Below are 72,089 nucleotides of genomic sequence, written 5' to 3'. Positions count from 1 at the left end.
AAAAATTAGTAAAGAGAGTAATTGAACATGGACCCGTGCAATCAAAATTCAAAAGAGAGGAGATGGTAGGACCATAAAGAAGTCACCCACCCCTTCATCTTCTTCCTCAGTTCCCCTCGACTTGCAACAATATTTTTCTAGAAACATTTTCACATCCCGACGTCTTCTCATACGTCCGCCTAGCTTCCGCCCAGCCCCACCCAGACCCGTATAGCTCCGCCTAGACCCGTCCAATCTCACCTAAGCGTCCACCTAATACATTTTCCGATTTTGCGACCGAGTAACAGTTAATTGAAGCGGTCGGTCACCGTCCAGCGCCTAGGTGCTGCCTAGGCCGATTTTTAGAACACTGGTTTTGAAAATAAATTTGAGCACTAAGGTTTCGCCATCACCTTAACAATCCTACATAGTTCTTCCAATTACTTATGAATTACACATGCATATTTTGAAGGTTAAGTTTTTCTAAAGTATGCCCTACTTGGAACCTCCAACATAGAATATATCTAACATGCAACCCGTCCGTGGCGTCTAAATCAAATGTGAACATACAAGACTCATTAAATTTTGTGAAATCCTTTTGAAAAACCATATAACCCTTAAGACTTGTCGTCCATCCTAAGAAGTTACACATATTAACCACAAGAAGCCAACGCCAATTTCAGGGACAACCCTCCGCCAAAATTGCATCAAATTACTTTTCTAAATATCCTAATGGTGGCCAATCATTAAGGCAAATAGATAGTTTAAAGCAGAGTGATTAACAATTCAAAACCTACATGCATAATATCATAAGTGAATTGAAAAGAAACTACATATTCTTGCTAAGGCTCGTGGCCTCGCCTTAGTAACCGAAACTAATTACTAACAACCATAAAACAAAATATTATTAAAATCATGGATAGAAAACATCTTGAAAATAACTTGAATTGTCAAAGGTTTGTGTGCATTCTCCTCCTTTTCTTTTCCTCAAACCCTAATGGCTAAAAAGCCTTATTTATACTACTCTAATTAAAATCCTCCTAGTAAAAGGTCTTAGAATAAAACTAGGAAACCTAATAAATTGAAATAAAATAGAAACATAATCCTAATTTAACTTGGTAAATTCGCCCAAAAATCTGCACATCCACATTTTGGACCCAAATCAGCTCCAAAATTGGACTAAAATAGCTAGATTTAAAGCTTGGACTATTCTAACACTTCTCCATGATGCCACGAACCCATCTAAGGTCATCTTAGGCTCCAAAAACGCAATTTAAGCCCAGAAACGTCACTTTCCAACAACACACACTACTCCTTTATTTAATCGCCAGAAAATAACCGCTTGGTAGAAATTACTGAGCTTTTGATATGAATACGCCAAGGGACACACGAACGTCTTCCAATTTGAATCACTCCAAAATTCATCCGTTTGATCACATTTTGCTCCAGATGAAGTATAATGTCCTATATTAAAAATATAAAGCAAAGTGTCAAAATTCTACCAAAATAACCAATAAATTATAACTAAGATTAGGGTAAAATATAGGGAACTTTAACGAAAAACTTCTGATACTATTCACTTTAACAAAAAACCACATTTTTACACTAAAAATTCAATCATGGTACTATTCACTTTACTCTTTATTTTGTCCTTATTGTTAAAACTCAAAGTTTTCAAGCTCTTTTCATTAGTTTTCCTTAAAATATATGGTAAAATATGGACTCATCAATTCTCCTATACACTTGAGAGCCAATCTTGTTTTCTTCATTGAAATCCCTTGTTGCTCTCCGCAGCTCTTCTATGCTATAATTGAACAACGAGTACTTCAATCCTGCAAGAATATCCTGCGATAAACATGATGAAATCGAAGAGCTTCTGCCCGTCTGACCGGATTTATTCGGGCTTCTGACAGTTGAACATGAAATTGGAGAGCTTAAGCAGTAAAGCCTATGATTTTCTCTCTCTTCCATTTCCTTAAAGCCCTTTTATACAAAATTACAAATGCAGTTAAAGCTGCCAGTAGCAAAGAAAACCCAACAACATAGCCGACTACATACAATTTCTTGACCAGTTTCACGTTTCTATTCGAATTTTCCACAGAAATTATGGGAAGAAAAGCAGGAGCTGGAGGTGGAGAATGTTGGATGTTGAAGTTCAAGAGCGGTTCTGCTCTCAAAGGAACTAAAACAGTTGTATTCGGAAACACAATTTTGCTCGGCACTAAGTGATTCACTGACAATAAAACTTCAGGAGAGATGCTAAACTTCTGGCTCAAGGTAACTGGCCCATCACCTTCTACGAAAGGGTAAGTTACAAGGTACTTCACACCACTACTGTTAGCTAACTTCTCAGGACAAGCACATCTTAGACGCACATGAAGCTCAGTGCCAACCATAAGCTTGTTTTCTTGGGACATATTCTCCTTTTTAAGTGTAAAGGACTTAAGCAAGCCTTAACAAACCCCACAAGCTACCTCGGAGTATGACATGTTTTGCAAAACTTTGTAGCTGAAATTTGCCATCTGAGCAAGAACAAGTTATGGGAATAACAACTTCCCTACCTGGTTTGAGTTCCTCGTACGGAGATGTTAGTTTGTTGAGTCAAAGCAGTTGATCAGTGTCCATTCAAAACAGTTCGAAAATTCAGGTTGGCTATGTAGACCAAGAACGTTTAGCAAGAATTTTGGAACATATTGCAAGTGTATCTTGAACCTAAATAGCTAGCATCAGCAGCACATTCAAACTGGTCATAGTACTGCTGACCATAGCTTGAACTTAGGCATAGCAAGATTAGAAGGCAAAGGTAAATCATGGTTTTCTGATATCAGAAATTGTACATTTAATTCTGTTAAGTGGTTTAAGAAAAGGAGAGGAAGAATTGATTTGGTTCAGATGAGATTAGTAAATTAATTAGTTGATTATTACTGATGAGAGAAAGCTAGTAATGAAAGATGCGTGTTGCAAAATGCCACAAATGGCCGGCTATAATAGTAATAGTCAGATGGGAACAGATTATGATATAATATAGTAACCACGCTCTGATACCAAACTAACACGTTTGACCCTGATATTCCTCAAACACTAGGGTAGACACGTAATGACCGACACCTGAGGTGACGAAACCATGTTAAGATGCATGAGACTAACGAATATAAATAAGACTTATAAATTTAAATGTAATTAATAAGAAAATGAGGAACGTGTTCAGAGTATATAATCTAACTAGAACACTAAAAAGAAATAACATAAAATTGAATGAATACAAGAATGGGTCCTCACTGAGAGGACTAGAAGATGTCGATGCAGAAGTGTCTTGATGCCGAAATTGTATGCCTCAATTCTAAATCTTGAGGGGACACTTTTGACTTGTTTCTCTGTGTTTTTTGCAATCAAAGATCCTCTAAAGACTTGTCGTTGCATTTTTCAATTCAATTTTCTTCATTTTTAATTTAGAAGTAGTGTGTGAGTTTTTATTTATTGATTTATATTTTTATTTTGTTGTATTTGACCAATTTAAGTAAAGATTCAGGTAAGGAAAGAAAAGGCATTCTCAGTAGTCATAGGCGCATAGCTGATAAAACAATCCTTAGGGGACTAGAATTTGAGATGACGAGAATAATTTGCAAAAAGGGAGAGTAATGTTGAAAAATTGGGAACATGGAGATTAACTTTTCAGGCAAAGTATGGACCACTATCATATCATCGATATTGTTTCAATCTAATCACTTATAACTAGGTGTGGATTTTATCACGAAAGATTTCGTGATATAAGGTATGCAACTCCCACCTATAAGATGTATAATACTTTGTTATGTTTTTTTATGTGCGACTCTATTCTCCAACATGTCCCTTCACTAATGACCCCACATGGGTCACACAAGAAACCAATTCCTACATTGGGAACCAGTCAATTCATTAAGTTGAAGCTAACACATCTTTTCGAAAGCCCGGTCATCCTTCATTCACTAGAACTAATGCAATTTTTCGAAGACTCAATCATTTATTCAACACCCTTAGTTGGAGTTAGCCCAACTTTTCAAAAACCAACTTAAGGAAGCAAATTCAAACCTAATAAATTGGGCCTAGAACATGTCAAAAAAATAATCTACTCTATATATTATTTTGTTATATTTATAAAGTGGGACTCTATTCTCCAACTTGCTGTATAATATAAGATTAAACCCTCAATAATCATGTGGTATAATATGTCCACATGTGTATAAATTGGTGAGTGTTTATTGATATTATAACCTAAAATTGGGAAACACAATGATGTCGTTTACGAAAGAATAATTTTATTCAAACCCATGTTTTGTATCTTTGCACCCAATTTGAAATATTAATATGAATTGGTCTATCCTACTATACATTTACCATTGAGTAGACACAATTAAAATTAAAAATTTTAAAATTCAACAAACCCTACTTCAGCAATGCATCTCAAAACATTCTCAGATCTTCAAAGTCTTCAGCAACTCCAAAATAAACATCAACATTCCAACTCGATCTTTCTACCGAGTGACTTCATATTTATACTACCTATTAACACCGTTTATGGTAAGTGTTTTCTTATTATATGTAGTATATTACGTTTGGAAACTATACTTATTTTACGGCAATGGGTTATTACGTTTTCGAAAAGATTTTATAAAATTTTATTTTCAAACCTACTCACCCTTGTTTTTCGCCCCTTTAAGTTTTAGTGGCAGAGTTTATGTGTCAACGAGGATTCTTGGCAAATGTTGGTATAAGAGAGTACCTTTGATGGTATAATTCTTATCCTACTTTTACTGTACTTTACTACTTTGACATCACGTGTGAATTGGATTCAATCCCGCCAACATGCGCACTTTTGCATTTAGGTGCTTTTAGGTTTAAATTTATTCATATTTTTTACATCACTACACTATATGGCTTCGTTACCTTCTAGTGTCGGTTAACACAGCTCAATTTGGAGTCTAGACGAACATTTTGGGTTGAAACGTGTCATTAAGGCAAACATAATCCATTTGTAATCTGCAAAGTAAAAACACAAATTAACAAGTGTTTCTCGATTGTACTCATATTTGATCAAGTTATGGTCCACTTGATATTGCATGCCTCAATTATATAGAAAATGCCCACATACATTGTGTGAAATTTTTTGAAAGTTATGGGAACAAATGTGGAGAGAAATGTGGGAGAGGAGAGAAACAAGCGTGGGATTTAAAAAGAGATTTGAGGTGGGATGCTTTGGTTGATATGTAAGTGAGGGAAGAAAAAAAAATAAACTTTTATATGCGAAACTACTTTAGTGTCCCCGATTTTAGTTTCTGATTTTCTTATTGGATTATAAATAAAGGACTAAATCGTATTTTTACTCTCTTTTGGTTGAGAAGGACAATTTTTGAAAATGCAACAATTCCCAACATTTCCGCATATAAAACATGTAGCATTTGGTAATCACAATATCTCGCATAACAAACATATCATATCGAGTGCTCATCGACATATACTGACACATGAGTTCATGCAAAGATATTCTAACATGAACAAGACTGAGTATAATAATGATTTACGCTCTAGTACTACAATTACGTGAAGACTGGTGCTATGTGCATCACATACGAGTCCTAATTGTCTATAGCAATATAGGACAGGACTGGCACCTACAATGGATCTAAAGTGAGCGTACGGTGCGAGGTGAACATACACGTGAAGACTGGCCCTGGCCTTGGTGAGTACAAACACCAGTGTAGCACACGATGAGCAGATAATGTAAATATGGTCATGCCACAAAAATTCAATAATTCTAGTCAACATAATACTATTCATATTCGTAAGTCTAATTAAGGCATCTCCTTATAGTACGCTTACATGTGCATCCCATAAGATTATTTCATGATTTCCCAACATTACGACATTTCTGATAAACGTTAATTTAATTATGGAATCACATAGAAAATGAATTATTAATATGTATGGAAACTAAATAAATATATATACTATATAAAAGAAAAGACCCACTTATAAATACTTGCAAAGTCGTAGCCGTTCAAACTAGTAAATACGGATCGTCAATGCTAATCATACCTAAGCATAATAGAGACCCATTAGTAAAACTCAATTTAAACATTTCAATTTGGAAAAACAGACAGTGGATTCGGATTCAACGCATCGAAATACCTTAAGAAGGGTCCTGGGCAATTTTCGTAAAAAGTTAACCGAGCCGCTGAGGCGGTCAACTATGTTAAAACTTTAAAATTTCACTAAATGGATGCTAAAACGGAGTCGGGGCATCGACATTAGCCTATGAGGGTTTCTGAGAAAATTTCAAAAAAGTCAACTAGCAGTCCACAATAAACTTTAATGGAATATTTCATCCTTAGATGGAATATTTTGTTAAAGTTAACGAAATATTCCTGTCAGATTCCTATATGGGTTCGGGTCGACCGGTTCAAATTCGGGGTTTTTTTTTGGGTATTGGGTCGGGTCAACCCGTTTAGATTCGTGGGATGTACCTGAAGGGAAATATATGAGATTCATGTGGGATTTCTAGTGACTAGCATGCATATACAATTCAAAATTTATATACGAAAGCAACGGAAGCATGTCATACATTTTATCAAAGCTATAGTCATGCAAATCCCCTTCAAGATGCATAGGTTTATATAAGATGCATCAAAACAAAATTTATAAGAAGAACAAACTAGAGGTTTAGTTTTATACCTCTTGATCTAGATCTTAGACCAAGGATGGACCACCTCCAAGATCTTTGCTCCTCAAACTCCTTGAGCCTAGCCTCCCTCCTTGCTTCCTCCACTTTGTATAGTAAGTGCTCCTAGGTTCTCTTCAAGTTTCCAAAGATATGAAAACCTCTAAAGATCCTCACCCACTTTGTAATGAGAAAGATGAAGGAATAACCAAAAGGGTGTATAGATGATTAGTTAAATCACCCCCTTGGTGGCCGGCCCTTTGTGTTCAAGAGAGAGAGCTTTTCTTTTTCTCTTTTGTTATTTTAGAACACATCAAAACCCTAATGAATCTTTCACTATAAAGTTCCTTTTATTACATAAAGAAACAAGTCAACAATTGACCTTCTCTCTCCCTCTCTTTGGCCGGCCATATGTGTTTGGTTTGGGCTTTGGGCTTTTAATTATTTCAAGTCATCCAATGCTTGAATAAAAGCCCAATGGGTTTTGGCCCAATGGGCCTAATTAAACCCGAACGTTTCTATAAGGCCAAAACGATCTTTATCGCTTTTATGATTTCTTTAGACTTTCTAAATTAATCAAAACACTTAATTAATCCAATTAATTATTTCCTTCATCCATTAGTTACTCACTACAAAAGTGTATTGGTGAACAATCTTTTAGGTTCTAATTAGCAAGGCAGTGAGGTGATTGGCACCAATCCAATTGATTATTCAATCACTTAGTGAATTAAAACTTACTTTTAATTCACCTTCCTTTTGATGACTACATTTAATCATCTAGAAGAACTCACAAGCCATGAGTGACATCTAACCATATATCATGGCTACCCAAGCTAATGTAGAAGTTATTCGGAGAACCTATTCAGTTGGAATTACAATGTAATTCGATCCTTCTCTAAAACAATACTCTCAATCACATTACTAGGGTATGGATTTATAATGTCAAACCCCTAATGTGATTATTCCAACTTATATGATTCATTTGAGACGTATAGGAACGCTTTCCTTTATTACGCTCGATACTTCGGCCGAAGATTCCCGAATCATATCTTAGAGTATTCATCCTCTCTTATCGAGGATTAGAGATTCCTTGTTGCGCATTCACTTGCCTTCATGGCTAAGTGGCTTAACCCCAACGATGCCTTGGACACTCGCGAGCGGAATGACTTTAACATAATCAAAGATTAAGTACTTAACCACAAGACAACGACGATGCCTCAGGTCAAAGGATTACTTACATTATTCCAACCATTAGAGTTACTTGCTTGACATGTGAGTAGATCTCCATGCAAGTACTCTCGTTCGATTGTGTTCAGTGAACTCATTCCCTTAATGAGCACCTACATACTTGTCTTAGTGTCGCTACACAAATGGGATGAGACTTTCCATCCTTCCAATTGAAGCGGACATAGTATGTACCGGTCTATGGATTGTCAGTATCCCTCCGACAATCCTATGACCAGGAACCTTTTTGGACATGATGGTTATGAGAAGAAGGTCTCTGTAATCTAACATCATTAGGTTACTTCTTCCATCGATCCATTGTCCATGGATTCACTATTTAGGACATATTTTGTTCATTGAGATAGTCCTAATTAGTATCTTTGCCTTCCGATGTATAAGAGTCATATATACATCAATTCATTGTCCTGAAAGGTTTCTTCCAAAGATTGACTTTCAGGGCATATTTCCAACAATCTCCCACTTGCACTAAAGTCAATCACTAGTGTTTCTTATACATGCTAGTTGAGTGAGCTTATGCTCGTAGGTTAACTTGGTTATGTATTAGTCACCTTTTAATTTAAAAGGGATTTACTTATCAAATGTTTCTAAAACATTTTGATGATGTCTCTTTCTTGTGTTCGAATACTTTGATGAGACCTTGATTCCATGGCTTGAGCTATCGCCCCATTACGTCGTAGTATCCTACTAACGACCTTATGGTTTGGATTCAATCATTAGTTCTAAAAGAACCCTTTCCATTCAAAACACCTTTTGAAGCAGTTTCTAAAACAATATATCATTATATATTTCGTTTGTATACTTTATACAAACTTTGCTCCAACCTTGAGACCATTGTAGTACGATACTAACAATGCATTCATATGATCAGTACTTCATCCATTATGAAGTTCCATTTGTTAAAATGGGTTATTTTCACTTTGGTTCGTAACCTAAGTGAATGCACGCTTCCAGAGTCCCACTCTGATGTTCCTTTCTTAAAGGCAATAATACTCTATCAGTTGCTTTGGTTCTGATCCTGGGATATAGTAATATCTTAAAGTGATAACCCATGGTTTTTCACTTTTGGATATCTACTCACAATTTCATACATGTGTCCCTTTTGTGATTTTATGACACATTCATTATAAGGGATATGAAAATGATTTTCTATCATATAGGAAAATGCTTTCTTAAATCTTCATTTTATGATTTGAACCATGAGGTGACGAATTTGGATTGTCTTGTTGTTAAACTATATGTTGTGACTCATTTTGAAACTATTCCCTTTTGTTTCATCAACTTGTCCATATGCTTTGTTATTAGCTTGTTCTCATAAAAGAGAATGATGGACAACTTCCAACATATAACCATTTTATGCTAGGTTGACGAAACCAACATTCAAAGACTATTCTTTAGAATGTTACACAACATAGAATTTAACGTTTTGAAGAGCTTGAGTCTTTTAACAATTAAAATTACAAACTCTTAATAATAGTCAAATACTATTATTATTTAGACAACTATAAACCAATCATATTCAAGTTTATATCCATTTTTACACCTCCCACTATTTCTCATGACTTTAATGAGAAATAATTTCATACATTCAAAAATGTATAAACGTGGAATATACGGGTAGAGGACATTGTGTAGTAGCTTTAAAAGCTTTCAAGCTCATTTGTTTCAACCTTCATTAAGTTGATGCCTTGTTGTTAAGTGATTTAAAATCTTTAAACTTTTTATAGATTTAGACACTTCTTTCTTGGTTTTAATCACTAACACACTTAACATTTTAAAAACAATTTTAAGAATGCCCAATTAGTTGTTCAAAACTACTTAATTGAATCAAGAGTGACCTTGATTATTGTGGTTTAAGTGATAACCATATAAGAAACTTTTTTCTTATTACTTATATCATTATAATGTGATATAATTCTTGTATCTCAACTAGGATATAACAAGACAATATTCAATTCATAACACTACTTTAAGGAAATAATATATTAGAAGGCATTCTTCACATTACATTAATATGATAATTCAAACATTCATAATGTTTAATACAAAAGACATTAGCTCTATACTTTTAGAGACTAATTAAAATACCTTCATACATTTAGGCAATATTAGTGATCATCCATCATATGAAGCCACATAATAAGTTCTTAACAAAATAAGAGATTAAAGACAATCTTTAAATGCCTAACAAACTTCCGAAGTAGTAAGCAAAAACATGGTGATCGAACCCTTCTCCACTTTTCCTTTGCTTGTTCTTCTTCTACTTGGCTTCTCCACCTATATACAATTATACAAGTGATTAGCCTTTTATATCAAATATAAATATTTAGAAGATTTAACATTTAGAATTGAAGATAAGAACATAAACCATACCTTTTGGTTTGTCCTTAAGAGTTGCAAGGTAAAACCTGCAATTCCTCCTCCAATGCCCCTCCTTTCCACAGTGGTGGCAAGTCCCCTTGGGCTCCATTTCCTTTTTCTTTTTCTTCACTCCTCCTTTCGGCTTAGGAGTGGGAGACTTTATCTCCTTCCCCTTTCCTTTGCCATACGGCTTAGGATTGGAAGAGGATGGCTTGTTGTAGGCTACTGCAACAGTCCCTACAACGTTCTCTTTCATAGTCTTCTCAGCAGTTACTAACATATTTAGTAACTCAGAGAGAGTATGATCCATCTTATTCATGTTGTAGTTCATTACGAACTGCGAAAATGAATCAGGAAGAGAAGCCAATATAAAGTCCTGGGCCAATTCCCTGTCAAGTGGAGTACCTAGGTTCTCCAGTTGTTCTATGAATCCTATCATCTTCAGTACATGTTGATGCACTGGAGCCCCTTTGACCATCTTGGTCTTCACAAGTTCACAAACAGTGTTAAAGCGACGGTTGCGCGTCCCTTCACCATATAACTCCGTAAGATGGAGTATTATGGAAAATGCACTGTCCATGCCCTCGTGCTGTCTCTGTAGCTCCTCATTCATGGAAGCCAACAGATAGCACTTGGCTTGTGTATCATCCTCAACGTGCTTGTCATACTTAGCACGTTCATCCTCTGTGGCCTCAGGGCCAAGAGGTATGTCAGGAAGAGGCTTGTCAAGTACGTAAATAATCTTCTCCAATGTTAGGAGAATCTTGACATTACGATACCAGGTTGGGAAATTATGCCCCTCTAGGCAATGTTTGTCGAGTATTTTCGCGAACGTGCTTCCAACCATATCTAAATACATAAACAATAAAATAAATTAGTTTGATTGTTGATTAAGTCACACGATTCGGGTCTTTAAACCGAATGACACCACCCACCATTTTTGGCAAATTCCATATCCCTCAAAATGGAATCCGGGAGATTTCAAAGAAAACTCCTAGCGGGTTATGGGAGACTCACCATTACCAAGCCCACCTCAGAATTATATCATGTTGGTTAGCAAAAATAATGATGAGAGAATAACACTTTAGTCATTTACAACTCTTGTAATTACCCATCTAGTTTGGCCTCTAGAGAATGAATGCCTCAGAATTATATCATGTTGGCACCATTGCACTTAGTTAAGTTATTCCCACCATGCTTAGTTTATGTAGAGGTTCAAGCACAACCTCAGAATTATATCATGTTGGTCATACTTGTTGTCTACACTCACCTCATCATATGTTTATGGACTCCTCCTGAATGTAAGCACATACTTTGTACCTCCCCATTATAGGGTGAAGCTGGTGCATGAGTCACAAACGATTGGAGCCCACCACGGTGGAAGGCCTACGAAGAAATGTTCAAAACATCTCTCGTTTATCAACTTAATATTCTTTGTTGGTTGAGGGATTTTAAGGTCTCATCAATTTTATTTATTTAAACATATTCAAATAAATTGTCCTATTACAACTACTAGTCCAAAGTTAATGAAATTAGTAGCATATGATATCCCCACTATTCGTTTTCATAAAACAAATCAATATCAAAACATTTTTCAAAATATTGGAGATATATATAACTACTAATTGAAATCATTATAGTTTAGTAGCGTATGATACTCCCAATATTTGTTTTGAGAAAAACAAATCAATATTAAAAACGAATTTTTCAAATATTGGAAGTAACTACTACTACTACGGTTTTTGCAATCCTTTGAAATTGGACTTTATAGTTATCTTAGGCTCTTGGATGACCATGGACTTATTGGGTTATGGCAACAACGAGCCAACATTGTTGAATAAGATCTCGGGGAGGTTGTGTCATTTTAATTATGTGCTTTTCAATCCAATTAAAACATTTTCATTGAGCCATTATAAATGAAAGACAATCATTCATTGCTTATTAGGGCGTTGGACCCATTTAATCTTGAATCTCATGTCAAAAACCCTCTTTTAGTTATGTCTCCTTACCAATAGTTAAAGAAACTCTAGTCTAGCACTAGAGGGAATCAACTAACTAAAAGAGATTAAGAAGTAATAAGAATTACAAACCGATTTGTACAAATTCCTACAAATTACACATACTAAAAGGGAGAGATAGATTAATGTCGAAACGTGACAAGGTCCAATTGAAACAGTAATTAAAACACATTCCCAAGGTTCAAACAATTTGATTTTAGCGCCTTATCTCATAGCTCAATTATCGTTTAAGGCATAAGTCCATAGTCACCCATTTTCTAACTACTTAATCACATTAAATAATTAAATGGAATGCAACATAATCAATTAGATTTAGTGCATATGGGCATAATTAAATGATGAGTTTAAACTTTAAACAAAATTAAAATCAAACATTTCAATTTTTAAATAGTAGGGGTCTAAATGCAAATATGAAAAAGTAAGGGGTCAAACCATAAATACTAAAAGTAATACCAAACTTTTCATGATTACAAAAGGACCCTCAAGTGGGAAAACCACTTGAGTTGGCCGGCCAAATGAAGGGGGAAGTGGGTAGGTCTCACCCACCTTGCATTATTTCAACATAAAGAAGAAGAAAAATATATCTTGTTTGCCACTTAGTTTTGCTTTAAGGACTTTAGGGAAGAGGGTGATGGAAATATATATCTAGACAAGTCTAGGTATTAATTTAAATTTTGGTGTAGGCTATGGATGGTATGTACATCATCCATAACCACAAAACAATGCATATAAAACCATTTTCACCAAAAACCAAACCATGAACACCAAGAACAAAACCATGAACATATTTTTCAAGATTTGTATGTTCTTGGTGATTTTTCAAACCCAAAAAACAAAAGTGACAAGATCACTACTTTCTAGCTTCAAAGTGTGTGTGTGAGGTTCAAAACAAAACACAAACACTAACAAAAAAAATCCCCATTTAGCCGAACCCCCTTTAAGGAATAAAACCCCAAAATTTTTGTTTCTAAACCCTCTTTTTATTCATGCATCCAAAACATTTTTGCATACATATCTTTCTCAACTATTGATACACCTTTTTCAACATTTGAAAAGACAAAAGATAAACATATTTTGAATGAAAAACAATTTAAACTCAAACTTCATTCATGCATCAAAAACACTTTTCTTGCATATCCTTTTCAACTTTTGATTTACAATTTTTCAACACTTTGAAAAAACAAAAGATAAACATATTTTGAATGAGGCAATAATATGACATACATAAAATTAAAACCCATATGCATAAAATCTAAAAGGACACATCATACATAAACCTTTGGCTCTTGATACCACTTGAAGGGAAATATATGAGATTCATGTGGGATTTCTAGTGACTAGCATGCATATACAATTCAAAATTTATATACGAAAGCAACGGAAGCATGTCATACATTTTATCAAAGCTATAGTCATGCAAATCCCCTTCAAGATGCATAGGTTTATATAAGATGCATCAAAACAAAATTTATAAGAAGAACAAACTAGAGGTTTAGTTTTATACCTCTTGATCTAGATCTTAGACCAAGGATGGACCACCTCCAAGATCTTTGCTCCTCAAACTCCTTGAGCCTAGCCTCCCTCCTTGCTTCCTCCACTTTGTATAGTAAGTGCTCCTAGGTTCTCTTCAAGTTTCCAAAGATATGAAAACCTCTAAAGATCCTCACCCACTTTGTAATGAGAAAGATGAAGGAATAACCAAAAGGGTGTATAGATGATTAGTTAAATCACCCCCTTGGTGGCCGGCCCTTTGTGTTCAAGAGAGAGAGCTTTTCTTTTTCTCTTTTGTTATTTTAGAACACATCAAAACCCTAATGAATCTTTCACTATAAAGTTCCTTTTATTACATAAAGAAACAAGTCAACAATTGACCTTCTCTCTCCCTCTCTTTGGCCGGCCATATGTGTTTGGTTTGGGCTTTGGGCTTTTAATTATTTCAAGTCATCCAATGCTTGAATAAAAGCCCAATGGGTTTTGGCCCAATGGGCCTAATTAAACCCGAACGTTTCTATAAGGCCAAAACGATCTTTATCGCTTTTATGATTTCTTTAGACTTTCTAAATTAATCAAAACACTTAATTAATCCAATTAATTATTTCCTTCATCCATTAGTTACTCACTACAAGAGTGTATTGGTGAAAAATCTTTTAGGTTCTAATTAGCAAGGCAGCGAGGTGATTGGCACCAATCCAATTGATTATTCAATCACTTAGTGAATTAAAACTTACTTTTAATTCACCTTCCTTTTGATGACTACATTTAATCATCTAGAAGAACTCACAAGCCATGAGTGACATCTAACCATATATCATGGCTACCCAAGCTAATGTAGAAGTTATTCGGAGAACCTATTCAGTTGGAATTACAATGTAATTCGATCCTTCTCTAAAACAATACTCTCAATCACATTACTAGGGTATGGATTTATAATGTCAAACCCCTAATGTGATTATTCCAACTTATATGATTCATTTGAGACGTATAGGAACGCTTTCCTTTATTACGCTCGATACTTCGGCCGAAGATTCCCGAATCATATCTTAGAGTATTCATCCTCTCTTATCGAGGATTAGAGATTCCTTGTTGCGCATTCACTTGCCTTCATGGCTAAGTGGCTTAACCCCAACGATGCCTTGGACACTCGCGAACGGAATGACTTTAACATAATCAAAGATTAAGTACTTAACCACATGACAACGACGATGCCTCAGGTCAAAGGATTACTTACATTATTCCAACCATTAGAGTTACTTGCTTGACATGTGAGTAGACCTCCATGCAAGTACTCTCGTTCGATTGTGTTCAGTGAACTCATTCCCTTAATGAGCACCTACATACTTGTCTTAGTGTCGCTACACAAATGGGATGAGACTTTCCATCCTTCCAATTGAAGCGGACATAGTATGTACCGGTCTATGGATTGTCAGTATCCCTCCGACAATCCTATGACCAAGAACCTTTTTGGACATGATGGTTATGAGAAGAAGGTCTCTGTAATCTAACATCATTAGGTTACTTCTTCCATCGATCCATTGTCCATGGATTCACTATTTAGGACATATTTTGTTCATTGAGATAGTCCTAATTAGTATCTTTGCCTTCCGATGTATAAGAGTCATATATACATCAATTCATTGTCCTGAAAGGTTTCTTCCAAAGATTGACTTTCAGGGCATATTTCCAACAGTACCAGCCGGACCAACAAAAAAGAAGGCCAAAAATTCACGGAGAAGGTCGGAAAACTTCAAAGGTCTATAATAGGTTCAAAACTCAACCATTTTCAATGAAAAAAAAAGTCAAAATGAAGCTAAAGATATAGAGATTCAAAATATACCCATTTGGGCTTTAACCGTGGCCGGAGTTGGCCAAAAAACCTACAAAAATCGTGGTTCTCGCAGGAAAACTAGGGAAGTCTCCTTTCGCCGTTTATGTGATACTCAATCGTCCAAAACACACAAACACACTCAGAATCGAATCATGAGGACAAAAGGATAAGGTTTTGAGTATTTCCAAAGCTTACCTAGGTCAGCATCGGCAAAAGTTCGCTGGAGAAGACAATGACTAGTGGCAATGGCCACTGCGCAGTTCGAATCCATTAACCCAATGTCTTGAGCATGTTAGGTGATGTGATGGTGGTGACCAACTTCGAGGCTAGCGGTTGAGACTTGTCGGAGTGGGCAAGGTGATGGTTATTGGGCTCAGTCATGGCGCACATCTGAGATGGGAAGAGAGCTAACAGAGGGAGAAAGATGAGAGGGAAAAGAGATGAGGGAGAGTTTGAGAGAGAATGGAGTAAGGTGACGTGGTAGAAAATGAGTGGGAATTTGAAGAAATGAGGGCAGAGAGGAATAGGCGTGGGCCCCGTTGGCTCACAAAACAACACACAATATCTCTCCAAATGAAATTACCAATTTGCCCTCGGCATTCGATGCTTCATAAAATTTTAACCGTAACTTTGAGTTCGATTTCGCTTACGCCCACGTATTCGTAGAAATGAAGACTATACGAATACAGTAAAATAGTAGCTCATACGCGTCACAAAATGATTGTTAACAAAAGTCAACAATCTTGCCTCTAGTGGCATTTTCGTCGATTCACTCTTTTAAAATTAATGAAGCCGTAAAATAAGGGACGGGGTTTTACACTTAAGGCTTAAATTGAAAATCTTTTGGCAAAAATTGATTAACTTATATATCAAACTTGCTAAAATACCATCTCAAAAGTTTAAGTTGAGGGTATAGCTATATATTGTTGGACACACTGACGTAGTTTGTTTATTGGACGATGAATAACCAGTTACAGAATATGAATTCTGGGATCTAACTAACGTAGTTTCACCATGTGTTCTTGTTGCTATGGGATATGGAGCGGGGGTGTGACATGGTATTAGCACATGTAGTTCTAATGTTGACGTAGTTGCTAGGAGTTTGTACATGCATATTCTTATCAAATGCCTTTTGATCTATTGAATGTAGGGTAAAATATAAATTATGTAATTTGTACTCTTTTATCTTTCACCAAAGCTTCGACGCATTAGAATCTTAAGCGTAAAATGGTGTCGAGACTAACTTAGTGGTGGATTTCAATGTTAGAGGGTTCTAGTAGGTTTGTCAAAATTCAATTTGGTGACCAATTGAACATCTTGATAGCTAAAACGTAAAGCTCATACATGGCACAATCTGAGCCATTAAATTTTTGTCAATGCCTGTAAACAGAGCTCTTTGTATAGTCTTGTACTATAGAAAAACATGTTGAGGATTCTATTCCCTTATTAGAAAGAGGCAAGGAAAAGGAATCGTATCAACTAGTTGATTTGTTTTTTGATCACATGTTAGTAAATATAGAGAAAGAAAGTTAAAAAGTGAAATGATTCATAAACATGAGAAAGTTAAGCAATGAAATAAATTTCATACCCATATTTTAATGAACGCTGAAAACTGAAGAATCAAAATAATTCTAATTTGTATTCCTTGTAACTAAACTTGCAATCAACCTTTCAAATTTCCAAGAAGTTTAATATTCACTTGAAAACTACTGCCCTGAACTACAAAGTTCCAGGAATCTAAGTTTCATGAAAATTTGAAAATCCTAATCCAAACATAACAATTCATGAAACTTTTTTTTTTTCTTTTTCATATCATAAAATTTCAAATTTATTTGTACCGTCAAAATTTTCTATAAAAAAAAATAAATATTACTTGTACACGAACACTCACAAATGAATTTTAAGATGTGTTTCACACAAAGATCATACATTGTTTACCATGCATTCAAGAATCTTATCAAACTTCAACTACTCTAGGTATCAGATAAACTATCAGTTAATCATATGAGTGGGTTAGCCGTTAGATTTGATTTTCACAACTGTCTAAATTTTCTTTTATCAATCTCAATTATTCATTTTTCTTATCACTTAGTTATACGTAATATTGAAGAAAAATGTGTATAATAATGCCAAACTATTAATTTGTTTTTATTTTCTTTATTTATTTTAAAAAATTGCAACCTTTGTTCTAAAACAAATTGTACCCTTGTAATTAAAAAAGGGATGGCATCTGCTCGTTGGGACATGGGAAGGGCAAACTTGTCATAAAACGAAAAGAAATCAAAATGACGTTTTCGTCCCCCACAAGGAAGCAGGCACTATCACACTGTAGCAAAAGAATCTCAAAAAACGCAACAAAAATTTCAGCGGCTCAGCATTTCTCCTGCCCTTTGCGTCCCTCATTTTCCTCGGAAATTTTCTTGCAGCCCCATGATTTCCGTGCGAGGACCGAAGTAAAAGCCCTAGCATTCTCTGATCATTCTGGAAAAAAAAAAAAAATTAAAGGACTAAGACTTGCATGCGGGTTAGTCCAAATTTCTCGATATTGTTCTAATTTTTGGGGAAATTTTGCTTAATTTATTCATAATTTATTCATTGAAATTGGACCTGAAATTGTTATTGTTAGTGTTTGGGGCTTTGGTTTGGATTATATCATTTGGTATGGAAAATCAAGGTGTTAAGGGTGGGGAATTTTTGGGTTGGTGTAATTTTTGGCAGGTGATTAGGGTTTATAGGGTCATGAGCTACGGCATTGTACGATTAGGATCTGAATCAGCTTCTTTTAATTTCTATTTTTTATGTTTAGCATGGGGCATGCGTTTGATTTTGACCTCTTACATTAGCCGTTGTTCGATTTCTAAAAGCGATAGCAAGTTGAGGATTGATGTGTTTGGTTCACGCATAAGATTGGTGTGATTTGGGTGTGAATATACGGCCACATGTCATGCGAATGCATGTTTTTGCATAAGTAGCTGTGATCAGCCTTTGGGAAGTGCTTTCTATTTCGGTTCAAGGCACATTGTCAGCTTTATGTATTGCCTAGCTTAAGGGACTGCCATAGTGCAGGCGTGCGTTCTTTTGCTTAAGTAGTTGTGATCAGCCTTTCTGAAGTGCTTTCAATTTCAATTCAAGACGCATTGATAGCTTTATGTATTGTGTAGCTTAAGGGACTGGCAAAAAGCTGCTACCTTCTCCTCTGGTGTCTGAACTGATTGAAATTGCAGCAGAGATACCGTGATTGCGTGTTAGCCTGTTAGGTAATTGCGATAGTAAAATGAATGGTTGGTATAGAAACTGGTAGGAGGCTGGGTTGATGAAATCACGGGTTAGGTAGGGTTTATGAGAGGAGGAGATGGAAGAAGAGATTAAGCGCTCACAATTTTGCAGTTATGGTACAGATTTTATCAGCATTTTAGAAGTCTCCGACATTCGTGTTTATTCAAGTATTCATGGTTGAAGGAATATTTTGTTGGGACGGCATCAATTCTAAATTTAAAATTGTAATAAATGTAGGCCTTTCGGGTAGTCTAAATTATCCAATGAGGTTCAAAGTATCTATTGTTTTATTTTATTTTTTTTTAATTACTATCTGTCTATTAGTCTCTCACATTATTTTTTGTTTTGTTTTGTTTTGTTTTTTGTTTTTGTTTTTTTTTTTTTAAATTGTGTTTCTCATACATAAAGATGAATTTTCAGTGGTGTCTTCATGTTCAGTTACCTAAGTTACTGCTTGATGGTGTAGATGTTAGTTATTCCTGTTTGATGTCAGGTTATTGTGATTTGCAGATGTCCTCACTCTAAAATATCTTGACATTCTTCTATTGATGTACAGTTAAAATTATGCAGATGTCCTCACTCTAAAATATCTTGACATTCTTCTATTGATGTACAGTTAAAATTATGGCACATGATACACGATCTAGCCTGAAAATGAAGGTTGATGAGGATAGTAATTCAAAAGGGAGGCAAATCAATAGTAAAGGATCAAGCACTTCAGGTTCTGGAGCATTGGATACAACTGGATTAAGGAGGTCTGCTAGAGAAACATCGTTGAAGAAGAACATAACATTGAGCCCTTCTACTACTAGGAAGTCTGAAAGACTCGAGAAAAAAAGTTCTGAAACTCCTCCATCCAAGAGGAAATCTGAGAGATTTGAGAAGAAGTTGACTCCAAGTCCATTGAGGATTTCTAATAGAGTCAAGAATCACTCATCAGATTCTTCTAGGTCTAAAAAATCTGAGAAAAGCTCAGGTTCATCATTTATGAAACGGAAAGGGGAACAAAAAGAGAAGAGTGTGAAAGAATTGACAGAGGTGGCTAGAGAAGTGAGCAAAAGTGTAGGATCTGGCCGTGTGAAAAACAAGATAAGAAATGCTCGAGCTTATAAGGCACTATTCATGAAACAAAGAAAGAAGTTTAAAGCACAAGGTAGTTGTTTTGGCTTTTCTCTCAATAGTCATTATTTTATTGTTCATGTTTCCTTTTTCGTTCTTGTTTGTGTATTAAACAGTGGTATTGATTATTCAATACATTTTTGGCTCATTCTTATCTTCTTGAATATTAGGTCATAGCGAGGAGCAGAGCAGGCAGAATAAAGTTTCTGAGGGAGGCCGCAACAATTGTGGAGACACGGTTGATGGACTCTGTAAAGGTGTTGAAGCAGTGGAATCTGATTCCACTGTAAATAAATTTACAAAAGAAACAGTGGAAGATAATCAGGGAGGGGACTTGTCCCACTCAAGCCCAAGGCCTAGCTCCATGGAGGAAGCTTCTGAGTTTGGAAATGGTGATGGCTTAGAAATTTGTGGTCAACAGCCACTGCCATCATCTTATAATGCCACGACAAAAGAGATCAGTGATGCACCTGCAAGGGTACATGTGGATTGCCCTGATGAGGAACAATTGAAGATGCCAGAGTTGACAGGTTCTACAGTCAATGGAAGTGTAGACAATCTCCACATGAGCTCGGAAACTGGTCATTGTGTTACACCTTCAAAGAGAAAAAGGAACATGGAGGATGAGGGTACCTATTCTTCTGCAGTTAATGCAAGTAAAGATATCTGCACCTTGATTGCTGATGCCATCTCCCCATTGCCATCTGGGTCCACAACGGATGCTTCTGTTGGGACTTGCGGTGTATGTTTGAAACGACGAAGGTATTCCTTTGCACAAAATAATCGTATTGTCTCCTTATCTGTTGGTGGTGGTTCCCAAAAAAAATTATATCTATTGGCCATCAAATTAATTTAGTTTGTGTCAGTCCACTGATTTACTTGGAGGTACAGAGTTTGAATACACCCTTTCACATTTATTATACTTCCCATCATTCCACTTTAGAATCCGTATTGTTGGTGGTGGTTTCCAAAAAAACTTATATTGAATTAATTTAATTTGTGTTAGTCCACTGATTTACTTGGAGGTCCAGAGTTTGAATACACCCTTTCACATTTATTATACTAACCATCTTTCCACTTTAGAATCCCTATTGCTGGAATTTACAACCTAGCTGCTGGAAGTTTACATATGGTTGCACATATCCTCCCCTAGAAAGGAGTCAACCAACAGATAAAGTGTAATCATACTACAACAACTTACAGTGTTATAATGTTGTTTGGCTACTGTTGAATTTATAACTTACATAATAAAGTGGAGTTTGAGTAAAACACCCAATATTTTGACAAAAGGAGCTAACACTTGTGCTCATCAGACTTCACCATTCCTCTCTATCAAAGGCCTCACATCCTTAATTTCCCACTGTTTGGATTTTGTTCGTCGTTTGTTGGAGTCCTTTTTTGTTTAGGATTGTATTAGGAAAGCTAAAAATGCACAGATTCTTGTCGTACAAGGATTAGGAAAGAATAATTTTCTTGTACAATTAGATTAGGAATCGTAAAAGCAGAAACGGAATAGGAATATGTGTGCTTTCCTATCCCAAATAGGTTAGGAGATTTAATACGAAATAGGACTGTAAACCGCAGCCTATACTTATAACTAGGGTGCGGCAAGGAGCAAAGAGCAGAGAGACAGCCAAGAGAAGTTAGAGGGATTAGTTCTAGGGTTTAAAAAAGCACTGTATGCTCTATTATTAATTTAAAGAAGCCGTGATTTCTCTGGGTAGAGGAATCACAACTGGATGTAGGCAAAAGTTCTGCCGAACCAGTATAAATCTTGTGTGTTTCTAGTTATTCTCTATTTGCTAAGTTTAGTATACTGGGGTAAACATCAAAGAACAAGTTCCATCGGGGAGTCGAAAATCTTACAGACATATTGCAGGAATATGTCTGTTTTTTGCTACACTGTTTTTTGGTTTCAATATTTGCTACACTGTTTTTTGCTTTCAATATTTGCTACACATTTTATAGAGAGAATTTCTCTTGCTACACTTTTTTTGCTTTCTATATTTGCTACAAAACTGGTTAAGTTTATGGTTTGTTTCCTCCTTTTGCGAGATTTTGGGTAATCTTGAATCTCTCAAATTTATTTTATTCATGGTTTATGATCAGAGAATCGGGTCTTCTTTTTGCAATCTTTGTTTCTGGGTTTGCTTAATTCATGGATTCGAAGATAAGGAGACCAAAAGCTCTGACAACCGATGAAAACTGTGTTATTTTGACTTTAGTTTAGTATAGAAGTGGGCTCCTTATCCCCTGTTTGTAAAAAGTTTCTCCTTTTTCAAAATATAAAAGCATGGAAAGCTAGCTCCGCCTATAATCCTATTATTTGTCTCTCTCTACATTCCTTCCTATAGTTTGTGTGCTTCTGAAATGGGATGGAAGATAAGTTAGATATCAATAATTGGTAAAGAGGAGTAAACCCACATATGTGGCAATACTAATAGTTGCTGTGACGATAATAATGGCTTTATGGCATTAGTTGATCTTCTTCTGAGAAAGCTAAGAAAAAAGGTACCCAGGAAGAGACTCGGTGAGAGTCAGGACAAGAATATAGGCAGAGATCTAGAGTATTTTGGACACTAGTGTGTATGTTAGCATAAGTGTTGCTTGTAAACCTTTGTCCAAAATCTTTAAAGGAACTAAAGTCCTTTTCAATCCAAAACTCAGACTTACACTATAGACTCTTAAGTATTATCATGTTAGACTGGCCAAATTACAGATGGAAACCAACCACAAACAAATTCAGTTTTCTATATAAATTAATTGCAGAAAAGAATTGGCTCGTGAGTACATATCAACTATAAAGCTAATGCAAGGAGTGACAAATCACATTCCCCTTTTGGAATTTCTTTGAACCATTGGTTAAACTTGAGTTGAATGCGACTTCCTTTGGAATGTCTTTTACCTGGTGATACATTTGTTGCGGGCTAGGTGATTCTTGTACTATATGCAGGAGCTGTGCTGACATGAAAGAAATTCTTCCACTTATTTTTTCCCCTTCTTTGTGCCTGAAAGGGGAAGTGAGGTGTTTGGACGTGAGAATGAGTGCAATTTCTTAGTTTTATTTGGGTTTATTCTCAGATCAATTATGTAATCAGTATTTTTCTAATGGTCAGCTTACAAAAAGCTTTGTGTGCCCCTTGATTTATTGCTGTCCCCTATATTACTGCTGATTGAAGTTTCGAGGTTATACTTTTCTGCTAAATGTAACTTCATTTTCCTTTATCCCCACTTGATGGTGCTTTGCAAAGTATTGCTGTTGGCAACTAGTATAAGGGGCTACTGAAATGGAATCCCAACTTAACATGGGCTGATCACAAAATCATTTTTACTTGGTGTGTCATATTTTTATTGTTAGGAATTGGCTCGTCAATGTTAGCGTCCAATTTTGTTTTAGATTGTATTAGGAAAACTAAAGGTGCACATATTCTTGTCCTACTAGGATTAGGAAAGCATTAAGTTTTCTGGTACAATTAGATTAGGTGGACGACTGCCTGAGTTGGGTTGGCATCCATATCACAGAACCTTTCTTCTAGCCAAGAATCCCATTATTTGAATCTGGTCAATTCATTGGCAAATGATAAATCTATCGGTTTAACACTCAGAACCTGAAAAGAGGAAGAGTCAGTAAGTCAAGAGCTAAGCAAGAAAGAAGGAGAGGCTAGAAAATTTGGAATTCTAAAAGCAGAAACGGAACAGGAATGTAATTGTACCCTTTACTTATAAATAGAATAGGAAACTTAATCCCAAAGCAGGCATGTAAACTGCACCCTATACTTATAAATAGGGTGTGGCAAGGGCAGAAAAAAAGAGAAAAAACAGAGACAGCCAAGAGAAGTGAGAGGGATTAGTTCTGGGGTTTACAAAAGCACTATACGCTGTATTTTTAATTCAAAGAAGCCATGATTTCTCTACCCAAAAAAATCACAACGGGATGTAGGCAAAAGTTCTGCCGATCCAGTATATATCTTTTGTGTTTTTACTTATTCTCTATTTGCTAAGTTTAGTCCATTGTCAGATACATCAAAGAACAAGTTCCATAGGGGAGTCGAAAATCTTACAATAGGTATCAAGAGCTTGGTTCAAGGTCTGATGCGATGTCAAAAGGAAAGGAGTTCGTGAACCTAGAAAGCTAAGGCCTGTGTTAAAACCTTTTGATGGCAAGGATGACTTCACGGACTATCAAAGGATGATGAAGAACGTATTGATGCAACATGAGTTGGATGGTGCACTCCTTGGTGAGAAGCCTACAACCATGATAGAACCGACATGGACCAAGACTCTCAAGAAGGCCAAGAGTTCCATTGAGATCAATGTTTTAAAAAACTTGCCTCGGGGAGCGCCTAGAGGCCTTGGAGGCTAGGTGGCTGGGTTTTTCCCTTGGCTTGTGGGGGTTGGCATCAGGGCGCGCTAGGCAGTTGAGGTGCGCCCAGGCGTTCAACTCGGGCCTTTTTTCCCTTTAAAATCCATGTTTGTTTCTAAAATGCAGGGGACTGTTCTAGTTTCAATGAAGAAGAAAAAGAGAGTTTATCTCTTCAGATCCTATGTGACAAAGTCTAACTCTTTTTTTTTTTTTTTTTTTTTTAATGGTTGCCCATTAAAAAACTGAGCGCAATGGCATTTTAGGATTCATATAGCCGACCCCACTTAGTGGGAAAAGGCTTTGTTGTTGTTGTTATTGTTTTAATGGTTGCCCATTCAGATTTTGCCACCTAGCATTTTGATTAGCAAAGTTTTATTTCTCTTCAAATTCCCTATAACTGCTCCACTTAGCTTTTATTTTCCTTTAAATTCCCTTTAATAATTGGTCCACTGAGCCTTTATTTCAGTTTAGATTCCCTATAATTGCTCCACTCATCCTTCATTTCATTTTAAATTCCCTATAATTGTGCCACTCAACCTTTATTTCTTTTTGAATTGCCTATAATTGTGACATTCAACCTTTATTTTCCTTGAAAATTCCCTATAATTGTGGCCACCTAGCCTTATCTCTTGAAGTTCTTTATAATTGCTTACAATAAAATAAATAATTACAACATTTTAAGACTATATGACATAGTTTCCAAGTACAACTAGACGTAGTGATGAAGAAGATGATATTATCTTTGATTTAGTTATAATTATATTTGTTTTCCCAAGATATAGATTAAATTTTAGGCACCGTGAGGCTTCGCCTCATGCCTAGGCTGGGCTATCCATGGGACGCCTTGCCTACACCTTCGCCTTTTAATACATTGATTGAGATTTATCTCACAAAATCAGTCAAGTCCCACATCATAGAAATGATCACTGTTAAGCAAGCATGGGACAAATTGGAGAAGGTTTATATGGGCAAAACCGTTTCCAATAAATTGTTTCTCAATGATGAACTATACGGACTTCAACTGAAAGAAGGATGATATTGAATTGAAGCAACAAGAATTCCATTCATCAGATCAGAGGAAGATGAAGCTCTGGTGGAGCCAATTGAGCAAGGATTCGAATCTGATGATTATGGGAAGAAGAGCATCAACATCATTCACCAGGTAGGAGTCAGGCACTCCAAGCACTCCAATCCGCCAGACATCCCAATGGGTTCAAACTCCAACCCACAAATCACCTGTATTCCAGAGATGCATAGCACTGGACAAACCCATTCGAAACAAGAAGAAACCCGACAAGTTTGGGTTTGACCAAGACGAAGTTAATTAATCTCTTCACATCAGCCAACGAGATCCAATTACTTATCAAGAACTATAGTAAGTGATAAGCGAGATAGTTGGATAAGTGCTATGACAGAAGAAATGTAGTTGCTTTGCAAAAGCTCTGTTTGGGAGTTGGTTCCTGAACCCAAAGATAGAAAGCTAGTTGGATGCAAGTATATGAACAAGATGCCATAAGATTCAAAGCAAGGCTTGTGGCAAAGGGGTATTCATTGAAGTAAGGTATCACAAAATTCGGGTTTGAGTGGAGTCCAAGGAGATTTGGGTTGAAAAGTTTCACACGAATGAAAATGCCGCGTATTTCCTTACCAAGATAGTGCTGGCCAAAAAATTCAAGCATGGCTTGAACTCAATCAATCTAGTTGATTGAGTAAGGTGTAGCACCTCCGCACTTGAGGTTGGCAAAAGTTCAAAGTGCCGGCCAAGAAATTCAAAGAAGCCGTGATCTCTCTACCCAGAGAAATCACAACTAGACGTAGGCAAAAGTTCTGCTGAACCAATGTATTGTGTTTTTAGTTATTCTCCATTTGCTAAGTTGAGTTTATTGTCAAATACATCAAACAAGAAGTTCCATAAGGGAGTCGAAAATCTTACATCTATGAGGATATATACTTGGCTATTGTGTTAGATTTTGTAAATTTTGGGCAGTTGTGATACTCTTATAACATTCCGATTTTAAAAGTGTTGATGTATCTCATGTGATATTTTCAGGGTGGAAAATGATCCAATGAAGCTGGAGTGTTGCTCTTGCAGCACAAAATTAAAGCAGGCGTTATGTAGTACATATGGAACTGAGGTTGGCTTAACCTTCTCACTCTTTACTGCTTTCAAAATCCATTGTTTCAGTTCCATTTTATTTGAGTTTGTTTCTCTCAGATGGAATATATTGCTCTAAATGGCCTGCCACTTTTTTTCTTGCTTTCCGGTGCTTATATTATGGTGCTGTGGCTCGCTTTAATTTCTCTCTCTTCTTTCTGGTGATGTGTCTCGTTTCATTTCATGGGGAGGTGTTTCCATGATTGGTGTCATTTTGTGGATATGGTTTGTAGAGGATCTCTAATCTCTAGCTGCATACAGAGCTGATTTGATTATAATAGTTAATTAAATGTGGCTACCATGTCAAAAGTAACATCAGATAGTGGATATAGCAAATAAGTTTTTTTGTTCTACGAACATTGTAATTTAGTAGAGGACAATAATTTATAAAGCCTGTTGGGTTTTTCCAACCCATGATGAGTTATCCTAAGTCTATAAGGAATTATAGTCTTAGAGGATAAATTGTTTTCCCGATTGGAGTTGCGTCCCCAATCGGAGTTGTTTACCCAGTTGGAGAAGGATTCATAACTAGATTCCAATTAGGATTAATAATCCTTATTGAAGAAGACCTTTATCGTGACTTTATAACGGGCCGTTGTACTAGTTTTGAATTGGAGCAAAACAATATTTTGTATACCACTCAGGGGATTAGAGTGAGAGAATATTGTAAGGGCAAAGTGTGTGAGAGAAAAGAAAAGAGATAAAAGAGTGTATTTCTTGTTGTTGTTCTTTCAGGTTTATCGTCAACTTCTTAATTCTAGAGACTTTGGCAAGATTATTGGTTGTACTCATCATTTATATAGTGAAAGATTGTTGTTGCTGTCCCATGGACGTAGGTACATATAGCCGAACCACGTTAATTCTTGGTGTTATTTGTCTTGGTTACTTTGTTTTTTGATTTCTCGAGTTTGTTCTGTTTTTCTCATTCTTAAACGCGATATTCACAACAAAGCCGTCTTGGAATTTGTTTTTCAGTGTTATGGAAATTAGTAATCGAGTTAATGAAGGTTTTGACCTGTTGTGATTTGGCTCGTGAAAATACCAAGGCCAAACAGGTGTAGGTTTCCAATTGGGGTTGGGAAAGAAGAAAAGGAATGTCCACAGGTTATTTCCCATAAAAATTGGGAAAGAGGTTTTTCTTTGGAATCCCTTAGGATTAGGAAATAAGTTAGTTATCCCTATTCTAAAAGGATTTAGGAATCCTATACTTGTAAGGAATGTAACCATTGGTTCTATGTACTATAAATAGGCTAGTTGGGGGCTGTTCTAAAGCAACGTTGTGGGGTTTAGCAATTAGCTTAAGGGTTTTCATTAAGTTCTTGAAACCGAGTTGTTATTCTCCACAGTGCAGGTAATTTCTCAAGAGAGATCACGCAAGGAGTAGGCATAAGTTTGCTGAACCATGCTGAATTCTGTGTCTCTGTGTGGCGTGTTTACTTTATTGTTCATATATTTGCATAGCATCATCTTATAAGTTTGCATAACACTGGAGATTATCGATAAACAACATAAAAAAAGCAATTTTCGACGTTCCTATTCATGACTTGTTTGTAAGTCATTATTTTTATTTTTCCACAGATATTTTCAAATGGTTGAAATGGAACATTTTATGGGATCATGTCCGTTATTTTGTGGAGATTGTACGTATAAATTTTTGTTCACTGTTCCTATTTATGTTATGCTGCTTGGATCATTAGTAATCTTTCAAGGAAGCGAATAATAGTGTCTTTTAGTAGGTTACTTGATTTTGATACCCTACAATACTTTTGCTTGTCAAATTTCTAGGTAGTGCACATTACCTAGCTTAAAACCTTATGGTTTTAGGTTTATCTTATGTTTGTTGATCTTGATGTGGTTTTTTCTTTTCATTTTTCTGAAAGGTGCATCCTGATAGAGGAGAACTCACAGCTGATGGTACCACAGATGTTCCTGAAAAGCTTAATGGTATGCAGCAAAAAGAGTTTTCTGTAGATTTTCAAACAAATGGCGACCAAAATACATGCCTTGTCTGTTCTCTTGGTGGGAAGCTCTTGTGGGTAACCCTTTCTTGTGACATTTGATAGTTGCAAATGTTTTTATTATTAAATGATATGGAAAATTTATTTTTTGCTTTCATTCAGGAGAAACAAAATTTATTAAATCTGAAAACAGATTACAAAGTATTGAAGGCATCCACCTTCATCCAGATACAAATAGAGCTAAGAAGGTAGCAACCACAGAATATACACATAAACGGCGCATTTATTGAAGTTAGTAAGCCAAATAACCCCACTAACGTTACTGTGCCAATTGGTCTATGACCCTATAACATGCAGCAGAAGGCCTTTCCGTTGGAGCTTTTTGACGCACCTTACCTTCGTTTTTCCCACTTCTTCCACCATTTTACTAGTACAACATCAGAAATCTGCCTCTCCTTTACTGAAGCCCGCCTTAAGCGAATGAGATTGTATCAGTCAACACCTTTTATAATCATGAGGCCAACATTTTTACAATAATTTTTTATTAAACAGGACACTTGACTAACCGGCCTAAAGTCTTTTATGTTTGCTGGACGCCGGACTTGCTGGCATAAAGTCCTTCACGTTTGCTGAAGCTGCACTTTTTAGAAGTAATTTTGCATGAGTGGTTGTAGTTGCACATGAATGAACATTTTCACAATATGGAACTTTTTTCTTTAAACTTCAATGTTATTTGCTTCTATGATGTGTTTTGGTTCTTAGAATTTGTTTTCAATTTCAGGTGCTGTAATGGAAAAGGATGCTGGACAAGCTTACATCTTTCTTGTCTAGATCCTCCTATAGATGATGTTCCTCTTGGACTTTGGTACTGTCCCATGTGTGTTAGAAAAAAGTTGGAATCTGGTATATATTCGGTGTCAGAGGGAATAGAGTCAATCTGGGATGCTAGAGAAGTAGAGGTATCTAATGTTGATGGTATGCAGAAATTATGAGACTTTAGCTTCATCTTTGTTTTGGATTATTTTCTTATTTTCTGTTGTGATGATTTTATGTATGATGACTTCTTAATAACAAATATCTGGTCCTTTTTTTTCCTGGTTGACCTGAAGGATTGCAAAAGAGGAAGGAATTTTTTGTTAAATACAAAGGTCTTGCTCATATTCACAACCAATGGGTACCAGAAGGTAGAGTTCTTCTTGAAGCTCCTACTCTTGTGGCAATGTTCAACCGAAATAACCAGGTCCGTTTTTTCAACTCTTGTTTTGGTAGACATGTTCTGTTATACTTGTTATGTCTATCAATGGAAAATTTGAAACACCCCAAAAAGGGAATTTGACATTCATTCATGGGATTGAGATGCCTTTGCATGGGTTCAAATTTCTTTTTCTTCACTCTTTAGCTTTGTTCTATTATTTTTTTATACCCTTAAGTCAAAAGCTACCTTTGCACACCAGCTGTAGTTGGGGAGTTGTAAGATAAATAATTCTTTCAATATTAAGCAGTTGTTAATAAATGTTCTTCAGGTCACAAGGTGGAGGAAAGAGTGGACAGTTCCACATCGGTTGCTACAAAGGAGATTGTTAATGTCTTCCAAGCAGCGTGAAAACTATCTTGGGGAACATATTGGTGATAACTTATTTTGTCAGTATGAATGGCTTGTGAAATGGCGCGGTCTTCATTATGACGATGCTACTTGGGAGTTAGAGAATGCTGCATTCTTTGATTCACCTGAGGGTCAGGGCCTTATAAGAGATTACGAAAGCCGCCGGCAGACGGTGAAGAAGTCCTCTAAAATGGATAAGGTGCCAAAGGCATGAATTATATGATGAAATATATGAAACATCTAGTTCTAGATTTAAATGCATATCTGTTTGGATTAATATGTTGAAGATATCAGTTTCCTCCACGTTTTACTTGTTGACCAAAGAGATCTAAACCTATCTTATTTGTTTTGAATTAATTTTTAAGTGGAAAGTGACAAGGAACATACTGGTTGTCTAGTCTTAAGCACAGTTGAAACCTATAATGGAATCTCCAAAATTTGACGTGTAAGATATTTTGTTTCCTTCTATGATTGGTGGAGGGCTTCTTTATCATTTCTCTACGAGTACAAAGGCTTCTCTGTCATTGATCATAATGGATAACAATAAGTCCTCTCTGTGTGCTCTTTAAGGGATACTATATTTTTCTCAATGTTCTAAGGGTGGGCTGTCTTGATATCATGTGTTTTCTGCTTGTTCACTGTCATTTAAGATTTTGAGTATATATAGATTATTTGTCTTTTATAAAATTGATTAATCCCTGAAGGGAACTTTTTGAGTCTACAGTTTATTCGTATGAGTATGCTTATGACTATACGATTCTTCTGTTGCTAATGCTAGCATTACCTGCAGATACTTGAGAGAAAAAAGTGTTCAACAGTTAATTTATCAGAACTGCTAGCCGGAGACTCATCCAGACTTGATAATACATGTCTAGAGAACATTAACAAGCTACGCAAGCTCTGGCACAAGGGTGAGAATGCTATTGTTGTTGATGATAAGGTGAGCTTGGTTTACTTTTCATCTGTTAGACAGCATGTCAGATAACATTTTGGTTAACTCACTAACATTGTCTTGTTGTGGGGTTTATGATTCGATGTTCAGATATATATTCACATACAGTTGATCTGTTCTACTTGTCTGCATTCTTGAGAAACAAATTTTATCATTAAGCAAAATAGAGTGCCACAGTGGTGAAAAGATAAATACAACAATACTATCGATCAAAGAGTAATTATTTTAAAACTCTCTGAGACTCTTTAACAAGTGTGTCAAGCCTATTTTAGTTATGCTGGTGCTAGGACGGCTTGTTTTACATCTCTAATTAATTAAAACGGCTTAATAACATGCTAAAACTAAGGATAAGGGGAGATTCCAAAAGTCAGGTGAAACCACTCTGGTACATAAAATCTCAGCTACCTCCCTACTATAGTTTTTAAAACTCATTTTTGTTTCTTTCCATACAAATTACCACGACACTGTTAGCACACTTCAACTTCCTAAAGCTTTTTCCTTCTTCCCCCCTCCAAAAGCCTCATGTTTCTCACCAACAAGAACTATGCAATTGGTCATTGGAGGAACATATGATCAGCACATTCACTCCCTCCCTTACACACTTGTATCAGCTACTGTGAACAGTTGTTCAAGTATTTACATTAGGAGGTACTCTAACCTTCCAAATTATAGGAAAGGGTTGGGTAAAGAAAGAGGAGGATTTTCAAATAATTTTCACAAATACGATTATAATAAACAGGTTTACATTTTAATTTTTCTCCTCTGAAATATGTTATTGTATTTTTGACTGAAAAAGGTTTTATTAGGGACTTTAGAACAATTTACTATCTTCTTTATGATCTTATATATTAGCAACAAGCTGGTGCTTAATGGGGAACTAAAAAGAAAAAATTCAAGTTTTTAGACTGAATCTAGTAATGTTTCATGTGAAGTTGTGCTTGTGAACTGGTTGTAAAACAATTCTGTTTTTGCAGGAACGAATTGTGAAGGTGATTGCATGTATTAAATCTTTGCAGTCTGATGCCTATCAACCTTTTCTGATCATCTCAACTCCTTCTACACTTCATTATTGGGATGATGAGTTCTCCCGTTTGGCACCATCTATGAATGTTGTGGTTTACAGTGGAAATAAAGATTTACGGAGAAGTATTAGGTCAATAGAGTTTGATGAGGCTGGTGCCATTTTTCAAGTACTTGTTACCTCACCAGATGCTATTATTGAGGTATCTTTTTCCCTGATTGTAGGATCCATTAGCATTAGAAATGTAGTTGAATGTAAAAGTGCTTACTTCTCTTTGAACTGAATAGTCGCTTAGACAATAGTGACTTTGTTGTTAAACTGTCTTTTTATTCTGCAGGATAAAAATGTATTCGAACACATTGGATGGGAAACTATCATAATTGATGCATGCCAGCACCCTACAATCTCTACACAGTTGGTGCAGATTAAGATGCTACGTACCCGTAAGTGGCTTCTCCTGGTCAGTGGAGTACTTAAGGTTTGTATTTTATTGTGCTTTATGTTAGTATTTTTCTTTTTATATTTTGAGTGGTGGTGGAGATTGCTTTCTACTTGGCTCGCTTATGAAAGGCTAAATATTGCAGGAGAGCAGTCCTGAGTACCTCTGTTTGTTGTGTCTCCTTGATTCTGACAGCGATTTACAAACTGGTGATCACTTCCTAAGCAGTTGCACTGACATTATTGTTAAATTAAAGGACAGGCTTTCAAGGTATATTTCTCATGGATGCAAACATGACTCTCCCAGGTTTAGAGAGTATTGGGTTCCTGTACAGATATCAACCGTCCAGCTAGAGCAGTACTGTGAAAATTTACTGTCAAACTCCACATTAATTCTCTCATTGGCAAAGAAAGATCGTGTTGGAGCAGATATAACTTTAGCAGACAAAAATTTATCAAAAAAAGCACTCTATGATGTAACTCTAGCTGCTCGGAAGGTTGGCTGGTTTCACTTTTCTCTAGTATGGTGGTTAATGATTGCATGACATCTATGTGTCTTTTTGTCATCTACTGTAACTTTTGACTTCCATGGTGTCATAGGTTGTCATACTTTTTATTTGGTTTGATAACACCATTCTGTCATCTCATTTTGATTTTTCTCTCTTTAGTATGTTGGCGCGGATATTGTATATATACGTACACACATATATATAGTTGATTCTGTTTGGGTAATTTAAAAGATGTGGTCTTTGCACCTTCAAAAAGTTACTACTAGTAATATAGTTATCTCATGGGTTTTAGTTTCATTTAATTTAGTGATTATTAATTCAAGTTGTTGGTATATCACATACACGTATTGGAATTAGAAGAGATCTGTAATGACATGTTTTCATTTATTAGTTTCAACTTTCTCTTCTATTAATTTAATTGGATTTTGTTTTCTCATTTTATTATGTTGTTTTCTATTTTAATTTGTGCTTGGCTTAAAACAAAGGAAGATATTATTTGCATATTTGTTTTAAGTTTGAGTTTCCTTGTGTTTTGTGCAATGGGTATTGAAAACAAGTGACTTTCCTATGGTTTGCATATTTTATTCTCCCTCCTCCACCACCCTACTTGTTTCTAATTAAGTCACTTGTATGGCATTTGTTGACAGTGCTGTGATCACCCCTACATTGTGCATCCACCATTACAAGCCTTGCTTACTAAAGACCTCCAAGCAGCTGAGTATTTGGATGTAGGAATCAAAGCAAGTGGCAAGCTTCAGCTTCTTGATGTGATGCTTAAGGAGATAAAGAATCGAAGTTTAAGAGTACTTATCCTGTTCCAGGTACGTGATTAGTGGTAGTATAATTCTTATTAGAACTGCTGTTCTTAGTATTATTTGTTATACCTTATATTTAATATAGAAGTTTTGATCTTGACTTCTTTGGGAGGCTGTTCCCATCCTTTTAAACATGTGGATTTAGATAATTTGTTGATTGAGGATTAGCTTCCTATATTTTAGTTTTTGAGTATATGATGCATTTTGGTTGGATCATTTGTTGTTGCACTTTCCAGTGGCTTTTTCTTTGTTGGCTCTGTTAAATGAGGAGGCAGGTTTATGTTGATCCATTTCGATGTCATGTAATGCATTATTATGTGAAAAGCATAAGTTTGTCAGTGGAAAAGAGAGGGGTAGTGCTTGGGGGGTGTGCGTTATGTTGGCAATTTTTATGCGTGGTATGGGGAGAACGGAATAAGAAGACTTTTGAGAATGTTGTGGGTGTGGAGGTGGAATTCTTATGGCAAAGGGTGCGCTTTTGGGATTCTTTGTGGGCATCTGTAGCTTTGGAAGTTTGAGAGATCTCTTTTTCTGTTATTTGTTCAAATTGGAAAGCCTCTGTTTTGTAATTGTGTTTTGTGCTTTCTCAAAAAAAAAAAAAAAAAAAAAAAAAAAAAAAAAAAAAGGGTGTGTTTTATGCTTTTTCTCAGAAGTGAACTACTTGTTCACTAATTTTGTCTTGTTTTTATCTTTAATAAAGTTTGTTTCTTATAAAAATCAGATGATATATATAAGCCGACAGGCTATCACATTAAATTATATATATACATATACAAATAAGAAACAATATTTTTTTTCCCTTGAAACCGCTGCAGCCTGCAGCACTCCAATCAGAAAAGATCGCCCAAAACAAAGCATCCTGAATGTTCACTTACTTATGCCCAAACAGAGGCTCATCGCTAACCGTCCTCTACAGTTCTTACTTCTCTGTAATTTTCAACAATTATTTTTACTTCTCTTACCAAACCACCCAAAAAAATCAGCTAGCAAACAACATTTCCCTCCTCACAAAGCTTGAGTTACAAGCCCAAAGCCACCATACGAAGGTAAGTAGATGATCTCTAGCAGCAACTGGCTTCACGCCATTTAAGGTGTAATCACATATGTGGCTTCCGCCTTTGGATTTTATCACTTGTGTTCTCTCTGCCATGTGCCATAAGATGCAATTTTTTCTTCCAAATAAAGTACTAAAGATGAATGAGGATGTGAACCTGACCAGCTCTATAGTATTCAGGCAGTTCATAAAGTATGAATTTACTGAGCTTCTCTGATTTATCCAGGATGAATTTACTGAGCTTCTCTGATTTATCCAGGGTCATAAAAAATCAATGATAGACAACAGATACATGGACAAGAAATCATTCTATTGTTCTCATCTTCCTTTTTGTTTTTGTCTTTACCAGTCAATTGGTGGTTCAGGAAAAGCATTTTCTCTTGGAGATGTTTTGGATGATTTCCTGCGCCAAAGATATGGTGAAAATTCCTATGAACGCGTCGAATGTGGTGTCCTTCGGTCTAAGAAAGATGCTGCTATGAACTTGTTCAACAATAAGGAGTCTGGTAGATTTGTGTTCTTACTGGAGGCTCGTGCTTGTCTCCCCAACATCAAACTGTCATCAGTTGATACTGTGATCATATTTGGTAGTGACTGGATTCCACATAATGATATAAAAGCCCTGCAAAAGATATCACTTGATTCCCGGTTTGAACACATAAAAGTATTTCGCTTATATTCAACTTGTACGGTGGAGGAGAAAGTTCTAGTGTGTGCAAAACAGGAGAAGATTCTTGATTGCAACATACAGAATATGAGCAGTAGTATGCTTCTGTGGGGGGCACCTTATCAACTAGATAAACTAGATGAGTTCCATGGCTGCAACAGCCCAGCCTCTACTAGAAATATCTTGTCTGAAGAATCACTTCTGAAAGATGTCGTCCAGGAGCTCTTCTCCATACTTCCTCAGGATGGCGAGAACAGTGGCTCATGTAATTATTCTACGATTTTAAGAGTTCAACAAACTGGAGGAGCTTACAGTACGGAGGTTCCGTTGCTAAGCGAGATGAAAAATGAATATACTGGTGAAGGGCAGCCTCTTAGTTTTTGGACAAAACTGTTGGAAGGAAAGCATCCTCAGTGGAAATATTGTTCTGGTTTGTCTCAGAGGAATCGGAAACGGGTACAACCTTTTGACGAGTTACCAAAGAAACAAGAAATTGTAAAAAAACGAGGGAAGTTGGTAAATAGTAATGATAATGCACCCTATCTGAAGCCTGGATCAGAGGTGAAATCAATTCCTGGATCCAAGGAAGGTAAATGACTGATACTGTGAATTGTTTCATTTTTTCACGGCATTTCTCCGAGAATTATGTCTTGATGCAATGTCATGGTCCTGTAGATCTGGTGGATTCCCATTTCTAGTTTTTTAAAATATCTCTACTTTTGCAGGAACTTCTGTGGCTGCAGCAGATAATTTGCCTCATTCTTCTCACCAGTCAACTGCTTGTGCAAATAAAGTAACTGATGAAATTCGTGATTCCACTTCAGATAATGTGAATACTCCGGAAAGTAACACGCTTGAGTCTGAAGAGAGAAGAAAATTGTGTGATGCCCAGAAGAGTCTCCATCAACTTCTGAAGCCAGATATATTAAAACTATGTGGAATCTTACAAGTCTCTGTATGGATTTGATTTTCATGTGAACAACCTTTTGCTTTCAGTTTTCATTCATATGTGCTGCTGTTATTAACTGGTATTTCCATTATTATACCTCAGTAAAACATGGTTCTCTCGTTTAATGATATCTTTGTTACTCACTGTAATGCAGGATGCTGTCAAGGTTATGGTCGAACTTTTTCTCGAATATGTAATGGGTAATCACCGTGTTAATAGAGAACCAGCGACAATATTGCAGGCATTTCAGATATCTCTGGTTAGAATCGTCTTGCTCTTTCATGCACTTATTTAGCCTAACCCATTTTTTATTTTTTGTTGGCATGTTGAATTGCAAAGTTCTTTAATATTACTTTCCTTCAACAATCATATATCTTCCTGGTCGTGAAATGATTTTAAAGTATAGACTTGGTATTCATGCTTTTCCTTTTACCCTGATATGTTCATATGGTTGTCACTGAATATGTTATAGTGACTCATTGATTTAGGCTTACAACATCTCTTACAAATGATAGCAAGAAGGTACTTCATGTCTTGCGTGTTCAAAGAATCAATTTTGTTTTCATTTGCCTAGGCGTACGACAACTTTTATAAATTGTTGGTTCAGTTTTACAAATGAATGATGCATTGTATAACGATGATGCACTTTACCTAGCTTGACCTGATCAAGTTCTACCCTAAACATATTTGAGTGATGGTGATTCTTCTGCCTCTGCACTTGATTTGCTTACCACCATGAAATGTCACTTTTATACGGGTTGAAAAGTTATATTTCTTGTAAAAAGTAAAATAACCAAGGATGGATAAACTTCTATGAAGATAATGCAGTTTGAATAGCACTAAATTGTCAAAAAGTGATTCATGTTTTCGTCCCACTAGGTGATATTCAGAATTTTTTGAGTCAAGAAAAATGCTTTCATTACTAACAGCTTAATTTTTAAAAGAAATAATTGTATTTAAAATCCATATATGTGGTGCAAGTGGCCCTTTACCACAGTGGTGGAAAGGAGTTGAGCCCTTGCATGACAGCGTGGATTCGAACCCTGGCGGTGACTAATCTAACAAAATCTATCATTTGACGAAAAAAAAAAATAAAAAAAAATCCATATATGTGGTAATTCTTTTATTTATTTATTTTTCAACTAAGTTTAATACTCCACAATTCTTAAGCTATTTTGGGGAAGTTTGGATATATCAAAAGAGAATGGGGTGGTTGGAGAATAGTGAAGTATTGAGTTTAGTTACAACTAAACTCAAAATCCACATGGTATTATCTTGTGATCTTCCAATTAAATTCCATACTCCACAATTCTTAAGCATTTCCTTCACTATGTCCATAGCTGTAACTGTGACTAACATTTAAACGGACCACATATTTAGTACTACCTCTCTCTATTTCTCTGTGTGAGGTTAGGGGACATCCTTAGTATTTTGTGTGCATATATACATCATTGCTTAATTGCATGCGCATGTTCCTTAGTGTTACTTTTAACATTTTTTTAACCGACTTTCTGATATCTATATTCCAGTGCTGGATTGCAGCTTCATTTCTGAAGCAGAAAGTTGACCACAAAGAATCTCTTTCACTTGCAAAGCAGCATCTTAACTTCAATTGCAAAAAGGAGGAGGCAGAGTATGTTTATTCGATGCTGCGGTGTCTGAGAAGAACATTTTTGCACAGTATAGGCGCTTTTAAGGCTGCAGAATCTCCAAAGCTTTCTAATTTATCAAGTAAAGATGTTTTGAAGAATTCGGATGCGAAGGCTTCACAGTCATTAACTTCTAATTTGCAGCACATCAAATCAGACGTTAAAGACTTGCCACCGAGTCAAGAATATTTTGCACAAGAAGATGTCTCAAAAAGTATTAAAGAAATTCAGAAAAAGCTCCAGAAGAAGATGAAAAAACTTATTGATAAGCAAAGCAAAGACAAAATTGAAGTTTTGCGAACTTATGAGGAAGAAAAGGGGCGTCTAGAAAGAGAGCTTAAAGCAGAGACAATTGTTATTCGATCTTGCTTTCAGAATAATACATTAATGAGAACGGATAAGCTTAAGATGTTGGAAAAGAAAATAGAAGAAAATAACATCCAGATGGACCTACGTCTTGAGCATCTTGAGGTATCACAGCTGGAAGCAAGGAGTAAACTGAGGGAGATGGGGAAACGATGGGTAGAGGAAGTGCAATCCTGGGCTCGTGCTGAATTGTTAGATAGATCACCCTCAGATACACTTGACCCTTGGTTGGAATGCTCAAGAACTAGTGAATGTCAAAGTAGTGAAGATCACGAAGATCTTGCCACTTTAAGAGTCCATGACTTTGACAGTATTGTGCATAGCGTGACGGGGGGAGTTAAAGCACCATCTCCAACTTCAGAAAGTGTTCCTGCTGAAGCTGTAGCACATAATGCCCCCATTAGAACCGAGGAGGAGACCCCAGCTAGGCCACTTGGTGCATTAGATATTACTTCTGAGGCGGCTTCATCTAGTGGTTTCATGGGTAAAAACAAAGCTGAAAGTTCTAGTGATGTTCAAGAGAGTTTTGTATCTGTGAATCCTTGTGCCAAAGCGCAAATTACTGATGGAGGTATTGCATGTAGTGGGGTGCTGGATGTATCTGTGAATCCTTGTTCAAGTCATAGCTCGCAAAACGTCGTTTCTGTGAGGGCACCTTCACCAGAAGAACAAAACCATGTAGCGAAGCGAACCATGCCAGATAAAGAGATCAAATCAGGAGTGCTTGAGACTGTCAGTTCAAATGATGGACAAGGGAATCTTGTCTCAGTGGATCCACTTGCTGAAGGACAGATGCTTGGAAAAGTGACAGAACATGAGACTGTCAATTCCAGTCATGATTTGCATGACGTTTCTGTGAGCCCACCTCCATCTGAAGTACAAACCCATGAATTGACAGTAACCGTACCAGATAAAGAGGTTCATTTGGGCGTGCTTGAGAATGTCAGTTCCAAAGATAGCTTGGAAAGTCGTGTCTCTTTGAATGCACCTTCATCTGAAGAAGAAATCCCTGAAAAATCAACAGAACGTGAGCCTGTCATTTCAAGTCATGGTCTCCACCATGTTCCGCCTATGTCACCTGCCTCTGAAGAACAAATCCATGAAGTGACAGTAGCCATGCCAGATAAAGAGGTTGATTTGTCAGTGCTGCAGACTGTTAGTTCAGATGATGAGCAAGGGAATCTTGCATCTGTGGATCCACCACCACCTGATGAACAAATCTGTGAAAAAGCTACTGAAAAAGAATCCAGTGAAGTGGATCTTATGGCATCTGATAGTGGGGCTTTCCAGCAGAATGGAGTTGATATTGTGACCAATGTAAACTCTGATCAGGAAATGCCCCTGGTAAATTCACCTAGAGTGCAGCCTGTGGCCTTGGTTACTGGTTGTTCAGCAACACTAGATCAGGTATTTGCTTGTTGGAATTTGTCGATCTATATGGTAGTCACCTTGTTTTTATCTTTGTTTATGTTCCATGAAAATGACTTTGTGCTTTGTCTGATGAGCAGGCTGCCCTACTTTGTTTTACACTATCTTGAGAATTATGACAAGCTTATATTTGTAATTTTCTGATGAAGTTTTTATATTCACATTTCACAACATCTTATAAGTGGTCCACTATTATATGATTTTGTTTTGACTTGGTTCTTTCATGTTAGGAGGTGGTATTCATATTCCATGGTAAATTTTGTTCTACAATAAAATCAGAAAGAGAAAGTGATTTAGCCGTTCACCTACTGACAAATGCTTACCTGGCCAGGCATATCAAGACATAGGTACTCGGATAGAAACATCTGATGCAGAGCAAGAAGATGCAGTATCCAGCGAACAGCAGAATACTTCCCAAACGGTTGAAAATGTCACACCCGAATCTGCTTCAACCGTAGCATCCAATCTGCCGCCTAATCATGAATTGCCAGACATTGAACCTGTAGTACAACAGCCATCCTATTATGCACCTGATAATAGTGCTCCTGAGTTATCTTCAGCTGGTGGAGTCGAAATTCGGCCTGGTGAAGACTGTACCTCTAACCAAATTTCCCATGGTCCGGTGGATATTGTTGAGAATATTTCCGATCTTTCAAATCAAACTGTTTTGCGGCCTGTCACATCCTCTACTAGTGAATTTGGACTGCCATTTTCAGACACAAGGGCTACACCTGTTACTTCTGCATTTAATAGTCGTCCTATAAATGCTGCACCCCAAGGGGGATCTCGAGCGCCTCTGCCTTCGTACACTGACCCGCTTCAATTTGAATTGGAAAGATTGAATAAACAGACAGATCATATTCTTAAGTCTCATGAAGATGCGGTGAGTTTTGAAGTTAATATATTGTTGTTTATTTATTTTTCAAAGCAAAAATTTCTGCTGAGGTCATTTTTGTCCTGAACAGAAGCTACGACTGAAGGGTGATTGCGACAAGGAAATAGAGGAGGCTGTTGCTGAAATTCGACGAAAATATGAAGTTAGATCTCAAGAGATTGAGGCTGAATTTCTCCTTAAAAAGGAGGAGTTGGATTCAATACACCACAAAGTTTTGATGAACAAGATTTTGGCTGAGGCTTTCCGGTCTAAATGCATGGATCTTCGGGCATCAGGTGCATCTGGACTGCAGCAAGGTATGAAAACTTCTGAATTGCAACTTTTGAGATATCAGTTTTATTATTCATATACCAATTATGTGTTGTGAAATTTATTCTTTGAGAAGTAACCTTAAGGTTTGGACCTTCCGAGATTAAGGAGGATAGTAAGATTTTTAGATTTTAACCTTAAAGCTTCAGATTCCATAGGTTGTTTGGTGGGAGTGCAAAACCGTAGTAGATGAAGATTTTTGACCCAGGGATAGCTTGGTTCTGAACGTAAGCTAGGTCCATCATTAATACATACTTAGACCAGGGGAGGGTACAAAAAGAAGAAAAATGGCATGTTAAATGAACAATCGATGAGGAGTAGGGTTAAAGGATTTATAAAAAAGGATCCACTCAGACGAGAGAACAGAGAAACGAAAAAGGTGGTGTGGCGAGAGAGACGAGGGGGAAAATTGAACTTGTCTGTATAAATAGTTTCAATATTTGATTCATTGTCAAGTTCGGTGTATGTGATCGGTTTCGAAACCTTCTTTAGCATTAACTGTGCCTGCTATGACAAACTGAATCTGCCTATTTGGTCTAAATGTACTCTAAATATAATATTTTTGGCGGAAGGGGCTGAGTCCCCGTATTCTTGCAGATTATGTGCTTTTTTGTCATTGCACTTATGCTCCTTGTTCCAATTTATCTGCCAGATGGGAATTCCAGTTTCGTTCAGCAGCTGGTTCAGCTATCTGTACATGATACACACAGAAATTCGCCAGTTGCTAGTTCATCTTTGGCCAGCACTCCTGCAGCTAACCTGCACACTTCAACTGCCCCCTTACCCAGCCCACCTGCACCTGCAACAATTCCTCTTTCAACTTCTCCTATTCCAAGTATCCCAGCAAGACCACCGCATATCAGTTCCATCTCCTCCACAAGAACCGCCCAAGGTGGAGGTGAGATTCGTGCCCCGGCCCCACATCTTCAACCGTTTAGACCTTCAACTTCCATGTCTAATCAGCAGTCCAATAGCAACTCCCCCGCAACGCCTCCCTCACTTCCTCATATTCCACGTCCTCCAGCTCCTGCACAGCAATCTGTTCCTAATACTAGTGCCCGTCAGCCTGAAAGTCCATTGGATCTGTCAGCTCTTCGTAGATTATCTGCTTTGGGGTTGCTTATGAATATGAACTCTCGGTCTGGTGCAAGTCCACCAGGTGGTTCGCCCTCACGCCCAAATTTGGTCTCAAACCGTGCCACATCGAACCTTTCTACTCCTCCCATTACAGGAAGTGCTCGTACGAGCCCGGTAAATTCAGGTGGACCCGCCGACATAGTTTGTTTATCAGACGATGACTAACCAGTTATAAGATACCAGTTCCTAGTTTCTCAGAAAATCATTTTACCACGTCTCTTTCTTCTCTGGGTAATGCGCCGGGGTTGTGACTTTTGACATGCCCTAGGGAGAGGCAGGTGTGTTGTAATGCTGTCCTTGCTGCTGGGAGGTCGTAGCTGTACATTTTGAGATGCCTTGCGTTCAAATGATGGTAATGTAAATTCAAATTATGTAGTTAGTTCGTACTCTTATGTTTCAGCCGAGCGTAAATCGGTGTCAAGGGCCAAATTAGTTTGTACAACGCTGTCGGCACAAGTAGAACATTTTCTGTATCTCACCTCAACTTCATTCGTATGGCTTGTTTCCTGAATCCTTTCTTACTTGCTTTCACTTTTTGGGAATATATCAATAATAGCAAAAATTTCACTCTTAATTTCAAAATTGTCATTTTTTATAAAAACTTTCAATTATATTCAAAATTTCACTTAAACAGACACAAATCCTTTTATAAGCAAAACATTAAGGAAAAAGAGTGATTATGCTGGAACTTTGAATAAATAAGAAAATTGTTTGTGATAACAATTTTGATCACCATAATTACAGAGATAGCAAAGAACCAAAAATCACAAAATCACATTTAAATATTATCTATTTCTCTCCCAAAATTTAGCGAAACTAAAGAACTAGAAACAAACACTGATCGAAACATGGAAAAAATTGAAACAAGAAAAAGAAAATGTAGACGAGGAAAAATGCAAAAAATAATCATCTTAACTCATTGTCATTTAGGGCTACACAGTCTGCACCTGCAGTCGATTCCTTCACTATGTCTCCACTATTTCTTAGATTTTGGCATTAGAAATTCATCTAACAGGGTTTAGATTTTTTTAGTTTTTTTGGTTTTAAAGTTTTAAGGTATTTGTGTCTATTTAAGTAAAATTTTGGATATATTTGAGCGTTGTTATAAAAACAAACATTTTTTAAAGCAAGTGCGAATATTTGGCTATATTTGGTAAATACTCTTCATTCATTTTTCTCGCCGTTCTTATAAATGTGGCCGGGCATCTATCAGAGCACGAAGAATCCGGACTGATTGCTTTCGATAATATTTTTCTTACGGCTTAATCTGTTACAATGAAAATATATCTCAACATTATTGTTTTAGGACAGGGTAGAGTTCTTAACATATTGGAAGGGGACTGCCATCCCATTCATTGAGGCAGTGCAGGAGCGGATCGATTATCGTTCCGCTGCAAATTGCCGAAAACACTTTGTCGCAATCTTCTCCCGGCGACCTGATCTTCTCTCCGGTCAAAAATTCAGTTCCTAGCTCTTCCCTCACAAACTTATACAACGGATAGGACCTGCAGTGCTCGATCCGGTTTCGAGTAGCTGGATAGCCAGTCACAAAAGCAAATCTAGTCTCCTCAACTTCTTTGGGCAAAACTGTCTTCAATTCTCGCTCAAATGCACCAATCTTCAGAAAGATTGAAGCATTTGGGTTCGTCATGTCATCGTCGTTTGCCAGTGCATGATTGACCAAGACTAGCTTCAGTTTCTGTACAAGGACAGAATGTTCACCGCACGGATCGTCGATGTAAGTAAAAACAGGTTCATCGTTGATTACTTTGAGCAAATCTTTCTCACAAAACCTTGATGGATGGAGATCCCCAGCGCCTCCGACCGTTAGAACCCTTTTCGCAACGTTGCTAACTGCAAGCTTGACGCTGTTCCCCAGATTCTCCTCCAAATGCCTCAAGTCTATAGCCTGGCAAAGTGCAACCAAATAGCTTGAGGCCATCAGCTTCAAGACTTCAACTGCTTCAGCTGTTTTCCTTGCCGAAATCAAACCCAACGAGTTCACGTCTTGATTGTGCTGCTCAGCACTTTGGACGTGAGTGGTCACAGGGTTCGCAAGATACTGAAGCTCCGAGCAGTACGCTGCCATGGCTATGTCCACACCCTTGAGCCCGTAGTCCAAGCTTGGGTCCCGTCCGCCAGAGAGATTCGAAGGCAACCCGTTGTTGTAGAAGTTGTTAACCAGCTCAGAAAGCTGTGCAAACATGAGTTTTCCAATGGCCGCCAAAGCTATTCTTGTGTTGTCCATTGAGACACCAACTGGGGTACCCTGGAAATTGCCACCATGCAAGGCCTTGTTCCTTGAAACATCGATCAAGGGGTTATCGTTCATCGAGTTAATCTCCCGCTCGATGGATTTGGTGGACAGTCGAATAACTTCAATCTGAGGGCCCAACCACTGTGGCGAGGTACGAAGAGCATAACGATCTTGTTTTGGCTTTCGAAGGAGATTAGTTTCATGCAGCTGCTGTGCTTCCTTGACATAAGAACTTCCATCCAAAATGTGTTCTATTATAGCAGCAGCTTCAATCTGTCCGGGATGTCCCTTCAGTTTATGCGTCAAATGATCCGCAAACTCCAGCTTCCCTTGCATAACTTCGGCAAAAATTGCTGTTAAAACTTCCGCCAAAACAACCAAGATGTTAGCCTCAAAGAGCACTATGGAAGCCAAGCCAGAACCAACTCCTGTGCCATTAACCAATGCAAGTCCCTCCTTCGGCTGCAATTCAAAGAAGCCATTGTTTAGTCCCGCAAGCTGGAATGCCTGTTCGGCATCAAGGGGCTCGCATGAGGGTCCCATGGCCCTTGAATTAGGACGGCCAGTTAAGAGGCCGGCAATGTATGCGAAAGGGACCAAATCGCCGGATGCAGAGATGGAGCCACGGAGGGGCAGGCAGGGAGTAATATTGCGGTTAAGAAGCGTTGCGAGGGTTTCCAAAATCTCATATCTGATTCCGGAGTAGCCTTGGAGGAGGGTGTTGATCCTCACCAGCATTGCAGCTCTTGTTGCTGAGTGTGGCAGTGTCAGTGTGTGACACTGACAAGCTTCTGTCCCATTGCCAAATATTCCAGCATTCAAGAATCTGTTAAACATATAATCAAAAGGATCAAAGCCAGTGGAAGAATAAAACAATTAAATTTTCATCAGTTATCAAACAATAACAAAAGTGAATTAATGTAAGAAAAATATGCGAGGACATGAAATTATCCAAAAGAACACGAGTAAAGTGGACATTCCGGCCCTTGTTTTAACTGTTTGTCGACTGCAGTTCCAAACGAGACCATTGTCAGTGTCTCTTCTTCGACCAAACATCTCTCTATGAAAGACATATATATAACATGTATATATATGCATGGGTTAATAAACGTGAAACACAATCAGTGAAGATTAGATGCATCGTCCCTTCTCCTTATCTTCTCCTACTTTAACTAATTTTCACTCCCTTTCAGACGAATCAAATAAACATCGTGTTTTTTGTGACCGTCTCTCATCTGCGATTAAATGTCTTAACACACATCTTTCTTCTTTTCTTTATGACCCAGATTCTGTATTAAATTCTCACCATCTATAAAAACCCAATAGGGTTTTCTGAAGCTCATCAATTAGTTCTGATCATTTCTTCTGTCAGATATTCTAATCATCCTATATCGCAGAAGAAATGGCTTCTGAACTAGCTTCAGTTGAGATGAATTTCATGAAAAACATGAAAGAGTACGATATTTTTTGAGATTTAAGCTTAATTACAAACCAAAGTAAATTACATGGATATGATTTGCATGATGTGCGTGTTTTAAAAGTAGAGAGTTGTTATCTTCACCCATTCTTATTTTTCTACTCACCTAAGTAAAATATAATTAACAAACCAACTCAAGGTCGATGAGAAAATAAGAAAGGTAAATGACCACTGGAACAAGATTGAAAAGTGCCGGATCGGAAAGATAAACAAAATTATCTTTTCTTTATCAAAAGTAACTCAATAAGCCTAAATAATATGGTTTAAGCGAAACTTCATTAATTAAGATTAGCTGTTTAAGATAAATTAAAGGACTTTTCATATGTAATTTTATTCCTAATAGTTAAGCCATGCATGCAAAAAGGAGTTCTTTAAAACACAGAATTAGTCACCTAATGAGCTCCTTCTGCAGATTCGCTCCTTGATTCGTCCGCCTGTCCGAGTTCGCACCGAACCCAGTCGTAATCCCATATAAATCCTTGCCGCTGTTCACACCATCTATAACCCAAACGCTGCTTGCCTCCACCGCCGCCCTTGCCGACTTACACAGCTCAACAACCACATGACGTACCGAAACCGACGCCACCTGACCAACGGTCAGGCCCCGCCCTCCGACGTTAACCGTAGGTTTCCGGTACTCTTCCACCATACGCTTCACCTCGTCTAAATGGCTTCCCTGTACGGCCTCACCGATTGAGAACCAGTTCAACGGATCTTTTCTAAGAGTCAGATTTTCGACCATGTAACTCATTTCAGCTGAAGCTAGCTCAGAAGCCATTTCTTCTGCGATATAGGATGATTACAATATCTGACAGAAGAATTGATCAGAACTAATTGATGAACTTCAGAAAACCCTATTGGGTTTTTATAGCTGGTGAGAATTTAATATAGAATCTGGGTCGTAAATATAAAAAGAAGAAAGAAAGCTGCTTTTAGCCCGGGAAAAGTGTGTGAAGACATTTGATATCAAATTAGAGAGACTCACAGTAAGTAGGACTAGATTTTGTTTGAGTGTTGGGGTTGGATCAATTCTCTGAAAGAGAGTAAAAATTAACTAAAGAAAGAAAAGAGAAAAGGAAAAGGAAGAATGCTTCTGCCATGCACTGACCGCGTTGGACATTTGTTAAAACCCTATTTGATCATTAAGTTGATCGAGAGAATGGCAACACCTGGACACAACAATGGAGATGATCAGATGATCTGGGGGAGGTGTTGATGCCCATGGAGATGATAAGATCGATGTGGAGGAGGTGTTGATCCAAGGCATGCATCTCTCGTGCTCGTCTCATCATCTGCATGTAAGGTAAAAAGTGATCAGAGAGATTCGACAGATGGAGGTGACATACAGTAAGACTAACTTCAATGGGCTAAAAGCCAAATTACTCTTCAAAACTTCCCCCCAAACCCAACCTAACCTAAGGGGAAATTTTGGACTAAATGCTAAATGTTAAACCAAGGCCAGATTCCGTCCAAAATTTAGCCTAGAAATCGATGTGGGTTCCACCGAACCGAGTGAAAAGGGGCGTTTTTTTCCATTTCCAAATTGTTCAACATGGCAAGAGAGCATATTAGAGGTCGTAATTGGAGCTGTGAGGAAGATGTTGCTTTATGCTTAGCATGGGTTTCTGTTAGCAAAGATGGTGCAGTTGGAACAAATCAAAATAAAAAAATTTTGTGGGATAAAATCATTGCAAAGTTTCAAGAAAACTGCAACGGCGGCGGGTAGGATGGTGGTGGTGTTTATGATCGGTGGAATACTATCAACAAAGCATGCACTTTATGGAAGGGAAACTTAGAGAGAGTCGTGGTTGGCATGCCTAGTGGAAAAAGTGCCATAGAAATTGTGAGTTTTGTTCTTGATATTTTATGTGTCATATACATAATATTAGTTTGCAACTAATTATTTTTATGTATTTTTTGCATAGGGTAACAAAGCAATGGAAATTTACAAGACAAAAGTAACACCAAAAAAATCAAGTTTTTAAGTTGCAACATGCTTGGGATGTCCTCAAAGATTGTCCGAGGTGGGAAACTGATGCGGACTAACAATGGGGAAGATTATTTCAACGTGAAGCCACACAAACACATGCCGGAGATAAAGGTGTCGATGAAATGACCCCATCTCTTTCTTTTGCAAGGCCCCCGGGAAGAGATAAGCAAAAGGAAGCAAAGAGAAAATGGAAGTCTCAAGATCCGATGAGTGGACACTTTGTTACCGAAATTGCAAAATTGAACGAAACCCATAGCACTCGCCAAGAAGAAACAGCCCGAATGCGTTTGAAAATGAAGGAAATCTCAAATAGGAAGCAAGATAGGTTTGAAATTAATTTGATGATGGATGACCTCAACAAATACACTCCAGAGAGGAAGAAGTTCTTACGTGGTAAGCAAAAGGAAATTTTGCGAAAGTCTGCCTCAAGGAGTATGTTTCAAGATGATGAATCCTCTGAACCCTATATCCCAATTCAATCACGAAGTCCATCACCAAGTGAAAATGGTGGATATGATTATTAAGTTTATGTAGTGTATGAATTATGTGCTTTATTAATTAAGTTTATTAATTGTCGTTTGTATTAAGTTTATGTAGTTTATTAATTATGTGATTTATGAATTATCGGTTGTATTAGTTTATGATTTTTTAATATCTATCGGAATTTAAATTTTTTTAGATTAAAATGTTCATAAAATTAATTTACGATAGTCTACATATTTATTTTTTTTAAAATTTAATTTAAGAAAAAAATTAGCCTAAGTTCATTCTTTAATAATTCCGGGCTAAAATTTTACGTCAAAAAGGTTGGAGTAAAAAAGCTGTTTCTGGACTAAAAGCTAAATTTTCCGGGCTAAAAATTTTGGTTTTCAGCCCAACCATTGGAGATAGTCTAAAGGGGTGTTTGCATGGCCTTTTGCTCATCAAAAGGGGTTTGTTGGTATCCAAAAGGCATGCCATTTACACTCAGTTTATTGGCACACCATTTATGCCATTTTTGTCATATATTTGTGCCGTTTTATTACTTTATTTGTAATAAATGGCCACCAGTAATAAATTGTCATTTATTCAGGGACAAGAGAATAGGTTAGATCTCACCCTAATTACAGTGTAATTGGTGTGCGTTGTAGGACAATTTCTCTTATTGTATACTACCCATAAAAGCTAAAAAATTTATCAGTTGATAAATATCAGCAACTCTTATCTAAACTACGTCTCAGCATCTCGATTGTATGTTGCCACCGCGTGTAAAAATTTGTAATAAAAGTTCATTTATTTAAGGATAAGAACACTAAATTTGGACTAATTTTCTCTTTTTCAAACTAAAGGATCATAATACTAACGGTCTAGGCGGTTCGATGTGGTCTGTTTTCTCGACGATTGTGTGTGTTTGTGTGGGTGCATGCGTGTGCATGTGTAACCGTGCGAGCGTGTGTGTGAGTAAGTGTGGGAAAAGCACAGAATTAGCAGCGAACAAGTGTTGAGATGAGATCTGTCAAATCTGGAGGGGATGGCTATAACTGGTATTGAGGGGTTAGAGGGTTGATTTGAATTTTTGAAAGATCTTGAGCGCATAGCCCCAAATCATAGCCTAAAAGCCTAATCAAAATACCTTGAAACACGGGCAAACAGCCCGGAGATAGTGCCCCACCACACTACCCATAGATGGTGGGTTGCTCTACTGGTCCTTGACGGAAAATGGGGCCATCGCTGCTGCGGGGAATGATGAAAAGCCTGGAGACACAATTCCATTCACACCCTCCGTAAAAGGTGGGTTGATCTACCATTCCCAGATGGAAATCGGGGCCCTCGCAGGTACAAGGAAGGAAGAGGAAGAGAGAAAGGAGGAGGATAACAAAGGTTGAAAGGGTGGCTGCCACCGGCCCCAAACAGGAGCTAAAGGCCGGCGACTGGAGAGAGGGTTATGTTGGGTTTCTTCTGTGGTATATTTGATCTCATATTAGAGAAATCTGGTGTGAGTATCAGATAATCTATATAGAGAAGGCCAGGATATCACGGCGCTAAGGTTTGGTAAGATAAGATTTCAAATCTAAGATCTCAAGTGCGAGGGTCGAGTATATATAGGAAGAAGGCGGGTTGTACAATCAACACGTAATTATTGCATGGGTGACGAGTGGAAAGTTACTTTTTTACAAGGTTCTAAAAGATGCTAGGCAGTAGTCGGGCGGTGAGTTGGGACCTAGCGCCTAGGTGGCTAAGCGGGCGACTAGGCAAATTAAGTAAATCTATTATATTTAGTGTAAATAAGTGTCTCTTTATACTTAAAATATACAAAATTACATCATAAACTACAAAATAGAATGACATATATATTATGAAGTATTGGAACATAGTGAAAACATGGGGAATAAGTATATAATGTCTGTTCATTTAAGTATTGAACAAGTCTTTTACAAGTTATTGAAAAAAAATTAAAATGCAAAATGAAAGTTATCAATTTTCTGTCTAAGTGAGTCGCAACCTAGGCGGGTCTGGACGGGCTAGGCGGGTGCCTAGGTGGTCTAGGCTGGCTCCTCAGCAGGCTAAGTACCCTTTCTTAATTTTCAAACGTCCAGGCATAAATCTAATTTTAAACATTCTTTTGCCTTTATGAGCACCCAACTTTTAGTTTAGTTCACCCAAATTTTCAAATCTAGCATTTATCAAAGCTCAAGTAAATGAGCACGTTTATATGTTTAAGTAATTTTGTATCATATATCATTTAGTTTGTGTGTGTGTGTGTGTATTTATGGCTAAATTTTGCATCATATGTCATTTGGTTTATAAATATATCAAACTTTACGTTTCCAACTTTAAATAGAAACATACATTTGATATATTTATATTTATGGATGAATTTTGTATCATATGTTTCTATTTTTAATTTGTACTCACTTTTTATTTTCAACCAACTATCTTTTTAGTTTTAATTTGTATCTATATATATAATTTTTTTTCTGTGCCCCTATTTTTAAACTTCAATTTGTACCTATAATTTTTTAAATCTTTTATTTAAACCCATTATTTATTTTATAATGTGCTCATTTTCTTTAAAAAATGTACCACTTTATTATATGTATGTAAAATGTACCAAAAATTTCTTATGTAAAACGTACCCATTTTCTTAATATAAACTCTATTCACTTTTTTTTTTTTTTTTTTTTTTTGGGTTTGTTTGTTTGTTTGTAATTTACCCATATTTAAAAAAAAAATTAAAACATTTCATTTAAAAAAAAATCAGATCAGATTTCACACAATTCCTATTTGAAGAAAAAATTGAAAATTCCTATTTCGTATTAATCTCTACATACTTTTAGGAAGGATTTAATCATTTTTCTTATTAAATTTCTTAATTAATATACTAAAATTTAACATTTAGTCTTTCAATCAAAATATTCAAATTAATAAAGCTTCAATCTAAGATTTTAGTCAATTAGAAACTGGAACTAAAGTTTTCCAATATGATATAATACTTAATTTCTTCAATATTAAATAACTAGAAAATAGTCTAATAGGGAAAAAGGAAATTGGATTATTTCTCTCACATAAGTCAATACTCATCGTACTTGTCACATCCTGCCCCCGCGCGGGGCGGGGGCGGGGGCAGGGGGGGGCGGTGACCACTTCTCGGGCCTGCTCTACCACCGTAACACGATATTGGCCGTTTTGGGCCCCGACCACGTCTTCACGGTTTTGTTTATGGGAACTCACACAAGAACTTCTCAATGGGTCACCCATCCTGGGAGTGCTCTCGTGCGCTACTCGCTTAACTTTGGAGTTCCCATGGAACCCGAAGCCAGTGAACTCCCAAAAGGCCTCGTGCTAGGTAGAGATAGGAATATACATATAATGATCACTTCCCTGGACGATGTGAGATCTTACAATCCACCCCCCTTAGGGGCCCGACGTCCTCGTTGGCACACCACGACCAAGGTTAGGCTTTGATACCAAATTTTCACATCCCGGCTCAGGGGGGGACCATTTCCTAGGCCCGCTCCACCACCGTAGCGCAATATTGTCCACTTTGACCCCAACCACACCCTCACGGTTTTGTTTCTAGGAACTCACACGAGAACTTCCCAATGGGTCACCCATCCTGGGAGTGCTCTCGTGCGCTACTCGCTTAACTTCGGAGTTCCCATGAAACCCAAAGCCAGTGAGCTCCCAAAAGATCTCGTGCTAGGTAAGGATGAGAATATACATATAAGGATCACTCCCCTGGGTGATGTGGAATCTTACAGTACTGCTCTTAATTAAATCCAAAAATAAATGAGATTATTCAATTACTTTGAGGTTCTAACAATTTCATTCGTGTAAGGCATTTGACATATAATATAATACGATTCTTGATTAAATTGGAATAGTAAATTTAGGTGTTTTATGTTTTTACTGCTATTATGCATTTGACTTGAGTATTTCTTAATTGATCATGAGTTTTAGTTTTGAAGTTTGTGTTAGTTTTAATAATAGATTTGCTTATTGGCAGGTGATTTTCAAAATATTGTTAGCTTCTCAGAAACTTCTTTTTATTTTTTGTCATTGAATTGAATAAATTAAACAAAAACAATAGACAAGATTAAACATAAGGGCCCAAGGCTAAAAAAGGTGTATGTTCATCATTTTATTTGAAAAATGTCTAAAAAATTACTGTTTAAAAAAATATATTAGTATTGTTTTAGATTATATTAAGTAGGGACCCATTGAAAATTTTCGTACAACTCCTAAATTATCAAAGGCGACCCTAGTACTTGTAGGGTGTGGTTGGGTGAACTTGCATATTCTAAAACTTCATGGCATTGGGTTTCAATAAGGTTATTTGTGGAATCATAGGGCTGCATTTATAGCATTTTATAAGTCTTAAAAAGGGTGGGGTTTTTTTTTTTTTTTTTTTTTTTTTTTTTAACAAACAATATTACCTATACTAAGGGAAGGGGTGAACTAAGCTTCACAATGAGTTAATAATAATGTGGTTTAAATTCACATTTGGCAAGAATAAACCTAAAACATTTCACTTACAAGTGAAGATGAATACCACTAGACCATAGTACTAAGTGGCAAAAAGGGTGGTTGGGTGAATAGATTGGGTGAACTTAGAGTATCTCCAAAGGAGATGTCAAAATGTCAAAATAACCAATAACGGTAAAAAAAACAGAAGCAATGTTTTCCAATCGAGAAGCCAGATCTGATGTGGCATGACATGGAATGACATATCTCCTTCTTGCTGCCAAATTTGACAGTAGCTTCAAATTTTTTTCCATTAATTATTAAATGTTTTTTACTAATTTTTTTTATTCGTTTAAAGGCTAGCCTTTTAATATCTTTTCATTATGAATGCAATGCTTAAATATTTTTAGAGCAGTTCCACCGTGGGAAAGGCCCCTCAGGCAATACACTATGTTATCCACCCAGTGAACAGTAATTGCCTTTAATGAATAGTAACCACTTTTTGCACCTCCACCGTTGCGCTTCAATAGCCCTGGCAATAGGCAATAAAGTATTAGTATTTTTTATTATTTATAATTAATATTATATTATTAATTTATCTTTTCCAATCCCTTCCCGAAACTTCTACCATTTTTGTTTTCTTCTTCCTTCCCACTCTGTCACTCCCCTCTTCTTCTTTGTTTTCCCTTTTTGCTACGGCCGACCACCTCCCTCCCTGCTCTCTTTTTCTCCCCCATTTCTCCATGTTTTCTTCCTCAAAAGAGGAAGCTACCGATTTTGCACCTGATTTGGATCGAAAGACCAGCAGGTCTTTCTTGTTCCTCAAAGCAGAGAGAGCAACACCGACCCACCTGTCTCCGGCCATGTCTAAACCCGTTGACATGTCATTCTTCCTCCTCTTCTTGGTCCTCTGTGACCAAGCCCACGGAGGCCGCTTGCTCCTTTTTGACTTCAACTAATCAACGTCATCCGATCTGATCTCTGATGGAGTCCACCACTACCACTGGTCCCACACCTTCGCACCCTACCTCACTCTCAAGAACGCCCTCTCGGTGAAGGACTCCACCTGCGAGCAGGCCTACGAGTTCCTGCCCTGCACCACCACCGTGATCGGCAACCTCTTCCTGATTCCTGTGTTCTCCTTCAAGGGTTCCAGTGACCCATGTTTTAAATCGTGGCTAATGTCACCCTGACGTCAGCTTTGTGTCAGGTCGCCTTCGGGCTCTCGGGCTAGCAACTCATGTTGAGCTTGTCCCTCGGGCTTGCTCGGGCTCCCTCACCAGCACACGTAGGACCATCTCCCTCGGGCTATCTGGCCCTATTCCAAAGCCAGTCCACTGGGCAATAGCCCACAGTGGAAGTGCTCTTATACTTTTTAATTCATTTTCATACTTTTTAATTTATTTTCTTTTATTACCAATGCAAAGCAAATAAATATGAATTTTTATTTAATGTTTAAATTTGACATATTGAATAAAGAGCTAAACTGTAAAAGATGTTAAAGTGACCACATAAAACCATCAAATTTAAATTTTATGTTTAAAATTTGACGTCTTAAATTAAAAATTGGGGAGCCAATAATTGCCTCCCTTTTCATTATTATCGTTGTTTTGCTGCAACTTTTCTACACATTTAGGGGGAGGGGGGGTGTAGTCAAAACATGATTTGATAGAATTTTAATAAACTTTAAAATCAGGGTGTAGTGAATTACAATTTTAAAAGAGGATTTTAAAAGATTTAGAAATCATGGTGTAGTCAAAGTAGAATTTAAGAGGATTTTAAAGAATACATCCAAATCCAAGGATAGTCAATTAAGATTTTAAAGAATACATCTAAATCCAAAGTTAGTGAGAATGCAAAAGATTTGGTAGGATATGAATGGAAAAGAGGTTTTGATGGATTTGAAAGTGGATGGTATATATACCAAATGCTATTAAGAATCCTACCATCCCCTATCTTATTTCTTTTCACGCCCTCAAACAGAAAAGAACCTCCCAACCCCTTCATCTTCATCTATACCTTCCTCTTCGGAACACACCCCATCGTCCTCTTCGACTTCATCGTCTTCATTCTCATCTATCATGGATTTTTTTTTTTTCAAATTCTAGTCGTAAACAACTATTGGGTTTGGCAAGTTCTAATCCCTAATTCTAAACAAAATCTTGTTCTCCAGGATTCAAGAACTCACAAATAAAGTTCTAAATTAATAAAAAAATCCATTCTAATCCCTAATTAACTATTGGGTTTTGGCAAGTTCTAATCCCTTTTGCCAGTTCTGATATTGGCATGTTGGTGGAAAAGGGAATTGGGGACACTACAACAGCAGCCACCATTTCTGCGACCATTTTTTCCAAGGTGAAGTGACGCACCCTAAACCCTAATCCCTTATATTGGCAAGTTCTAATATTTCCACAAAGGACTCCTCACCAGTCTCATGCTCTCCTAGGCGAGTACTTTTGCTTCGTGCATCGTTTGGTGTTCAATAGGTCATGAAGGCAGTTTAATCTCAGCCATAAGATTTTATTAAAAATGATCTAATAGCTCTATGTGTGATTTCCTTCTTTTTCAAAATACTATGAAATCCATGAAAGAAGTCCATACAAATCCATAGAAATCTATAATATAATCCATATAAATCTATCAAAATTCATATACAATTCTAGAGTCTATTAGAATCCTTTGAAATCTGCCACCTAAAAAAATACATTAAAATCATTTGAAATCCAAATTGACTACCTCCCTCTTAAAAAAAAAATTATATACAAAGACTTGATCTTATTAATGTTATCACTGTTGATAACATTTTAGTGATGGGTAATACTAGGGAGGGACACTAAAATATGTAGATTAAATTCTGTAAAACTAAATAACATGGAAGTTGATGATTAGGTTATTATATAAGTGTTGATCAACGAGCTTACTTCTTATTGGTGACACATCATTTAGTTTTCAAATTTAGTCTACATAACATTACTCTTTATTGATTGCGTATACTCAAGGTTACTAAGGGGATGTATATGAAGTTTGATGGACTTGCTTGACTCTGAAATCCAAGTGTATTCATTATAGACTTTAGAGTTAAGAAAACTTACCCGGTATTGAATAAAGACTTTTATATAAAAAATCTATGAAAATCTAGCGGTATTCAATTATGACTTTTCTGGAAGCAGCCGCTTTGCAAAGTAAGGATCAGCGTACGATAGACGTTTCTCCCTTGACCCTCGCAAAGCAGGGAGCCTTATTAGCTTAAAGTCGCCTTTTTTTATCAAACTATGACTTTCTTTGAGTCATCAAAAGTTTATGCTATTTAAAATTTTCATTTGAAAGGCAAATTTGAACCACATTATTGCTAGCCTATTGTGAAGCTAAGGCCACCCCTTCCCCTTATTGTAGATAATATCGTTTGTTAAAAAAAATTCATTTGACTGTAAAGAATTTTAAAAAGTCATGGATTTTGATAGACTTTAATTGCTTTCACATCTCCTCTTAATATTTTGATCGATTCATTTTCTCAATTCTCTTGTGATATAATCCACCACCCACTATAATGCAATGACTATCACTTTCACTACTTTCAATACCGTGTTGCCACCACCACTACCTTACTGAAAAAAGTTGAGATTCCACCATAAAACCAATTGACATTATGGAGAGTAGCCTAACTACTTATAAGTACATGCAAGGTTCATTCTCTCATCAATGGGAGATTCATTCTTAACAAGCCTCTCACGTGCGATGTCTTTTAAGCCTAGCATGTGGACAACACAGCTCAAGTGACGTGGAGCATGTGTGGCTGTTGGGCTTCACATGTGAGACAACCTACTTTGATACTGTGAAGAAGGTTGAGGTTCCACCATCAAACCAATTGGCAATATGGGGAGTAGCCCAACTACTTATAAGCACATGCAAGGTCCCTCCTCTCATCAATGTGAGATTCATTCTTAACACACCCCCTCATGTGCCACGAATTTCAAGCCTAACACGTGGATAACATAGCTCGGGTGACATGGAGCACATATGGCCATTGGGCTTCACACGTGGGAAAACCTGCTCTGATACCATGAAAAAGGTTGAGGTTCCACCATAAAACCAATTGGCAATATGAGGAGTAGCTCAACTTCTTATTAGCTCTCGCAAGGTTTCTTCTTTCATCAATATGGGACTCTTTACCTTCACATCCTCATACAAACCCTCAAATGCGGCGAATTTTCAAGCCAAACACGTGGACAACACGAATTGGGTGATGTGGAGCACATGCAGCATGAAGAAAATTAGGGTTCCACCATAAAACCAATTGGCAATATGGGGAGCACCTAACTACTTATAAGCACATGCAAGGTCTCTCCACTCATAAATGTGAGATTCATTCTCAACCAGGCCATCTTCTCCACCCCCACCACCACCAATGTCACCATCGTCGTCGTCACCGTCATTGCTATAAGTATCATTGCCACCCTTACTAGGACTGTCATCTCGACCACTATTATCACCGCCCTTCTCCTTACTCCATTCTTTACCCCGCCACCACCTCTACTATCACCGTCATCACCAAATACACCAACTTTACCACTACTATTTTGTCAACAATCTCACACGTGACACTTTGTCACGTCACGATCACCATTTTAATAATTCAAGCTTAAAATTAACAATTCTAGCATTGAACTGAACAAAATTCTGCAAAAGCCTTTCATTTAACACATTTATTTTCCACAGAAGTATATCATTAAATTATGAAATTTTATGAAATTATAATAGTTTGTAAAAATCTATTAAATCTGTGAAAATCTATCATTTTAAAAACTCGACGAAAACCATATAAAATCTTCATAAGTACACCCCTATATTTGAGTGAAGATTGTTAGGAACAAAAACTTACAAGATATGAAGTCCAAAGAATAGCAGAAAGATTTTGTTGAGACGGAAACTATTCTTAAAGCCCGTTTGGCGTTCCCAGTACGTATCACGGAGCAAAAGGTCTAATGCGTGTCGACTTTCCATTATTCAAAAACTAAAGACTTTGGTAAACATGCACTTATATTAATAAGTTATCTGTGAAGCCATGTATACAATAAACCCAGTATATGTGGAGGAAATTAGGAGCGGTTTGCAGTTAGATATTTTCTCGCAAACTGCTCATATTAATTAAATGGAGTTCTGATCGATCGGCTGTTTAAAAAAAAAAAAATACATCAACTTATGTAACAGCCCCTCATAAACTTAATTAAGGTCATCTATTTGGACCAAAGGAGGTTCAAAATTAATTAAGATAGACCAATAAAGGTGTAACAACAACTAAAACTGATAGAATAACATACAGTTAATAATTAGTATTACTAATAATAATAATATACATCAGCTTTAAACGGATGCTTCGATATGAACTAACAACCATTTGAAATACCAAATAAAGATTATGGACGTAAGAGGGCAGCGAGTGTTTTGTCTTCCTCCACACTATCACCACTACATAGCAAGGGGTGAATCCGGGTTTAGTGGTCTTTTTCTTTAACCCACTGTATTTCACATTCAAATCTTTCATCTCTTTAATACAAATTAGAGTAATAATATCGTTTGTAATAACATTAAAAATCAGAAATTATCACCATTAATATGTTTATCTCTTTTTTTGCCTCTTATTTTTGACAAATTTGATGCATTTACGTCTTTGCATTAAAGTTCAGTGGGGAGGTGATACTGGCCTTTTATAACTTGAGTCATATCAGGAGCCATTGTTTTTTTCCTTTCCTGAAGCATGTGATGTGTATGCCACTTTCTTATTTACGGCATGAGAGGATAGAAAAAATGGAACACCATCAGATGTTCCATTGCCAAAGATGAAAATTTTATTTTTCCTTCTCTTTGATTTCTTCTCTACTTACCAGATTTTATTTCCTTCTACTTAATAACCAAACAATCATCAATATTTTTTATGAAGTGATTAAGAAACAACTTTCATTAGATAAATTCGAATATTATATTAAAGTTATCAAACAGACGATAAAATTCGGGAAGTGATTCTCATAAACTATTTTTAGCTTCTTACATATCTATATTTTAATCTTGACCGTTTATTTTGTTTGATTTATTAAATCCAATCACCATAAATAATAAAGGTGTGTGAGAAACTACAATAAGTGTCTGAAAATTACTTCTCTAAAACTACATCAAGCAAAAGCCATACAAAGAACAATAATTTCATCACCTTCAAAGCCTCATGATGATAAACTTAGCACGACGAATTGGAAAAATAGTTGGGTTTGAAACGAAGCAAAAAGAATCACACCTCATCAGCCCTTAGCGTAACCAAAAGAAAAACAATAGCAGAGGCCTCCCAAAAGTGTTTCTTTTACTTTCTTAGGCTTGAACTTAAGAAAAACCACCACAAACCCAAGTACAGCCTGAGAAAATAACGTTTTATTAGAAAGTGAATAATTAATTTTTAGAAAAAATAGTGTCACTTAGTACAATAGTGTAGTAGTATTCTTTTTGACTAATAAGTGAGAAGTTTGATTATGGCCAAAAGCGTATTCAAACTAAACTTTTATGGCTGGCCCATCACGCGGCTTAGACCCATCTCTCATTTTCTTACTGTAAACAATATCATGTATTAAAAACATGACAATATAATAAATAAAAAAATAGTTGTTATTCAAAAATAAAGAAAGTTATGTTTGTTGTTTCCTTATAGTAATACTATTGAATTTTTTAATTTTCATTTGAAGATTATCCAAAAACTAATCAATTAAATCGGATATTGTTTAGTTCTCCAAATGTATCAAATAAATGAACAGTTTATTATAAATTTGTTACTTGGTACTTACAATAATGTTCCATACATCATTTGGTACATTAACTATATTTCCGATTCGAATGATTTTTTCATATGATGATTTGCAAATGAAGATCAATAATTTGAACGATTCTGAATGTGAAATTTATACATATGAAGATATATTATCCGTAAAAAGTGGGATATGTCTAGTCGCCTGATGAGAATGCAAGTATTTTCCATCATAATAGATCTTTGCTACCTTAGTTGCCTTACATAGTTTATGCATGACACCCTGTCATCACTTCCACAGTGACGACGTAGTCGATGAGAGATTCAAACATTCTTCTCCTCCACTAAAATGGCAGATGTCCAAGCACTTTGAAAGGCAAATAAAATGACTATTAAAGGAAACCAGCTTAATTGTGCACCTCAACTACTCAGATTGAACATTTGAACAAAACCCACAAGCTATCCTTTCTTCTCTGCTACTTTGCTAAACTGGACTTTTTTTATGGAATGTCCTACTATTGCCCGAGCTTTCCGATCAACCAATCCCCTATTTCAGGGACATCTCCTTGTTAGGTAGGGTCAGGGATTACTAATTAGTTGAATGAGCCCATCCCTCTGGCCTGTCATTTATAAATTAAAATACGAGTTACAAATTTGTTTGGAAAGTGATTTTTACACATTTTTTTAAATTTTTTTTTTTTTTTTTACACTTTTCTTCATCTTTAGTCATTAAATTTAATAAATCAAACATAATCCACGAACAAAATTAAACAAGAATGTGTTAGAGGTAAAAAAATGTATATTTAGTACTATTCTTCTTGTCGAGGAATTTTTATTATGAGCAGAACACGAATGGTATATTACGTGTTTCTATATAAATGGTGAGAAATTTTATTTTTTAAATTATTAACTTTTTAACACACATACACATATCTCATTATTTATATAATAAGTAATATATTATCATGTATTCCGATCATATTGAAAAATCTCCCGTTCTTGCCTTAATAGTCATTTCATATTTCACCCTCGGCCCGTAAATATATGGGGGTCCCTGGGGCATTCATTATCTTTCACACGCAAAATTTGTTCCCACAAGAGAACAAAATAAGGACCCGGGACAGTGGAGCCTTTTACTCCTTTTGAGGCCACAAATATTTCCATATATATTTGATTCCCTTTGAAAAATGAGGGTAGTGTGATCTACACATCTATTTTTATGTTTTGTACATCTTTCTTAATTTTTAAGAATTGAATTGTAGAAAATCAAAGAATAAAAATTAACAATGTGTACGGAAGATGAAAAAAATTAATGGTGTGGGTATAGAACTACTCTAACCGTTAATCATGGTTGTTGGACAGAAACTAGAAGCCATTAAGTAAAGAATCCTTTGCGTGGGGTACTTAAATCTTTATTGATCTCCTGCCCTTAAATTTGCTAGACTTTCTAGTTCAAGTCAACAGAAAAGGTAAAGAAAGGAAAGGGATCTTCTCCGGATTTATTCCTTCTAATCCATCAAATTAGGGAATTCGTGCAATTGAAATTTGATCAAACGGTTATAAATAAGAACCCACTTTAAAAGTTATAATAACTTCAACCGTTGGATCAAATTTTAATAATACGAATTCACTGATTTGATGGATTATAAGAAAATGATCCGAAGGATCCCTTTCCGTAAAGAAAAAGGCTTTCTCAGGGAGCATCCCCTTTTATTGTGTCACTAAATTAAGCAAACGATAGCTTTACCAAAAAAAAAAAAAAAATTAAACAACGATAGTTATCCAAATTCAGTTTATGAATATGGGCCAATTAACCATATTCGAAGCTTCCTTGGATTCAACATTTCGAGATTTTTATGTACGATTGTAGATATATTCTTTTTGTATTTACATCTCCCATCACATTATAAGAGATTAAGAGCATAAATAATGAAAACAACATAGATAAATATATAATATATATCCCGATTACACAGAAAATCTCATGTATTTTCGAACACTTTCTCTTGTGAGATACTAATTCCAGAGGCATTGGCATAAGCTCTTGAAAGCTTATCAAGCTTTTTGAATCAAAGCTAGTATTGCTCAATATTTCTTTTGTACGCGGTATGCTTTGATGACTAACTCTACCCTTTCTTAAAATTAAGGAGCAATATTATTGTGCAGTAGCCGGAGCCCCAAAGCTTCTTGCACGTCACATATTGTGGAGGCTGGCTCTACCCCTGTTAAAACTTAAGCTGCATTGTGTGCCAGCTTTGACAGAAATGATGTGGGATCTTTCAATGTTTACAGGTTCAAACCCCACAATGTGAGAAGGCAGTTGCAATAATGCGACATCCCCCATTAATACAGACACTTTCGTCATTCTTAAGGCCATGCAAGCAAGCTACGTTGTCAATAGAGTGCCAACACCGGTACATATAATTATAATAATATGATAAACTTTATAGATAGATACAAGTCTATCACCAACATTACTGATATTGTTCCAACTTAACTACTTATTACTAGATTTTCACATGAGACTCAACCATTCATCTAATTTCATCCCAAACTGCGTGCCAGGTATAGCTGAAACTTATATTTCTAAACCTCATTTAAGTAGTGAATAATTCAATCTCATTCCGAAAACTTGAGAAAATATTAAATTACAATTTAGCTGAGTTTTTATATGGTCTTTGAAATTGATAAAACTCATCATATTGATCTCTCAATTCGAGAATCAATTGATTTCGAACTTGAAATTCACTATCTAACATCAATTAAGCCCTGCCGTCCAAATCTGTCAAATTGTCTGCTAATTTGTTGATGTGGCACTCCCACACCCTAAACCTATACCCTAAACCCTGCAGGAAAGGTCCATGGGAGAGAGAAAAGGTCGAGTAGAAAGATGAAAAGGGGTCGTGACTCGAGCGGATGGGCTTTTATTTTTTTTAGGCTTTTTAGCCAAAATAGTCCATAATGCATAACACATCATTTTAGTTCTTGAGATTGTTCGCCATCCATTATTTTTGTCATTCCGTTTAAAACTCTGTTAAGTGTCCCGGAGCTCTTAGTTGGCAGTTTGGGCAATTTTCAAAGCTTCGTAACTCAATCATTTCTTAACCAAATTCAACCCATAATATATCAAAATAAAGATAGGAAAGTGTAGAACAAGATTATACCATTTGGAAACCCAATGGTTGCTAGAGATGGTCGTAAAATAGCCTAAAAGGTGACTTGTCCGTGGGAAAACTAGAAAACTCGCCAGAAACTGAGTAAATTTAAACGTTCATAACTTCTTCAATACTCAACTAAATCAAGTGATTCAAAAATGAAAATCATACTTCTCGATAAGACGAAGAGAATGGTACCTTTTTTTTTTTAATGGCTAACTTGCCTTGATTTGGCCGAAAAAGGCGATTTAGCCATTGATAAATATACCATTCTCTTCATCTCATTGAGAAGTATGATTTTTGTTTTTGAATCACTTGATTTCGTTGAGTATTGAAGAAGTTATGAACGTTTAAAGTTTAGTTAGTTTCCGGCGAGTTTTCCAGTTTTCCTGCGAACCAATTACCTTTCAGGCTATTTTCCAGCCATCTCTGGCAACCATTGGGTTTCCAAATAGGTATAATTTTGTTCTACACTTTCCTATCTTCATTTTGATATATTATGGGTCGAATTTGGTTAAGAAACGATCGAGTTACAAAGCTTTGAAATTTGCCCAAACTTTCGGCTAAGAGCTGGGACACTTAACAAAGTTTTTAACGGAATGATCAAAATAATGGATGATGGACAATCTCAGAGACCATTTCTATTGATTTTCAATCTCAGGGATCAAAGTGATGTGTTATGCAAATGGGATCAAAGTGATGTGTTATGCAAATCTAAGGAACCATTTTGACTAAAAAGCCTTATTTTTTATTTTTTATTTTTATTTGTTATTTGGGGTTCTAATTTTTTTTTATTTTTAATTTTGAATAATTGATTTTTTTTTTTTTTTGTCTTGTTTACATGGTGCTAAATCATTGGTTGTTTGGGCAGCAGATTAATAAAAATTTTGACAGATTTGGATGGCAGGAACTAAATCGATGTGAGGTAGTAAATTTAAGGGACGAAACTTATTGATTTTCAAATTCATAAACTAAAATTATAAGTTTGGTCAATTTCAAAGTTCATTTATAATAAAAAACCCTGTATCAAATTGTTTCACTTTTATTATACCGATACAATTTTTTTTTGATAAAACCAAATAGGCATGCTGAACCGTAAAAGTGATTAAGTTGGGATACAAATGAAAGTGTAGACCAATATTACTCTCTATGTCCAAGTCTACATATGACGTGCAGTGTAAACAGCTATAAGCAGAAGAATAATGGGAAAAATGCTTGCAGCGTGGAAAAGTGATAATTAGGCAAACCATATATCAATTTTATTTCTTTTCATCATAGAAACTAACAAGAAGAGTCGAAGTCAACTGGGCTGAAGTAATGCAGGGCCCCATTGCTTAACAAAAAATGAACCCTAGAAGTAGAGTTCCCTTCATCATATGACTTATGAGAGAGAAACAGAGAGAGAGAGTTGAAGAAGAGTCTGGGCACATGATTTTCTATCAATATTCTTACGTTTTCTTTCTTGGATTAGTTTGAATATGATCTTCGCTTCATTTAATTGGTCACATATACTTAAGCATGCATTGTACGTCACAAACCTAATGTTGCATTCTTTTTTCATAATGTTCTTTTCATCGTCAAGGAAAATTTGATAGAACTAAGCAGAGGATTCGAATTCAGAACCTATCATGGGATTGCTCTCGCACGAACTTGCTTAACTTCGGAGTTCCTACGGAACCCAAAGCCAGTGAACTCCCAAAAGGTCTCGTGCTTGGTAAATATGGGAATTTACATATAAGGCTTACATGATTCACTCCCCTGAACGATGTGGGATGTTACACTAGGAGTTACTGAAAATTAATGGCCATGACATCTCAACCACTAAAAGTGGACTAATTTAATGGTCCAAAATTTGTGTCAAACTTTGTGTAAAAAATATGATACCACATATACGTCCCTATATATATATATATATCAGAACAGATAGAAATTCATTATGATGAGTAAATGAAAAATGGATATCATTGATATACACTGCTTTGGTTCACTTACATTGCATGCGCCTCCATTTTAGGTTGAGATTTGGAAGCGGTTCATAATTGCTCCTCATAGGTGTATTTGAAATTTGGTCTAAAATTTTCCACGTGAAATCGGCCATATTATAAGCAGAAGTATCTTGTAACCCAAGTAATATATAGCATTTATTCTTACATTTGACTTTGATTTCAAGTACTTGGAGGGTGTCACGGTGATGCAGGTGAAGGGTTTTGTAAAACGTCCTTTTATGGATTGGTGGTGCTATCTACACAATTTCTTTTACCTTCTATACAATCTTCTCAATTTTCAACGGTCAGATCAAATAAATTGAAAAAAATCGAATGATAGAAAATAACAAAAGGTGTGCAAAAAATAAAAATCGGTGTGTGGACAACACATCTACTCAAAATTGTTTTCTAGTGACGTATGCTTTAAAATGAATAATCTATCAACCTATGTGAAAATATTAAAAAAAAAAATTAAAATGAAATTGTTTATTGAGCTAAATCAAATTTCCTAGACTTACACCGTTAACACCATCCAACAAGTATATTTTGTGTGCATTTTTCCATAGATCATTCACTCATATGTCCTAGCTTTATGTGCTAAAGTTGGATCAGATACGGGTCATGCTCCTCCGCTCGTAATTTTGTAGTCACTGCCGTCTCTGTGCAGGTAGCGGAAGTTCAACCTTTATTTACGGGATTAAGTGACCTCACTCTTATGATTTAAAGAATATCATTGTTGACGGAGATTCTAAACTTGTAATTGATGTTGTAAGTCGGGGATGCCCGATATTCCGTCGGCTTAAGACTGATATGTTCAACATTCATGGGTTGAAGGCTCGTTTTGATTCTATTTCGTCCAGCAATGTTACCGGAGAGCTCAATTTGGTGAGATGTGTCGGGCATAATGTCGACAACATTTGTCAAGGAACGGTCGATTTTCCAGAATTTGAAAGGAAAAATAAAAGAATCATATTCTTTATTATTTTGGTTTTGGATATTCCATCCAAAATGTTATTGTATTTATTAGCTGTTGCTTGTGTGACGCTCCCTTGTAATTTAGTTTACAAGAAAGAGAAAAGTCCTTCCTAATTTTCTAACAAATTATAATACAAATTCCTTATTGTTTTATGCATGTGTGCAGAAAATGTTTTGTGTGTGTATCTCTGGGCAATTAACTTTTGTTGTCGTTCTAGGTTCAATTTCTAGTATTGGTGGTGGTCAATGAAAGCTGAAATGTCTTTTCTGAGTTTTTTCGGTCTTATAAAGAATAGGTAGACTGCTGTGACAAAGTCATTAGCTAGCCCCTTTTAAAAAAAACAAAAAACAAAAAACAAATACTTCTGTTGTCATCCTCCCGCAGCTGATAAAAGAAAAGGGATGTTGTGGAACCTCTCTGACCACTCCAATCTCTTTACCATCTCCACCTACCCACCAGCTCGGAGGGTGTGTAGGTGGTGCCACCGCACACGACTCCGACCACAAGGGGGTCCCTAATTTTGTATTTTAACCTATCTCTAAAGAAGGATGCAGTGGCGGATGCATTGAGGGGTAGGGGGTCAGTTGACCACCTGAACTTCGGTGAACATCCATAGATACATTGGGTGCTAATCCTCCGAACTTCGATGAATGTCCATGAATACCTTGGGTATTGCCCTTTTGAAGATTAGAGTTGGCTTCATACATGATAAAATGTCTGAAAGAAGAGCGAATGAAATGGTGATCTCAGTGAATAACAAAGCATCATCATTATTGGATAAACATATTAACAGGATGCAATGATATCAAACATTGTTAATGTGTTCAAGATAAGTGTGTTTCTTTGTTAAACATTCATATGGAAGCAACCTTGGAACATGTTAGTTACTCTCACAAATGAGGCATTAACAGACGTGCATTATACATTTTCAAATGACTTCAGGCCTACCAAGACTAGATGAAATGGCGATATGCATGCTATTTCTGGTAAAAAAAAAATTGCGCGTTGCACATGCTATTCTTACTGACCCCCCCCCCTCCCCCCCTAATATTATTTTCTAGATCCACCACTGAAAGGATGTATACTTTTTCATGCGGACCATAGAAGTATATATACTTGTACTGTAGCAGCTGTCTCTAAAGAAGGATTTTCACAATTCTTTTTATTGTGCTTTTATTTATTTATTTTTGTAAATAAATAAGACATAAAAAGGTCCATTGAAACTCAAACCAGATTTTGAGAAGGAAAAAGAAAAAAAAAAAAAAAAAAAAAACCTCAAACTAGATGCTTTGCTAATTTTTAGTACACTTTAATTTTTCTGTTTGGTTTTAATTTATAACTCATTATTTGTAAATATATTAAATAAAATAAATAAAAATACAAAAACTCGAAGTTAGTTCGAATTTTGGGGGCTTGGTTTAACTTTAGGGCCCCAAAATTTCAAGGCCGGATTTCCCACCCACCAACCGATGCTTCAAATTGTCAAGTGAACGTGTAACAGTAAAAAATAACATCTCATTTCGTTCCAACTGATCATCCAAAAGCTAAATGGTTTAAAGGCTTGGCAGTTGGGGTCAAAAGTGCAAATTCATATGCCAAATAATTATTTCAGTTTTTTTTTTTTTTTTTTTTTTTGGGCTAGCCTTGGCCTTGTATTAAATGCTTGGCATAAGTGAAGTTATTATATTTTTTTTAGCATTTACTATGATTTGAAAAAGTAATATATTAAAATACAAAATAATATATTAAACACATCAGTTGATCATTAAGTTGAAATTTGGTATTCAATATTTAACGTTTCTTTCGAAAATGCTCTTAAAAAGTATATTCAATCCCAAAAAAATAACCCACAAGAAACATTGATGATGTTGTGAACGTAAGTTATGTTGTGTGTTGTGATGTGTGTAAAAAATTGAAGTTGATATGCTTCATATTTAGGGTACATTAGCAAAAACCAAATGGATGTATTATAATTTGAGTGAATGAAATGTAACAATATTTTCAGATATCTAAAAAACTACATCACTTTTATATTTAGTTGTAAAAGTAATCATTTTTAGTAACGATGACATATTAATCATATAAAAACTACACAATAATAATATGATAACATACTGACTACACAACGATGATTTGATCATTTTTGAAATAAATGTCAAAAAATAATCATTCATGTTAATTGTACCAAAGAAATAGAGTAAATTGTAGTAATGGTCCATCAACTTTAATCAAATTAGAGTAATGGCTCCTCAATTAAAAATTCATTACCATTGGTCCCTCAACTCATCAAAATGTGTAGTTATAGTCATTTTCATCAACTTCGTCAAAATTTTGTGAAAATGAGTTATTTTGGAAGGACCATTGCTACAATTGGGATCCCTCAACTCATCAAAACGTGTACCTATGGTCATTTTCGTCAATTTCGTCAGAATTTTGTCAAAATGAGTTATGTTGGAAGGACCATTGCTACAATTGGGTTAAAGTTGAGGGAACATTGCTCGAATTGAGTTAAAGTTAAGGGATCATTTCTCCAGTTGGATTAAAGTTGAGGGAACAATGGTAATTGATTTTTAGTTGAGAGACCATAGCTGCACATTTTGATGAGTTGAGGGACTTATGGTAATAGATTTTTAGTTGAAGGGTCATTGCTCTAATTGAGTTAAAGTTAAATTATCATTGCTACAATTTACTTAAAAAGATAACTTATCAGTCTCCTCTAGGGGTGGGCACGGTCCGGTTAGGCCCAATTCCACCCTCAAAATAGAACTGGAACTGAAAAATTTCAATGGTTCAGTTCGGTGCGGTTCTGCTTAAATTTATTACTAAAATTGTAAGATTCGGTTCATGATGGTTCTGGTTCGATTCATGTCGGTTTACGATTCTAACCAAAAATATATATATGTTTTTCCTAATTTTCTACTTCTACTACCAAACACATATTTTACTCACAAATTCAAGTAAATTTAAGTTTCCACTACTAGATCTACAAGATTTGTGACCAGAAGATAGAAAGTGTACATATAAATATAAATAAAAAGATAGAAAGGTTCATATCAAGACCAAAGTGTAGATCTTAAAGTAAAACTAAAATGTACATAATGCATAACATACTAGAAAAGAATGGAGAAAAATAATGTAAGGGGAGAAAAGTGATAAAACAACAAAGGAGGGGGAGAGAAGTGAAGAAAAATATTGGGCTTATGCACATGATATTCTTGGAAAAGTGTCTTATTTATATAAAAATAATAATAAAATAATAATTTATATTAAAAACGATTTGGTTCAATTCCTCCGGTTCTTAATATTTTCAATCCAGAACCGTTTGAAATGGTTTGGTTTAATTTTTGTTTCGATTTTGATTTTTTTGGTCAATGCGATTTTTACAATTTTATTTGTCATGGTTCGATTCGATATTCCGATTTAACAGTTTTTATGGCCACCCCTAGTCTCCCCTTTCATTTTCTACATGGTCCCTATAAAACCATTTGCCCTCAAACTTTTCAAACACTTATTATTGCCTCTTTATTATTCAATTTCTTGTTGAGCTCAAAACCACCGCAACATGACACACCACCTCCACACTTCCACCATGGCTTCTTCACCTTATATCATGGGTATGGGTCACAGATTCAACATCTGAAAAAAGTTTGGATCTTTACTAAGATTTTGAGCTGAGAAAAAAACAAGTTTAAAAAAATGGGAAGCAAATGGAGGAAAGCCAAGCTAGCTCTTGGGTTGAATTCATGTCTCTATGTTCCTCAGACCAGAGAGGAACCGTCACCCTCATCGAATGACGTTGCCGCATCTAGATTCTCCGACGCCGTTTCATCGTCCTCTCTGCTTTCTCCGATGGGTGGTGACTCCGATTGCCGACCCACCACGCCCACGCCGTCGTCTTCCGGCCTCCGGTTGCCCAAAACTGGAACCAAGTCCTCCAAGGTTTGGATTTTTTCTGTATTCTTTGAAAATTCATTTGCATGTTAAGCTTTTGGTTATTGGTTTTGTTGTTGTTTGTGTCAATGTTTGCTAATTTGTTTGATTTGTGCAATTTTATCATTTGGGTTTATTTTCTTGTTAATTTGTTGTGCCATTTGGTTCCTAGATGTGTGTTTGCTATTTGTTGAATATCCATGGTAGATTCGTAGTGAATAGTGAATGAAATTAATTAAATATTTTCTTTGAACACTAAATTTCATTTCTTTACATGCACTCAATAGTAGGTTTTGTTTGATTTGTGCAATTTTATCATTTGGGTTTATTTTCTTGTTAATTTGTTGTGCCATTTGGTCCCTAGATGTGTGTTTGCTATTTGTTGAATATCCATGGTAGATTCGTAGTGAATAGTGAATGAAATTAATTAAATATTTTCTTTGAACACTAAATTTCAGTTCTTTACATGCACTCAATGGTAGGTAAAGGCGTAACCAAACATATTTGCGCTAGCGTAACTTAGTTAGTTAAGAACATTATTCCTTGCATCTGAAGTCTCGAGTTTGAATTCCCATCTCCCAATATCACTAGCATAAACAAAAAAAGATGGTATAAGTAACATGTTTATGATATTTTTTATGATAATTTACTGGCGATGCCAACTCCTAATCATGATTGAAATTTTTTTCTTTTGTGTATTTGTTGGTGTGGGGTAGATGATGGTAGTGTTGGTGGGGTGGGGGGTAGTGGTGATAATGTGAGTTTTGTGAATATGGGGTATTGGTTGTCAGGTTGTTTTCAGCTATTTGCAGAGAGTGAGAGAGAGATGTGAGGAAGGGTTGTGGTTGTGGGGATAGAGAAAGTGGACTAGTCCCCTTTAAGGACCATTGTCCTTTGGCTAACATTTCATCAGAAAAGGAATACACTTCACTCGCTGAGTCCCTGCTGGCTGCTGTACCTTTCCTTTCCTCCAAGGGAAAGTGCTTTGTCTGGTCAGCACAAGTGCGCTGTTCCACACATCTCTCTCTCTCTCTCTCTCCCTCTCTCTCTCTCTCTCTCTATAGATTGTGGACCCTTTGATTGTTGTGAGCTTTCCTGCAATGAGCATCAGCAAAAGCAACCAAAGGAGAATTGAAGAGGCAATTGAGAGGAGCAATCCATCATTCTTCTTTTGATGAGCTTCAATTTTCTTTTTTTCGTACCAACTTGAAAGGTTTATCGTTAGTCTGCAATTGCTTTGTTATTCTTTGCTTTTGAAAAGTCATCCCCTTGATCGATGGAATTTCCCATGGTGTCCTCCACCATTTTTTTGACCATTTCTCATTGACCTCCTTTTGTTGCCTAGCTGATTAAACTAGGCACCCCCTTGATCATAGTTAATTAATTGTATCATTGACCAAGAAAATGATTAATAAATTGTATAAAGAATCTCGAAATTACCAACTGTTACTGTGCTGTAGATACGATGAAATATATTTCACCTTTTTATGCATAAGTGGAAATGGAGCTGCAGGGTTAAAGCTTTAATATGATACTGTGGAGTGTTGACCCTTCCAAATATTCTCATGCATCAAAGAATTCTGATTAATATTTATAAGCCAGGGTTCAGATTCTCTAAATTAAAGGGTTGGATTTGGATGCAAGTCCCCAAATGCAAATCTACGTTTTTAGGGCAAATGCAAATAGTGGTTTTTGAGTTAAAGCTGAGAGGTACTATTTTAATAATCCATGATACCTGAAAACTAAGAACTCATGTCCCCGAAAGGGCTGAAACGAAATCTAGATGTTTATATGGATGCTTATTTTGTTGTTATTATTATTTGATTGGAAAAGTGCCTGCTCATTGTACACAAAGACATGGACATGCATGTATAATTTCTTGTAATTCCCATATTGGACATTCATTTTTTATGTGCTTAAATTACTGTTCTTCATAGCTTGCCGTGATAGCTAAATGATTTTCTTGGAGAGTTATCGGTTTCAAACCCACACATCGAAGCTTATGGTAAAGTAGATCTGATAAAAGGTTATCCCATCAAGTTTATGTGTCGAATCATCCAATCGTTCCTTAATCTTAATTTTGAGACGTGTAGAAATGCAGTTTTTTCAGCAAGTGATTAACTATAAAAAATATAAAGTTCTGAACGAATCTTTTTCTTTGTAAACTGCAATAACTACATGATAAATGGAATTCTTGAAGAAGATATATCTAATCAATTGTAATATTTTGTGCAGAAAGATATATGAAACATAGTGTGATCCAGAAAAAAAAAATATTGAACAATGCGTTTTATTTTTCTAGCCAATTC

At 36.3% G+C, this 72,089-nt stretch overlaps 3 protein-coding genes and 1 pseudogene across 3 annotated transcripts in view; 2 read left to right on the top strand and 2 right to left on the bottom strand.

The window, feature by feature from the left end:
- The window catches only part of LOC137715038 (lysM domain receptor-like kinase 4), a 4,302-nt pseudogene extending 1,511 nt beyond the window's left edge, over positions 1-2,791 (bottom strand).
- A 15,141-nt stretch (positions 2,792-17,932) lies between these two features.
- On the top strand, positions 17,933-42,803 carry LOC137714984 (helicase protein MOM1-like). Its single transcript, XM_068454179.1, has 20 exons — positions 17,933-18,143; positions 19,512-20,048; positions 20,185-20,776; positions 26,428-26,512; positions 28,413-28,564; positions 29,272-29,465; positions 29,600-29,730; positions 30,014-30,292; positions 30,884-31,033; positions 32,020-32,268; positions 32,404-32,544; positions 32,651-33,001; positions 33,661-33,834; positions 35,232-36,138; positions 36,275-36,504; positions 36,653-36,757; positions 38,028-39,920; positions 40,273-40,824; positions 40,907-41,132; positions 41,798-42,803. Exons 2-20 carry the CDS (start codon positions 19,520-19,522, stop codon positions 42,445-42,447), a joined length of 7,590 nt encoding a protein of 2,529 aa, XP_068310280.1. The 5' UTR covers positions 17,933-18,143; positions 19,512-19,519; the 3' UTR covers positions 42,448-42,803.
- A 797-nt stretch (positions 42,804-43,600) lies between these two features.
- LOC137716085 (phenylalanine ammonia-lyase-like) lies at positions 43,601-46,802 on the bottom strand. The gene is made up of 2 exons (XM_068455479.1): positions 46,409-46,802; positions 43,601-45,365 (listed from the first exon to the last, which is right to left on the bottom strand). Exons 1-2 carry the CDS (start codon positions 46,792-46,794, stop codon positions 43,604-43,606), a joined length of 2,148 nt encoding a protein of 715 aa, XP_068311580.1. The 5' UTR covers positions 46,795-46,802; the 3' UTR covers positions 43,601-43,603.
- Positions 46,803-69,537: 22,735 nt separating this feature from the next.
- LOC137715514 (E3 ubiquitin-protein ligase WAV3-like) overlaps positions 69,538-72,089 on the top strand; it is a 5,222-nt gene continuing 2,670 nt past the window's right edge. Inside the window, exon 1 of the mRNA XM_068454863.1 lies at positions 69,538-69,789. Within this exon, the coding sequence (XP_068310964.1) occupies positions 69,547-69,789 (243 nt within the window). The 5' untranslated portion in view covers positions 69,538-69,546. The remainder of the gene's footprint in view (positions 69,790-72,089) is intronic.

Source organism: Pyrus communis, chromosome 14 (assembly GCF_963583255.1).
Source record: "Pyrus communis chromosome 14, drPyrComm1.1, whole genome shotgun sequence".
NCBI classification, from domain to species: Eukaryota; Viridiplantae; Streptophyta; class Magnoliopsida; order Rosales; family Rosaceae; genus Pyrus; species Pyrus communis.
This window is presented reverse-complemented; position numbering and strand designations above follow the sequence as displayed.

Excerpts from the sequence above, each read along its gene's own strand:
- LOC137714984 (XM_068454179.1), top strand. The coding sequence starts at position 19,520 with ATGGCACATGATACACGATCTAGCCTGAAAATGAAGGTTGATGAGGAT. Across the intron at positions 29,731-30,013 it reads TGTTCAACCGAAATAACCAG|GTCACAAGGTGGAGGAAAGA; the intron begins GTCCGTTTTTTC and ends AATGTTCTTCAG. Across the intron at positions 32,545-32,650 it reads TGGTCAGTGGAGTACTTAAG|GAGAGCAGTCCTGAGTACCT; the intron begins GTTTGTATTTTA and ends TAAATATTGCAG.
- LOC137716085 (XM_068455479.1), bottom strand. The coding sequence starts at position 46,794 with ATGGCTTCTGAGCTAGCTTCAGCTGAAATGAGTTACATGGTCGAAAAT. Across the intron at positions 45,366-46,408 it reads CTGCAGAAGGAGCTCATTAG|ATTCTTGAATGCTGGAATAT; the intron begins GTGACTAATTCT and ends TATGTTTAACAG.